The 72089-nt window shown below is 36.6% G+C and overlaps 3 protein-coding genes across 3 annotated transcripts; all 3 read left to right on the forward strand.

The window, feature by feature from the left end:
• The first annotated feature begins 8306 nt into the window (after nucleotides 1–8306).
• On the forward strand, nucleotides 8307–9251 carry LOC113199135 (olfactory receptor 11H6-like). Its single transcript, XM_026412023.2, has one exon. The coding sequence runs from the start codon at nucleotides 8307–8309 to the stop codon at nucleotides 9249–9251; it is 945 nt and encodes a 314-aa protein (XP_026267808.2).
• Nucleotides 9252–20754: 11503 nt separating this feature from the next.
• Nucleotides 20755–21720, forward strand: LOC113199155 (olfactory receptor 11G2-like). Its single transcript, XM_026412036.2, has one exon. The coding sequence runs from the start codon at nucleotides 20779–20781 to the stop codon at nucleotides 21718–21720; it is 942 nt and encodes a 313-aa protein (XP_026267821.1). The 5' UTR covers nucleotides 20755–20778.
• A 17699-nt stretch (nucleotides 21721–39419) lies between these two features.
• LOC113199134 (olfactory receptor 11G2-like) lies at nucleotides 39420–40355 on the forward strand. The gene has a single exon (XM_026412022.2). The coding sequence runs from the start codon at nucleotides 39420–39422 to the stop codon at nucleotides 40353–40355; it is 936 nt and encodes a 311-aa protein (XP_026267807.2).
• Nucleotides 40356–72089: the final 31734 nt, after the last annotated feature.

Here is a 72089-nt window from a genome sequence, read left to right on the forward strand (position 1 = left end):
TATTGACTTTGCCAGGATATTAAAGGTGGCCAGATAGTGACATTTCTCCAAGTATGAGCTTTTTAAGGAACTCGAAACCCAGTATCCCCTGCAGTGGCTCCTAGTCACCTGCTTTACATTAGTTGAGGCTACTTGGTTTTCAAAGGTAATGTGGAGCCAGAGAGAAGGAGATGGGAATAGTACTAGTTAAAAATACCAGAAAAATCTCTTCCTATGAAATTTCGATTATTTTATTGAATAAATGCTCCTGGGATTTTTGCAATCCTTTGGCTAATTTCCAGAATTCTGAAAAGATTTATCTTAACAATTTGTGCCAAATTTCTTCTGCTTTTATGAAGGCATAGATTTTCTGCCATCTTAAAGTGCCTTCCTAAAATGTTAACCTCTAACTTGAATGCTACAGGAGAATTGTGTACACAATGTTGTAGAAGCAGACATATCCAATTCTGCATGGAAGGGTGAGATACAGAAAGTAACACAAAGGAAACAGCATTTGAGTTGAACATTGAAAGATAACTCAAAGTCTGCAGACATAAAATCTAGGAAATCAACCCATACAAATCATTAAAAATGAAGTTAAATCCATAATAATATTATCAGACCATTGTAGGGCACGTCACATCAGAGAAATAGAAACCTATGATGGAGAAAAGGAAACCTAACTTGCAGACTGATGCTCACTTCCTGATCTTGGGACTGCACATGGCTAAGATGGCGCCTGGCAATCAGCCAAAAGGCATTACCATGGGTTGTGAAGAAAAATTGGACCACCTCTAGGATAGGCTCAGAATCCTTCTGCCCTCGTGGACAGCTCGTGTCTCCCCTTAATGGGTGTATATGTGAACTCTCCTCACCCTGCTGACCTTTATCCTGATTGGCTCCTGTGCCTTATATTAGCTGTGTGTGCTTCCTCAATAAAGGAGCTCCAGCCTTGACTGGTCTCCCTGATGCATCTGATTGTCCTCTGGTGAGGGAGGGCTGGGTGCCGGCGGTCAGTCGGCCCTCTCCTTTCTTGATTCGTCCTGGCAGGGGCATGTTCTCCCTATCTCTCCTGCAAGTCGGGAGGGAAGGAGGACTAAAAACCCCTGACAGACCATAAATTTAGAGCAGTTGGAGTGCTCCAAGATAAAATAAAAATGACAAACAGAAGTGTACATTTACATTTAAATGTAAATTATGTAAACAAGTGAGTATAAGACTGAGACTTTAAAGTTGGGGAGAAAAACAGAACCCAGCTATGTATTTATTGTCTACCTATATATAATTTATATAAAATAATAGAGAAACTAAAAGTAAAATAGTAGATGTTTGCATATACCATGCAAACATTAATCAGGAGACTATGGAATTATTTGTCTAAATAATATCAGACAAAGTAAACTTCAGAATGAGGAATGTTACTGGGAATAAAGAAGGATACAGCATGATTCAAAAGGGATCAATTCTCTGGGAAGTCATAATAATTATAAATTTAACATATGCCTAACAACAAAGCTTCAAAATACCTGAAGTAAAGGATAATTAAACTAAAATGAACTCAAAGAGTTAATATTTTATGTAAAGTAAAAATAAGATTTTTGAAAGGACAAATGTGCTTTTGTTTACTGAATTTTTAAAATAGGCAAAGTAAAATCATTTTGGGTAGATGAATAAACATTATAAAGCATATAGGTATGCTGTGGACTCAATGTGCCACCCTAAAATTTATATATCAAACTCCTAATGTAAGGATATTTAGAGACAGGTCCATTGGGAGGGTGAGGCTTCCATAATAAGAGCCCTTTTAAAAAGATGAAGAGACCAGTACTTGATCTCTCTATGTTTTGAGGACACAGTGAGAAGGTGAACATTTGTAACCCAGGAAAGAGAATCAGCTGATACCTTGATCCTAGACTTTCTAGCATCCAGAACTATAGGAAATAAATTTCTGTTTTTAAGCCACCCAACCTGTCATATCATGTTGTAGTGACGTGCACTAGTTGGGGTACATGCCCTCACCTAAGAAAACTCATACTGGAATTTAATTGCCCCCTGTAATGGTATTGGGTGGTTGAAGGTTGAGGATTTAAGAGGTCATTAAGTTAAAGCAATGCTACCCTCATTGGGTGGACTGCCCTAATAAAAGGGCTTTCAGGAACAGGCTCTTTCTTTTTGCCTTTCTGCCTTCTACCATGTGATAATGCAGCAAGAAGGCCGTCACCAGATACCAGAACCTTGATCTTGGACTTTCCAGCTTCCAGAACTGTGAGAAAATAAATTTCTGTTATCAATTGCCCACTTTCAGATGTTCTGTCATAACAGAAGAAATCAAACCAAGATGAAACCCAAGCAGATAAAATAAACCATTACAATAGAAGTTAGGGCTAGAAAATGTATGATCAAAAAAGGAAACAAAGGTAACTTCAGGCTTCCTGAAATGCTCTTTTTCTTATCTTTTTTTATTTGTTCTTTTTAGATATAATGACAGTAGAGTTTATTTCAACATGTTATACACACATGGAGTATAACTTATTCTAACTAGGATCCCATTCTTATGGTTATACATGATGTGGAGTTTCACAGATCTTGTATTCATATATGAACATAGGAAAGTTATGTTCCATTTATTCTGCTGGTTTTTTATAATCCCATCCTCCCTCCCTCCCCTTCATTTCCTTTTGTATAATCCAATAAACTTCTATTCTTCCCTTGCCCCCATCTTGTTGTGTGTTAGCATCCACATATCAAAGAGAACATTTGACCTTTTTTATGGTTTAGGTTTTTTAGGATTGGCTTATTTCACTTAGTATGATAGTCTTCAGATCCATTTATTTACCAGAAAAGTCATAAAGTCATTCATCTTATAGCTAATATTCCATTGTGTATATATACACCACATTTTCTTTATCCATTCATCTGTTGAAGGGCACCTAGGTTGATTCCACAGCTTAGCTATTGTGAATTGAGCTACCATAAACATTGATGTGACTGTGTCACTGTAGTGTGCTGATTTTAAGTCCTTTGGGTATACACCAAGGAGTGGAATAACTGGGTCAAATTGTGGTTCCATTCCAAGTTTTTTGATGAATCTCCATACTGCTTTCCAGAGTGATTGCACCAATTTGCAGTCCCATCAACAATATATGAGTGTGCCTTTTTCCTCATATCCTCACCAACATTCATTGTTACTTTTATATTTCTTGTCTTTCTTAGAGACTATTAGATCTTTGTCTTATAATTATTCATTATGCTCTAACATAAATGTTTTGTGCATTTATAAACATAAAGCAAATAGGTATGCTGTAGATGCAATGTGCATTTTCTTTTGTGTATGGTACAATAAAATTGTAACAAAAATTAAATTTTTTGAATACACAATGGGGAAACATAATTGAGTAAATTTTCGAAGTATCATGCTACTAAAAAGCTCATTTCTCCCACTTATATTGTCTCATTACATAATTAGAAAAATGTTTTGAGCTCCTTTTGTCATAGGTTCAATGATACTCAAAGACATTTGATCTTCAAGTTGAGAGTTTTATTTATTAGTCTGGCTTTTTATCCTTTATACTGACTGTCTCAGTCCTTTATTCTTTATGTATTTTGACTGTGTTGGCATATGGTATATTTTAATTGTCATTTTAGTTCTTTATTGGGGAGTTGATTTAGATCTACTATATTTTTTGACAGAAGTCTGGTATCTTTACATATGTTTTCTGATATGTATAGATCTCATTCTCCTCCACTGATTACTGTTTGCTTTGGTTCATTTAAATTTAAAATTTTATTTACATAGTTTTTGCCACGACCCCCAGCCGGCAAAGGAAGACGCGACACAGGATTCTTCCTTCAGCAGTTTATTCAGGCCTTTATTTTGACATGTCTTCTAGCTTCTACTACTTCTACTACTACTACTACTACTCCTACTACCTCACCCGAGCGCCCCAGCCTTGATAAAGCACATCAAGCCCCAATGCACTACTGCCACGTGGACTTTTCTCATAGGGTGCCAAGTCACAGCGTGCCAACTCATTCTGATAAGGAGTTGTTTGTCACAGACTACAGCGGAAACCAGCGCCATCTTGTAATGGCGGCCACAGTTCACAGAAACGGCTCACCACAAGTTTTCATTGTTTAATAAAATTATAGAATATAAATGAACATGTATATTTCTGAATTATTTTATTCACAAATATGAAAGAAATTACAATAAAAATAGTATCTCAGATAACACATTGAATTCAATAATTAATGATAATTGAATTTGATTTAATAAAGAAGCATGAAAGAGGGGCTGGGGATGTGGCTCAAGCGGTAGCGCGCTCGCCTGGCATGCGTGCGGCCCGGGTTCAAGCCTCAGCACCACATACCACCAAGGATGTTTTGTCCGCCGAGAACTAGAAAATAAATATTGAAAATTCTCTCTCTCTCTCTCTCTCTCTCTCTCTCTCTCTCTCTCTCTCTCTCTCCTCTCTCTTTTTAAAAAAAATCATGAAAGAGAAGAATACCATTGATTGAGTATATACTTTATTTGAGGTACTTTACACATAAAATATTTAGTTTGTACAAATGTGCCTATGAGGATAGAGCTAGTTTATGCCAGACTAAAAATACAAATAAATATGAATCTGAATGCTGAAACAATGCTTATTTTATAAACACATCATATATTAATAAATTTGACATTTTTCTTCAGTAGTCATTGCAACCATTATTAACTCCTCCAAGTGAAACAAAACCATGTTTGATGCTTCTCATCCTCAATACTATCATTACTATGTCATCATCTTTTATGTTAAAACATAAGATGGGAATATTTGTAAATTGCTTCTCTCACTAGGAAGGACAACTTTTCTATGTATTAGAATATATATTTAAAGATGAAAACTGATTTCTCATTTCCCTCCTGTTAATTCCTGAAGATTAATACTTCAGTTCCATGTTAACACAGCCCCATCACCCACTGAGGGATACAGAAGTTTTTGCTTCATATTCTGACAGAGACTTAGGGTCAAGAAAATTGGCCATGTGCCTTCAAACACAAAAGGCTTTATGAATAAACATTCTGAAAACTCAAATACTTGAGCATCCTAGTATATAAATGTTCATCATTTTTTAAAGTATTGCTATCATTTAAAAGACAAAAATATTTCTACCACAGAGGAACAACACTGAGAAAATGAGCAAGTTCAAAAACCTTCCTTTGCTTGAGGTCAGTTTATTAACAACAGCATGGTCTCACTAGAGGTGGCTCCAAAATCAATAATGGAAAACAATCCTGTTCTATGCTTGAGATGGGATGTGCATGCCATGAATACACATGCACACACTCAAAAATGATGAAAATGAGGGGTCCAAAAGTTTGTCATCACAAACAATGCCTTACTTAACCAAAGGAAGCCAATTTCAACAATCATGTCCACTTTTAAGAATAACTGCTAAAAACGTTAAAATAACCTAAAGGCAAATGGGGAGATGTATTCTAGAACTTCAGCATTTCACTACATACCTCCATGATCTGTGCTCTTGGATTCTGCTCACAGTGAAAGAATACGTATTTATGGGTATCATACTAGAAGTACAGAGCTGATCAGGTGAATATAATAATTTGCTAAACAAGCTTTTAAATAAAAGAAAATTACATAAAATTTTTAAATGGCATACATCCTCTCAAATCATTGGGTCAGTAGGAAAGCGAATAAGAAATATAATGTAATAACTCTAACATTGACAAAAGATTCCAAAGGTTCAGAAAGACTAAAAAGATGAATAATATTAAATGTGAAAGAACAGGAATCATTGCTTTAGTGTTTGCACCATCTTAACACCTACCTGTGAATAGAAGAAAATAAATGTGCACACTAAGAATGGCATGAAATGATGTGATTGCCACTGGAGACACTGGGTCACAGGAGCCCTTCGTGAGATCCAGGGGGAAGGGAACACTGGGGATTGACAGTCTTCTCACAGAAACCCTCATTTAAAATCCACAAAAGAATATATCCCTTAGGATCAGTAGGTATCAAAGACTTAAAAATAATTCTTTGATTTGTAATAAATACACCAGTCCCTCTCCAAGTGATTCATGTACCCCCCACCCTGGTTATGATTACTGGCTTTCAAGGATGCCATGCCTCTGCCCTCTCTGCCTTTTGCTGCAGTGAAAACAGAAGATGATGAGACAGAATCACCAATTCTTTGAGAAGATGGTTTTAGAAGAGGCACAAGTGTAAAACAACCCTAACCCATAACCTTTAGCTCTGCCTTCTTTTGTGTGACTGAACAAACATAATCCCAAAAGTCACATGAATTGATGGAAAGAGATTCATCTTTACAAGCCAGAGGGTTGGGAAACTCAGGGAAGTGAAGGACAGGAGGATGAGGAAGAACCCTCAGAAGTAAATAACTTCTGTCTTTATTAACCACAAGTTGGACTCAGGGAGAATGAGCTCTTTAGGGAAGGGTACATTTTTTTTAGTGAAGTGGTACCTGGAAAGACTGACAAAAAAGGTTATCAGGAGCAGGTCTGAAAGCCTTCTCTTATTTCCACAATGTTTATTTTAGCAATGTTTTCTTTTTCCAAAGAGCAGGTGATCAGCCTCTAGGAAGCGAGAGCAATGGGATAATGGAGCACACTGGATTGGTGAGTTCACTCCCACTTGATAGTTCTCACCAAATATTTTTTGCTGTTTTACTTTGTCCTGGTGGTTTCTGAGGTACTCAGAATTCCTGCTATAAAGGAAATGCCCACAGCTATTCTATGCCTAAGGGGATCTATACACAGGTTTTAAAAAGAGTCTTTAATTAGGGTGTGTTTTGAAAACTTCAAAGTCCCTTCCATCCTATGCAATAGTCAAACTTATCCTTAAAAGGTATGACCTGATGTGATCTGGAAGGCAGCATATTTTGTAACTAAGATATTACTGAATACTCTTAACTATAAACTTCTATAGTGTCTGGGACTGTATTCTGCACCTATATTTACCTGAATAACCATCACTCTATCATTTGCCCTTTGGCATTTGGGACCAAAAGATGACTGTCTCTCATTAATGGAAAGCATCCTGAAAATCAATCAAATAATAAGATGAAACTTCACACAAGCATATGTTAGGTGATTCTATTGGCTTTGTTTTTCTCTCTCACGAAGGAAGTCAGACCATGTCCCAAACTGAGTCTAACTCAGGGAGGAGGGTCTTGTGAGGATTCTCCTTTCACTTTCCAAACAACTCCAACCTTCCAACTATAATGAGATTCAAGTGACAGAGAGAATGAGGAAACAAGAGAGAATCCCTATCCATAGAGACCTTCTGTGGCTCCCACCTTTGCCTTGGACACACAGAGCTGTCTGCTTGGGAGTATTAAGTCTATGACCCTGGGAACACTGGGGATTGACAGTCACCCATCCATCAATCAGGATAGCAAAATCTCCCAGAAATCCTGATACCCCACATAGAGATCTGAAAAATAAAACAAATTCACTGTCACTTCTTCTACATATAAGTGGACTTAACAGACCAAGGTTTTACAGACAATTTATAAAGGTAAATAATGAAATTATTATGCACATGTCTGGAGAGTCAAAGGTTTCTGAGTGAACAAAGTTTGGTGAGCACAGAGGTAGGATGGCACTTTTGACAATTTCTGTCTGGGTTGTTGTACACACCAACACTGATAACTCTAACAGTGATGCAGAATGAAAAGTGAATTGCACAATAAGAGGTGAAATGCACTACGATTTCATTGTGTTTTTTCTTACCTTCTCCTCCTTTGATGCCTATCTTTTGTGTATCTCATTCTGAAGATTCATATAATTATCATTTGAGGTCTTTTATAACTCTTTCTCTGGACACAAACACATAACTTCACTATCTGTTTACACAAGTTGCATATACTGTCATTAACCTTCTCCGGCAGCTCATTAAAAACTTAAAAACAGTCCCTGTTTTTGACTATGAGAACATTCAAAAATGCAAATGAAACAGAGTGCAAGAATCCAGTGTCTGGGACTAGAGATGAAGGTCAGTGGTAGAGCACTTCCCTGGCATGCACAAGGCCATGAATTCATCCTCAGCACTGCAAATAATAATAATAATAATAATAACAACAACAACAACAATAAAAGGAAATAAAAGAAAAACCAAAGTCTGATCATTAAAACAGTCTCACAAAGTATGACATCCTCAGCAGTGCAGTCAGCAGTACTGTCTTCAGTGGTTTTCTTAATAGAATAATAGAATCTAAGGAACTCATGACTCTGAAAAGAAAGGGAAACATCCCACAGGATATGTGACATTGTCGTTTTTCTTCTCTGCCCTTAGGAAGCCATGAATGCATCAGGAGCCAATATGGTGACTGAATTCATACTTTTAAGTTTTTCCTGCTCCAGAGAGTTCCAGGTCCTCCTCTTCATGCTGTTCCTTGTGTCCTACATACTGACTCTGTTGGGAAATGGGGCCATCGTCTGTGCAGTGAAGCTGGACCAAAAACTCCACACCCCAATGTACCTCCTGCTGGCCAACTTCTCCTTCCTAGAAATCTGTTACATCAACACCACTGTCCCAAATATGTTAGGAAACTTCCTGTCCGAGACAAAAACCATCTCTTTCACAGCCTGCTTCCTGCAGTTTTACTTCTTCTTCTCCTTGGGCACCAATGAGACCTTCCTATTGCCCCTTATGGCGTTTGACCGATACTTGGCCATCTGTCGGCCTCTCCACTATCCTACCATCATGAGCAATCGTCTCTGCACAATCTTGGTGGTCCTCTGCTGGGTGACTGCCTTCCTCTGCTATCCAGTGCCTATCTATTTTATCACTCAACTCCCCTTTTGTGGCCCCAATACCATTGACCACTTTGTCTGTGACCCTGGTCCTCTTCTGGCCCTGTCCTGTGTTCCTGCACCTGGAATTGAACTTTCCTGTTCCTTATTGAGTTCAGTCATTATCTTCATCACCCTTTTCTTCATCCTTGCCTCCTATACCCTGGTCCTCAGAGCAGTATTTCGTGTGCCCTCAGCTGCTGGAAGGCGCAAGGCTTTCTCCACCTGTGGTTCTCACCTAGTCGTGGTGTCTCTCTTCTATGCAACACTGATGGTGATGTACATCAGCCCGAACTCTGGGAATCCAGCTGGGACACAGAAGGTTGTAACCTTGATCTACTCCTCCTTGACCCCACTTGTAAACCCACTCATCTACAGTCTCCGGAACAAAGACATGAAGGCAGCCTTGAGAAAAATTAAGATACTCACTAAAATTAGTCAAAATTCATGAGCGCTCATAAGTGGATCATGTTTTCTCCCCCCATTGATTCCTCCCATTTCCATCTATAGGTGACAACTGTGGCTTTATTAATTTGCATTTAGAAACACAGCCTCAAATTCTTCCATTTCTGACATTCAAGTCATGGACAAGAACATGATAATTAAAGTACGCATCGCATTTAAATCAAGATTTGGTGGAAGATAATTTGAATTAAATGAATTCAATTCCTCTGTTTTTCATATTTTTATTAGTCCGTTGCAGTTGGCCGTATTGGTGGTATTTTTTCATGTTCATGAATGTGCACAATATAACAATGTACTTTAATCAATATCATTCCCCCTCTTTCCCTCCACTTCTCTCTCCTCCTTGTCCCTTTCTTCTACTGTACTGATGTCCCTTTGATTTTAATGAGATCACCCACACACACTTTTATCTTCCTATTTCTCTCTATCTTCCACATAGGAAAAACAACATAGAACCCTTGACTTTCTAAGTTCAGTTTATTTTGCTCAACATGTTTTCAATTTCATCTATTTTCCTACAGATGAAATAATTTTATTTTTCTTTATGTTTGAATAAAATTCCTTTGTGTACCTATGCCACATTTTCTTTTCATGGATCCATTGATGGACACCTAAACTGGTTCCATAGTTTGACTATTGTGAATTATGCTGCTATGAATATCAGTACACATATATTGCTATCAAATGCTGACTTTAATTCTTTAGCACAAATACCAAGAAGCAGTATAGCTGGATCATATGGTAGTTCCATTCCCCATCTTTGGAGGAACCCCCACACTGATTTCCATGGGGTTTGAACTGATTTGTAATCCCACCAACAGTGTAAAGGTGTTCCTTTTTCTCCACATCCTCTCCCGCATTTATTATTGTTTGTATTCTTGATGGCTGCCCTTCTGATTGATGTGAGATAAAATCTCAGTGTAGTTTTTCTTTGTATTTCCCTAAATGCTAATTGTGTTGAATAGTTTATATATATATATATATATATATATATATATATATATATATATATATTTGTTGACTATTTGCATTTCTTCTTTTTTTTAAAGAGACAGTGAGTTTTATTATATTTCTTCTTGTGAGAAGAGTCTATTTAGTTCTTCTGCCCAATTATTAACTTTATTATTTGTTTTTTGGGTGTTAATTATTTTGAGTTCTTTATATAGTCTAGATTTAATCTTCTCTCAGAAGAGTACCATGCACAGATTTTATCCCATTCTGTAGGTTCTTTCTCCACTTTCTTCATTGTTTCCATTGCTGTTCAGAAGTTTTTTAATTTGATGCCACACCATTTATGACCCCTTGACATTATTTCCTGAGCAGTAGGAAATTGAGAAAGTCAATGCCGCCTGTGCCTATGTGTTGGAATGTTCACTCTACATTTTCTTGTAGAAGTTGCACAGTTTCTGGTCTAATTTCAAGATCTTTGATCCATTTGGAGTTGATTTTGTCTAGGGTGACAGATAAGGATCTAGTCTCATTCTTCTAAATATGGATAACCAGTTTTCCTAGGACCATTTGTTAAAATTGCTATCTTTTATCCAATATGTTTTTGGCAGCTTTGTAAAGGATCAGATGACTGTGTTTGTGCAGATTTGTCTCTCTGTCTTCTGTTATGTTCTGTGTGTATGTTTTATGCCAGTATCATGCAGTTTTTGTTACTCTAGTTCTATAGTATCATTTCAAGTCAGGTATTATAATGCCTCCAACATTGTTATCTCAGCTTAGAATTGTTTTGGTTATCCTGGTTCTTTTTTTCCTCTTGATGAATTTCAGGACTGTTTTTCCTAGTTCTGGGAAGAATGCCATGAGTGTTTTTCATACTTTGTATTTGTTCTTTTTAGTTATACATGACAGTAAAATGTATTTTGACATGTCAAACATACATGGAGTATAATTTCCCACTTTTGTGGTTGTACATGATGTGGAGTTCCACCAGTCATGTATTCATATGTGAACATAGGAAAGTTATATCCAATTCATTCTATTGTCTTTCCTATTCCCATCCTCCCTCCCTTCCCTTCTTTTCCCTTTTCTCATCCAAAGAACTTTTTTCTTTGCTCTCCTCCAGCCCCAACTTATTGTGAGTTAGCATCCGCATATCAGAGAGAACATTTGGCCTTTGGTTATTTAGGATTGGCTTACTTCATTTAGCATGATAGTCTCCAGTTTCATCTGTTTTCCAACAAATTCCATAATTTTATTCTTCTTTATTTCTGAGTAATATTCCATTGTGCATATGTACAACGTTTTCTTTATCCATTCATCTATTGAAAGGCACTTAAGTTGGTTCCATAGCTTAGCTGTTGTGAATTGAACTGCTATGAACATTGATGTGATCACCTCACTGTAGTGTACTGATTTTAAGCCTTTTGAGTATATGCTAAGGAGTGGAATAACTGGATCAAGTGGTGGTTCCATTCCAAGTTTTCTGAGAAGTCTCCATACTACTTTCCAGAAAAGTTGCACCAATTTGCAGTCCCACCAGGAAAGTATGAGTGTATCTTTTCCCCACATTTATTGTTACTGTTATTTGTGATATTTGCCATTCTGACTGGAGTGAAATGGAATCTCAGTGTAGTTTTAATTTGCATTTCTATAATGCTAGAGATGCTGAACATTTTTTTCATTTATTTGTTGACCATTCATATTTCTTCTTCTATGAGGTGTCTGTTCAGTTCCTTTACCCATTTATTGATTGGGTTATTTGGTTTTTGGTGGTAAGTGTTTTGAGTCCTTTATATATTCTGGAGATTAATGCTCTATCTGAGATGCAGGTAGCAAAGATTTTTCTCCCATTCTGTAGGCTCTCTCTTCACATTCTTGATTGTTTCCTTTTCTGTGAAGAAGCTTTGTAGTTTGATACAAATCCTAATTATTGATTCTTGATTTTCCTTCTATGATTCTTGTTGATAAACCTGGTTCCTAAGCCAACATGATGGAGACTTGGGCCTATCTTTTCTTCTAGTAGGTTCATGGTCTCTGATCTAATACCTGGGTCCTTGATTCACTTTGAGTTGAGTTTTGTTCATGGTGAAATAGGGGTTTAATTTCATTTTGCTACATATGGATTTCCAGTTTTCTCAGCACCATTTGTTGAAGAGGTTCTCTTTTCTCCAATGTGTGTTTATGGCTCCTTTGTCTATGAGTTAACTGTATTTATGTGTGTTTGTACCTGTGTCTTCTATTCTGTTCCATTAGTCTTCATGTCTGTTTTGGTACCAATTCCATGCTGTTTTTGTTACTACAGCTCTGTAGTGTATTTTAAGGTCTGGTGTTGTGATGTCTCCTGCTTGACTTTTCTCACTAAGGATTGCTTTGGCTATTCTGGGCCTCTTATTTTTCCAAATGAATTTCATGATCACTTTTTCTATTTATATAAAGAACATCATTGGAATTTTTAATTTTTATTTGTTTTTTTAATGATAGATGACAGTAGAATATATTTTGACATATCAAACATAAATGAAGTATAACTTCCCATTTTTGTGGTTGTACATGATGTGGAGTTACACTGGTCAAGCATTCATATATGAAAATACAAAGATTATGTCCAATTCATTCTAGTGTCTTGCCTATTTCCATCCCCATTCTCTTCTCTTCATTTCCCTTTGATATCATTTGAACTTTAATAGGAATTGCATTAAATCTGTAAAGCACTTTTGGTAGTATGGCCACTTTGGCAACATTAATTCTGCCTATACAAGAACATGGGAGAACTTCCATCTTCTTTCTTTAGTGTTCTGTAGTTTTCATTATAGAGGCCTTTTACCCTTTTGTTAGATTGATTTGGCAATTTTTGTTTTGAGGCTATTGTGAATGAGATAGTTTTCTTAATTTCTCTTTAAATTGATTTGTTATTGGTAAATAGGAATGTAATTGATTTGTGAGTGTTAATTTTATATCCTGCTAATTTTCTGAGTTTGTTTATGAGTTCTTGAAGTTTTCTGATGAAGTCTTTTGAGTCTTCTAAAAATAAAATCATGTCTTCAGCAAATAGGGATAGTTTGAGCTCTTCTTTTTCTATTCATATCCCTTTAATTTCTTTCTTTTGTCTAATTGCTCTAGCTAGAGTTTCAAAGACTATATTGAATACAAGAGGTGAAAGAGGGCATTCTTGTTCCAGTTTTTAGAGGGAATGCTTTCAACTTTTCTCTATTTAGAATGATATTGGCCTTGGGTTTAACATATATACCTTTTACAATGCTGAGATATGTTCTACTATCCCTAGTTTTTCTGACATTTTAAACAGGAATTGATGATATATTTTGTGTGACCATCTTTTAAAATGAAATTTATTTTAAAATAATTATACATATTTAATGGGTACCATGTAAAGCTCCAATCTATGTATATATTGTGTAATGTTGAAATCAGATTAACAATATTTATCTCCACAGATACTTAACATTTTACAATGAAAATGTTCAAAATTCTTTCTTTTAGCTTTTTGAAATGTCCAGTTATCCTCATTATCTCTAGTGACCCTACTATACAATGAGGCACCAGAACTTCCTGCTTCTAACTGTAACTCAGTAACCTTTAATCAACCTTCCCTCTTTATCTCACCTTATTCTCCACTGCCCATGATACCCACCATTCTATTCTCAATGTCTATGAAAGCAACATTTTTAGATTTCCATATTAGTGAGGTCAAGTGGTCCTTGTCTTTCCAGGCCTGAATCATTCCACTTAACATAACAATCTCCAGTTCCATCTATACTCTTACAAATAACAAGGCTTCTTTTCTATGGCCAAATAGTATTCTATTATATCTATATACCACATTTTATTTATTTATTCATCAGATGAGAGATATTTAGGTCATTTTTATTTCTTGGCTATTGTGAATCATGATGCATATTTATTTCACTTCCTTTGAATATACAACCAAGAGGTGGATTGCAGCATCATGCGATACTTCTGTTTTTAAGTTTTTGAAGACCCTCCATACTATTTCCATAATGGTTTTTCTAATTTAAATCCCCACCACAGTGGGCAAGGGTATGAATTTCCTTTAAAGCAAAGTGAGAAATGTGAAAACTTTATCTTTTAAATGATATTTGTTAATTGTAATTTAAAAAAAAAAATAGGTCCTTTGGGGTAAGTTAAAGTTTTACTGACTCCTAGATTTAGAAAAATGTATTTCATATCAAATGATACAGAGAAAGAAAGAGATATAGTAAGAGATAGTCCTAAAAAAATATATGTATATATACTATAATCCCAGTGTCTCGGGAGGCTGAGGCAGGAAGATCATGAGTTCAAAGCCAGCCTCGGGAAAAGTAAGACAATAAGCAACTCAATGAGACCCTGTCTGTAAGTAAAATACAAAATAGAGCAGGAGATGTGGTTCAGCAGTCGAGTGCCCCTGAGTTCAATCCCCAATACCCCAAAAATATATCCATATATAATATATAGAGAGATTATAGAGAGAGAAGTTATGTGAGAGAAAGAGAGAGAGAGAGAGGGAAAGAAAGCTACTTCATATAGCATTCATAATAAAATTCAAAGTGATTGTGTAGAACTACAATTCAACACACAGTTGATTTAACAATTATGGCCAAATATGAACTTTCTTCTGGTTTTCTTTTACCAAGAATTATAACCCAAAGTATTTTAAGATTAAAATGAAAAGCTATTTGCATGTTTACTCAACTCAAAAGTTAAAAGTTTCTTATATTCAGATACCAAGTTCTCTTCCATCAAAGAACTTTACTTTAAAGGAACATTCACAAGAACTATTAATATCATAATATTGCCTCAGTAAGTTTGCTAAATTATCTCTCCACTGGATTTTAACCTAGAGAATCTCCCACACCTGATTTCCAAAGTGTGGAATGTGTGTGTGTGTGTGTGTGTGTGTGTATACACACATACATCTATACACATACATAGTTTTAGGTATATAAAAATATTATTCAGCCCTTCAAAAGAAGATTATCTCGCCATTTGCAACAGCATGTTGAACGTGGAGGACATTATGTATGTGAAATAAACCACACACGGAGATAAAAATACTGCCTCTTGTATATGTGGCTTCTGAAATGGATGGAATACATAAACACTAGACCAATGATTGCCAGAGGTGATGGACATGCAGTGAGGGGCACATATGGGACAAAGTGTACCCATTGCAGTTATGAAGAATGAATAAGTCCAGAGATTCATGAACAGCACGAGGGCTAGTTAATAACATTTTATCATCTGATGGAAATTTTCTAAGAGAATAGATTTTAAGTATTCTGGCCACACATATACACACACGAAAAGTAACTGTGAGATGATGAATGTGTTCCTTGGCTTGAGTGTAGTTATAATTTAACTCTGTATGTGTACTTAAAAACAAGATGCACAACTCGAATATATACAAGAGAAAAAAAAGACAACAACCTAATTTAAAATGGGCAAAAGATTCAAAGAGACATTCAATGGAAAATTAACAGATAAAAAATAATTAAATAAATACATGTTCAATATCATTAGCCATTAAGGAAATATAGGCTAGAACCACAATGAGACTAAAATTAAAAGGACTGATCACATAAGAGTGGGTGGTGATATAAAGGAATTGGAGTTCACATATACTGCTTCTGGGAATTTCAAATGGTACAACAACTTTGGGAAACAGTTTGGAAGTTCCTTTAAAAATAAGCATACATCTACCACTTGATACAGCCATTTCATCTCAAACTAGTTACCCAAGTCAAAGAAAACAAAATTTCATACAAAGATTTGTACACAAAAGTTGCTAGTAGGCTTATTTATAATAATCATACCTGGAAATAATTTAAACATCCATCAGATCCCTTGACAGAGGTTGTATCCTGTGAGATTGTTTATGATCAACAAGAGAATAGCACAGCCTCACTGTGAGTATCAGACCAGCCAGAACAGTTCTAAGGCCTCTCTGTGAATATGGCTCAGGTATGGGTATCTGGGGATGCTTTTCCCCTCAGGTAAGATTTAAGGTGTAAGATTTTCATTGGCCACACAGTAGGCACACTTAAAGGAGTTATAGCTAGTATTATTTCTTGGTTGGTTGGTTAATTAATCTATCAATTTATTTATTGATATTTCATTCCACCTGTGAGAAATTTGAAGCAAGCAAAATATACTATATTTTAACATTCATAGGATAAACAAAAATAAAACATAAAAATTAATGCCTGCCCCAAGGGAAGTAAATAACAAGCACAGAGTATCTCTCAACACTCTTCTCCTTTGAGAACCAATAAATGTTTCCTCAAGAATCAGGAGAAACAAACTGACTTACTGCCTGACAGGCTCTGCTTATTAACTCTCCACTCTTAATTCAACAAAATTAAGGATACATATCACAATTGCCACCTTATCTCTCCTCGTGGTTATGGCTAAAAAGACTATAGTTGCTCTCAAAGAAAATAAAAAGAAAACGTCTGAGAAGCCTCATTTTGGGAGTCCCTCTACTCATACAGGTAATAACATGATATAGTTTTTAGGAGAGTATATCATATAATTGCAGAATCTAGTAGTCTTAACCCACAGTTCTCTTTGAATTTACTGTGGTCATATACAGACAACCAATATTTCTTAAACTCTTCTTTTATCTTTTTTGGCAATACTGAAAATTAAACTCAGGAATGTGCTATATCTGAGCTACATCCCAGCCCCGTTTTTATTTTATTTTTGATACAGGTTGTCACTAAGTTGCCAAGGTTGGCCTTGAAAATACCATCCTTCTGCCTCAGTTCTCCCAGTAGCTGAGATTACAGTCATGCACCAGTTAGCCTGGCTTCTTAAAACTTACTGGTCAGACACTGGTCAAATACTTTCACATTCATTTTCTCTTTCAGAATCATTATGATAGAACTTTTTAAAAAGCTCAATTCTTCCCTCTTTTATTGGTGCATTGCAATTCTACATTATTTTGGAATTCATCATGCCATATTTGCACACACACACACATAATTTGATCAATCTCATTTCCTACTACCTTCTCTGTCCCTCCTCTCCTCCCTCCCCCTAATCTGCTTGCTCTGCTCTACTGTTCTCCCTTCTATTCACATTATTGTATTATTATTTTAATTGTTGCATTACAATTTTATATGTATATGTATGTGTGTGTGTATTCATTGTGATATATTTGTACATGGACATAATTATGTCTATTTTATATCTAAAGATATTAAGCATTAAAATCTGATGACTGGTAAAGAAAACTCTTGACTATAAATTCAGGGATTTTCTATTAGACACAGCTGTTCATCATTTGTCCCAATCTAGACAAAGGTCCTTGCTTTTTTAAGACATTTTCTAGAAACTGATTACCCATTACCCAAAGTCACAATGTGCTCATCCCCTAGCTGAATTTGTGCAAACTGCTATTGGAGAGGTCTGCATTGCCATGAGTCTTCTCAGTACTGACTTTGGAGGGGGGCCCAGAGATTCAGGTACCAAGATTTTCACTCTACTGAACCTTGAGGGAAAATTATAATACTAAAGATATGCCTTCCTTGCACACTATGTACGACACAACCTGAATCAGGCATAACCTGTTTTAACTTTTAGGGGGATGACTAAGAAGTAAATGAACCACCCTCCAAAAGGCAATTGTCATTGTTAGTCAAAAATCCATGCAGCCTGAAAGCAATGTTGTACCTGTGTTCACAGAACCCTCTGCAGCTGATGCACAGTGAATCAGCTGGACTTTCTTTGTTTTGTCTTTTTCTGCTTTTATTTTCTGCAGTGCTGGGACTGGAGCCCTGGTCGACTCACATGCTAGGCAAGTGCTCTACCACTAAGCTATATCCTCAGCATAGACTTTTTTGTTTTAGGATGGTTTGGTTTTCTTCACAGCTCCATTTCTGACTTGTGGTAGGTACACATCACAGTTTCTTCTGCACAGAGAGGGTAAGTAATAAAAGGTGAGGAGAAATGACTAACTATGTCAGGTTGAGCATAAAATGATATTGGCCCACCCAGAACGGTTTACACATCTTCCCTGTTCTCTAAACAGTTGTGCAAGACTTTCTGACATGGAATTACTCTGAGAGAGTTCATAGAGTGATAATCTGAATTTGAGAGAAGGCAGTGGTAAAAGAGAAGTGCAGAATTTGCATTTTAGCAACAGAAACAGCAAGTCTCACTCATGAATAACATGTGAGGAACAAGAAAAAATAAATAATAAAATAGGACCTACTGAGGCTGAAATATAGCTAATGATAGAGTGCTTGCCTAGCATATGCTAGACCCTAAGCTCAAGCCACAGTATTGCAAAAATAAAGAAATTTTTAAAATAGACTAAACCGTGGGGGTAAAGTTCTTGAATATTAACAGAACCATTCAGTGCTGAAAATAGAAAAGTTAATAGCTCAAAGTACTACCATTTAGAAACATCCTGAAAATCACCTTGATTAAAATGCTCAATCATAATTAATAATTTTTATTTGCAAAGATCTGACTTTGCCCTTAGCTTGTACCAAACCTATAGATCTAAAACAGGATTCTTTTTAACTTTGTGTAACTTAAAATCCATAAGTCAACTTCATCTGTTATAGTAAATCTTCCCTTGAATCATTCTTTCCATTGGTTAGCAGTTAAAGGACTCTCGTGGCTCCAACATTCATTAACAACCTCATTCAAAAAGAAGACTTTTGGTTAAATGGTTGCTTAAAACTTGTCTTCTTCTTAATATTTTCATTCTAAATGAGAATAATATAATGCAAAAACTTATTAGGTATGTTTACATCTGATGTAAATTCACCTTCAAAAGAAATGAATATTTGAAATCTAGAAACCTAATCTCAGTTCTATTCATATATCCTTAAAATCAGAGCCAAAGAGGACTTAGAAAATATAAGTTTTTAGTACATGGGACAGGGCCTGCTCTTTCCACAAAAGGCCTGAGGGAACATAAATTAAAACATGAACCAGAAGCATCTTGGAAAATTTTATTGGATACATAATTCCACCTATAATGGAAGTCAGATAAAAGCTAGAACTATATCTAGATAGGAAAGGAACACTTTTTCAAACATGCTATAAGTTTCAAAATATTAATCAGTTTTCTGGTCCCCTTTCAAATAGCAATACACTGTAATCAACAGACTTTCCTATCACCACCTGCCATTTATCCAGGGAAGTCTTACTGTTTTTCAATATTCTAAGTAGATTATTGTTAGACTCCTTGGATAACTATGCAAACTTTCAAGATAATTTATGCTTGACTGGCTGATTATAGATTCTGTATTCCAGAAAATGAAAAATATATGCTTTTCATGTTTATTCTACATGTCTTATTTATAAAGGATTATAATTGCCAAGAACAAGAACTGAGTACAGGATGATTTAAAAGGGTTGTTGTTTTTTTTAACTTAGAAAAATACAGTTATTATGCAAAAGTATATTCGTCCTAGTTATTCTGCCTTGGGTACTCCTAAGCTGTGCTTGGGAGGAGACAAAGAAAGTAAAGAATATTTTCTCTTCCTTTAAAATTTAAATTTTCCTTAAAATTAAATGAATAATGACAGGTTACACATTTGGTATAAATGGGATAAGAAACAATGGACTCTGTAGACTTACATTTCCAACCCAGAAAATTAAAAAATTTGTTTCAACAAGAACCAATGAAAGCTGATTCTGTCCCTCGCCTACATCTAACATCAAGAAAAGACAGGAAGCCACTTCCCAAAATTAATTTGAATGTTTTACTCCTGAAATTGGTAGACTGCAAATAGCATGAATCGACAAGCTAATTAACTATCAGAAAGAAACAAGTGATTATAAATAGTCCCAAGGGTCCCCTCTTCCATAGCCACAAATTCTTGAGTCAGCTTTGCCCCAAATAGACATATCTCTTTGGGAATTGAGGGAGTGCATTCATTCATTCATTTTATAGATATTTATTGGAAATTCTCTAGGTGCAAAGCATTTGGTTAATTCCCAATCATTTCTAATAAAGTAACTTCTCAAGTAAATTGACATTAAGCCCATGGCAAAGTGCTATTTAAATATTGCTGCACAAGAAGATGCTCCTGAGTGAACCAATTTAAAGAACGCTCTCTTGGTAGAGACATATAGGAAAAGAAGCAGATACAGTAAGGAAATGCCTGGTTTAAATCACAGGGCTTATCACAAGGCTCATCAAGACGGATAATGAACTTCCCAGAGTGGTTGTTAATTACAATCTGCATTCAAGCCTAAACCAGGCTTGGAAACCTTTTCTTTATCACTCCTGGGATAGTTTCTCTTGATAATGAAAAAACTTTTTGATAAAACTGTCTCCTCAGAAAAAAAGTACTGCCAAGGAGAGAAGGGTTCGGTATGACCACCAGAAGAAAGAAAAGGAGAGTTGTTAAAATGTAGTCTTCGTGACATTCCCAGTCTCTGCTACATTAAAATGCTGAGGACATTGACAATCTGATCTCTCATGTACTGCCACTGAGAATGGAGAATAGTGCAATAATCAATGGTTGTAATTGTCTTTGCACTGTTTTTTAGTAATTGCAGGTGATTTTACAGCTCACAGACACATGAAAACCTTCAGCTCTCCCAGCAACTCCAGCACCATCACTGGCTTCATCCTCCTGGGCTTCCCTGGCCCCAGGGAGAGGCAGATCCTCCTCTTCATGCTCTTCTCCACTGTCTATCTCCTGACCCTCATGGGCAATGGTTCCATCATCTGTGCCGTACACTGGGATCAGAGACTACACACCCCCATGTACATCCTGCTGGCCAACTTCTCCTTCCTGGAGATCTGGTATGTCACTTCCACAGTCCCCAACATGTTGGCCAACTTCGTGTCTGAAACCAAGGTCATCTCCTTTTCTGGGTGCTTCCTGCAGTTCTATTTCTTCTTCTCCTTGGGCTCTGCAGAATGCTTCTTCCTGGCAGTGATGGCATTTGATCGGTACCTTGCCATCTGCAGGCCCCTACACTATCCCACTCTTATGACTGGGCATCTATGCAACATCCTTGTGTCCACCTGCTGGGTACTTGGCTTCCTCTGGTTCCTGATTCCAATCACTGTCATTTCCCAGATGTCTTTCTGTGGATCCAGAATTATTGACCATTTCCTATGTGATCCAGGTCCTCTGTTAGCCCTTACATGTTCCAGACACCCTGTAATAGAGTTGATGAGCTCCACCTTAAGCTCCCTGCTTTTATTTATCCCCTTTCTCTTCATCATGGGGTCTTATGTCCTTGTCCTCAGAGCTGTATTGAAGGTCCCATCAGCAGCTGGAAAAAGAAAGGCCTTTTCCACCTGTGGGTCTCACCTAGCTGTGGTCTCACTCTTCTATGGCTCAGTAATGGTCATGTATGTGCATCCAACATCTGAGCATGAAGCTGGGATGCAGAAGATTGTGACTCTGTTTTATTCTGTTTTTACTCCACTCATTAATCCTGTCATATATAGTCTGAGGAACACTGATATGAAGCAGGCAATGAAGAAATTACTGGGAATATATCATTAAGAGTCTGTTTAAAAGATCATGAAACAGAATCTGATTTTACCTTTTTTAAAAAAGAAAATTAAATGATATCATTCAGAACATTTTTCATATTGATTTTTTATTATTTTTACATATTTTTTATCATTTGTTTTATTTATTTTTATTTTTGTTTGTTTCATTTATATATTTTTATTTTTTTAAGAAAGAGAGAGGAGAGCGAGAGAGAATTTTTTTAATATTTATTTTTCAGTTTTCGGTGGACACAACATCTTTATTTTATTTTATGTGGTGCTGAGGATCGAACCCAGCACCCCGCGAACACCAGGCAAGCGCGTTACTGCTTGAACCACATCCCCAGTCCTATATATTTTTAATTTTTTATCATTTTCTAGAATTTGTGGGCTACAGTTTTCTCAAATATGGTCAAATTTTACAAATGGGAAAGATATCAATTGAAAAAATTTAGTTGAACTTATTGGGGAAATAACATTAAAAACAAATCTGCCAACACAGAAAACTTCCAGTTTTGTTATTGAAAAAGCAATAAACCAGAATTCAGTATTCAGCACAGACAACCCAATAACTGACTTGCAATGTAGAAGTTATCCCACCAAGGTCAGGCTCCTTCGCTCCCACAGAAACTGGGAAATGAAGCTGTCTTCCCTGATCATTACATGTCAAAGACGCATTCCCAGGTCCTTGAGAAAGACAATCCTGGATTGTAACACTGACCAAAAGCTTGAGCTTTTAAAGATTTACAAGCTTTTGGTCAGTGTTACAATCCAGGATTGTCTTTCTCAAGGACCTGGGAATGCGTCTTTGACATGTAATGATCAGGGAAGACAGCTTCATTGCTTAAAAGCAAATAATTTAATTACAAGTTTTCTAAAGTTAATGCTCTAAGAAAAGGGAGAAAATTTCTTCCTTTGTTTTCAACAGAGATAATTAAGCCGCTTATATTTTTACTGCATTTGCCCTTATTTGTTACATAAGACCATAACACTAAGACAAACCTAAAGTTTTCCTCTAATCTTTCAGCAACAACAAATTATCTTTACTCCTTTTGTTGAGTTTATATTTTTGTCCTCTAAAATATCTGTCATGGCAACAAAAATTAATATCTTTGAAACATGTAAATAACTTCAGATAAATAAACAATACCATTAATACAATAGAAAAGATGCCAAATATATGAAAAAAATCAAGAATAAAAGCTTTTAAATATCCAGTTAAAGTAAAAGCTTTTAAGTATCTAAAAAATATTCTATTTTAGGGATAAAGAGAGAAATACAAATAAAAGTGTAATAAGTATACTTCTTTTTTTCCCCAAAATTGACAAAGTCAAAAAGGATGTTGGGAAAAACAACAGTCTTATACTTTGCTAGTAGAGCACAGCTTCTAGGGAGGACATTTTGCCAGTATGTATCAAAATTTAAAAAGAGTTCCCTTTGAAGTGCAATTTCACTCTTAGATATTTATCTTACAGTGCATGAACACAAGAAAATGGCATATGTGCAAGATTATTAACTACTGTTTCTAACAGAAAACCATTCTTTGGAACCATTGAATTCCCATTAATTAAGGATTAATTAGGTAATTATTATATACCCATAAAACAGAAAACCATAAAACTTTAAAATGAGGCTCTGTACATGTCTTTTAATGTGAAACTATCCTCAAGACAAATTGTTAAAAGAAAAGCAATGTGAAGGAAATCTTTATCCTAGCCCCTTTAATGAAGAAAGAGTATATAGATATGCAAGTATTTATGTTCAGAAATGCATAATATGTTCTTGAAAAAAATGAAGAAGCTGAGCATGGTGGCACACATAGGTAATTGTAGCGGCTTGGGAGGCTGGGGCAGAACAATTTCAAGTTCAAAACCAGCCTCGGACCCTCTCTCAAAGTAAAAATTCAAAAACAGGCTGGGGATATGTCTCAGTAGTTGAACATGCCCTGGAGAATGGAGGTGGTGAGGAGGAGGAGGAGAAAAAGAAGAAGGAGGAGGAGTGGAGGAGAAGGAGAAGAAGAAGAAACTAGTAACAGTGATTACTTTGGGGAAAAAAATCAAGTCTGGTAATAAGAACACTTTCACTATATATGCTTTGTGGTTTTTAAATTTCATATTATGTGAATTTAATTGCATTGAAACATACATTAAAATAAGATTAATTTAAGAATTTTTTTAAAAACTTCTAAAACTATACCATTATATAATTAAAACCAGAAAAAAGATTTCTTCATATTTGTTTGAAAAACCAGGAACAGGGCTGATTATTTATGGAAAATGAAAAACAAAAGAAATTTGGTGATGTCTTGGTATCATCTCTCTCAAATTCTCTGTGTTGGGATAAAGTGGAAAATGTTTTCCTCCTCTCAATACTTGTAAGAGTTAGTAATCTATGAAAAATTGAAATGGCTTTTTTTAATAATCCTTATGTTATCTTCTTCAACTTAGTCATTTTACCAAATATACAAATTCAATGTTCTAGGATGAGCTAGATAAATGTAAATAAATCATTTATTTATGATTTATAGATGAAATTTTTAATGAATTTATAAATGAGTAATATATTATCTCCTTCCCTGTGGGGTTCATAAACCCATGGAAGATAAAGCAAGTTGCTCTACAAAAAGGAAATAACAGTTGCTGTGGGAGCAAGTAGAAGAATAGTACAAATGAAAGCCCAGCATTCTAAGGGGTGAGAAATCATGGGTAGTTCTAACAATGCATATAGCTGGCTGTCTCCATGTACAAATATATCACAATATACAAAACAGAAGTGCTCCCAGAATGTGTCCACATGGCAGGCATGGCTGGCATGATTCATCGTTGGCTACCCTACTGATTTATTAATAGATATCCTTAATGAAAATAAATATGGCTCTGAGATGTAATAGAATGCCCAATTCAACAAATAGATATACAGGTAGATACAAAGAGAAATAGAGAGTAATAAGAAAATATGTCATTTGGATATCCAATATAAAAACTGATCTTCAAGGATATCAAAGTGCAAATATTATGCTGATATTCAAAGCATTGTGCTCAGAACTTATTTTCCTTTGAGCCAGAATCACATCATTTGAACTATACCTTATATATTTAACTGATTTTATGGGTTCAATATATAGCTTTCTTTTTAAGCTGCTTATATTTTTACTGCATCAAGGGATATACTGACACTTATTTCTATTTAAGGAAGACTTATTTAATGCAATAATTTTTCACCCACAATAAAAACAATAGCTTGCTCTTTTCTCAATATAAAAATCATAAATATTTATTGTAATAATTCTAGAAACAGTAAAGCACAAAGATATTTGAAGTTACCTAAAATCCTGCCATTTTGAGTAATTACCATTAATATTTCAGTAAACAGTGTTCCTTATGTTCTTTAATACACACACACACACACACACACACGCAATTCTACATGAGTGGGATATTGTACATACTTTTCTGGTAACTCCTTTGTTTATTCCCTGCCACTCCCAACCACCATCATTTTTTCCTTCAATCTATTTCTTACTCCACTACCTTCCATCTCTGCTACATAAGCAACATTGACAATCCAGGATGCACTTATACTTAATACTATGCTCCATGCTTCTAATTATATATAAATATTCATTATTATATATTCAGCATTTTTGTTTTTTATCTTTTGAAAATAAAATCATGCTATTATCCCCATCTTTCTTTTTTGCATTTAACCTCACCATAAGCAAATAACTTCAAGGTAAGATTACGTATACAAAATAGTTTTGCTTTTAAAATAGGCCAGAGATGAATAATAAACAAAATCAGTGTCCTTCATCAAAGCAGGAATATAATTGTTTATGTGATCAAACTAATACTCATTCAATAAATGACATGTCCAAATAATAGGTTTCAGGTCCTTATTGAATAACCTGTCATTGAGAAACTTTAAGACTAAAGTCTTTATGAAGAATATCACCATATTATGTGATTTATGTTCTTCATATTTATTAAGTGTCTGGAGGTATAATTCATATACATCACCATTGTGGTTAATACAACATGAACACAACCAGCAAATAAGACCCAAAGGTGGAAAAGGTATTTTGATGACTAGCTACTAATAGCACCTGAAGAATAACTCTTAACCATCAATGCAAAAGTGATGCTGCATAGATGTAGCACAAGGCTATCAGTGGGCCCTTATGTAGGGGATGCTATAAAGTGCTATCTAGATCTTTCTTCAGGACCAAGGCAATCATTATCCCCAGCTGCCAGAAGTGTATATACTGATGAGGCTCACTGCTGAATCCCTTGCCAGAAATTTTCCTGACAAAGGAACTAGCCTGTCATTGACTAACTCCCTACCCAGAGGCAGCTCATATCCAGTGACTAGTCAGTGCTGGTATAAAAAGGCCTGATACTCAATAAAAAGGAATGCTGCTTCAGATCCAGAATGGTGTCAGCTATAACACCATGAAGAAAAAAAGAAAACTCAAATTACTAAAATACATGATGAAGAAATAAAATCACAATGGACAAGTCTGAAATACAGAAGACAATTAAAAACTATTTTGAAAATTTTTACTCCAATAAAATAGAAAATATCAAAGACATTGACAAATTTTTAAAGACATATGACTTATTCAAACTGAATGAGAATATCAGACATGTTTTAAATAGATCAATTTCAAGTAATGAAATAGAAAACTCTATTAGAAGTCTACCAAACAAGAAAATCCCAGGACCAGATGGATTCCCAGCTAAGTTCTACAAGACCTTCAAAGAATAACTAACACCAATACTCCTCAAAGTATTCCACAAAATAGAAAAGGAGGGAATCCTTCCAAAGTCATTCTATGAGACTAATACCACCCTGATACCAAAACCAGACAAAGACACATCAAAGAAAGAAAACTTCAGATTGATATCCCTGATAAACATAGATGCAAAAATTCTCAATAAAATTCTGGCAAATCATATACAAAACATTAAAAAGATAGTGCTCCACAATCAAGTGGGGTTCATCCCAGGGATGCAAGATTGGTTCAACATATAGAAATCAATAAACATTAATTCATCATATTAGTAGACTTAAAAACAAGAATCATATGTTCATCTCAATAGATTCAAAAAAAATTGTTTTTAAAAAAACAGCACCCTTTCATGTTCAAAACACAAGAAAAACTAGGAATAGTAGGAACATACTTCAACACTGTAAAAGCTATATATGCTAAACCCAAGGCCAGCATCATTCTAAATGGAGAAAATTTGAAAGCATCCCCTCTAAAAACTGGAACAAGACAAGGAGGTCCTCTTTCACTACTTTTATTCAACATCATCCTTGAAACTCTAACCAAAGCAATTATACAAAATAAAAAAATTAAACGGATATAAATAGATAAAAAAGAACTCAAACTATCATTATTTGCCAATGACAGGATTCTATATCTAGAAGATCAAAAAACATTTCACCATAAAACTTCAAGAACTAATAAATGAAGTGTATATACTGATTTAGCAAAGTAGCAGGATATAAAATCAACACCTATAAATCAAATGCATTTCAATACATCAGTAATGAATTCACTAAAAGAGAAACTAAGAAAACTACCCTATTTACAATAGCCTCTAAGAAAACTACCCTATTTACAATAGCCTCAAAAATATAAAACACCTGGGAATCAATCTAATAAAAGAGGTGAAAGACTCCTATAATGAAAACTACAGAATACTAAAGAAAGAAATTGAAGAAGCCCTTAAAAGATGGAAATACCTCCCATGCTCCTGAATAGGCAGAATTAATATTGTCAAAATGACCATACTACCAAAGGCATTATACAGATTTAATGCAATTCCTATTAAAATCCCAATGACATTCTTCATAAAACAAGAAAAAGCAATCATGAAATTTATTTGGAAAAATAAGAGACCCAGAATAGCCAAAGAAATCCTTAGCAAGAAAAGTGAAGGCAGAGACATCACAATACCAGACCCTAAACTTTACTACTGAGCTATAGTAACAAAAATGACATGGTATTGGCACCAAAATAAACACATAGACCAATGGTACATAATAGAAGACACAGAGACAAACCCACACAAATACAGTTATCTATCTCATACTAGACAAATGTAGCAAAAACATTACTGAAGAAAAGAGAGCCTATTCAACAAATGGTGCTGGCAAAACTGGAAATCCATATGTAGCAAAATGATATTAAACCTCTTTCTCTCATCCTGAACAAAAATCAACTCAAAATGGATCAAAGACTTAGGCACTAGAACAGAGAACCTGCACCTAATAGAAGAAAAAATGGGCCCAAGTCTTCACCATGTCAGCCTAGGATCTGCTTCCTTAATAGACCCCTAAAGCACAAGAAATAAAATCAAGAATCAATAAATGGGATGGGTTCAAACTAAAAAGCTACTTCTCAGAAAAGGAAGCAATCAATGATATGAGGAGAAAGTCTACAAATTGGGAGAAAATCTTACCACATGCACCTCCCATAAAGAATTAATCTCTAGGATATATAAAGAACTCAAAAAACTTAAGATCAAAAAAAAAAAAACAAATAACCCAGCCAATATATAAATAACTCAAAAAACTTAAGATCAAAAAAACAAATAACCCAATAAATGTGTTAAGGAATTGAACAGACACTTCACAGAAAACAAAATACAATCAATCAACAAATACATGAAAAAATGTTCAACATCCCTAGCAATTAGAGAAATGCAAATCAAAACTACATTAAAATTTCATCTCACTCCAGTCAGAATAACAATCATCAAAAATACAGGCAACAATAAATGTTTGTGAGGATGTGGAGGAAATGGTACACTCATACATTGTTGGCGGGACTGCAAATTGGTGCAACCTATCCAGCATGGTGGTGGCGCATGCCTATAATCCCAATAGCTCAGGAGACTAAGTCAGGAAGATTGCAAGTTCAAAGCCAGCCTCAGCAACTTAGCGAGGGCCTAAGTAACTCAGCAAGACCCTGTCTCTAAATAAAATAGTTTATAAAAGGGTTGGGAATGTGGCTAAGCACATCTGGGTTCAATTCCCAGTACAAAAAAAAAAAAAAAATGGTGCAACCACTACAGAAAGCAGTTGGAGATCCCTCAGAAAACTCAGAATGGAACCACCATTTGATCCAGCTATCTCATTCCGCAGTTTATACTTAAAGGGCTTAAAATAAGCATATTACAGTGATGCAGCCACATCAATGTTTATAGCAGCTCAATTCACAATAGCTAAACTATGGAACCAATTTAGGCATCCTTCCATAGATGAATGGATAAAGAAAATGTGGTATATATTCAATGGAATATATATATTCAGCCTTAAAGAAGAATAAAATTATGGCATTTGCCAATAAATGGATGGAGTTGGAGAATATTATGCTAAATTAAATAAGCCAATCCCAAAAAAGCAAAGACAGAATGTTTTCTCTAATATGTGGACACTAATTCACAATAAGGGGGAGAGGCGCTAGGGAAGAATAGAGTTACCTTAGATTATGTAGAAGGAAGAGAATGGGGGAGAGGAGAGGGGATGTGGGAATAGGAAGGATAGTAGAATGAAACAGACATTATTTATACATATATATATATGACTGCATGACCAATGTGATTCTATAACATGTACAATCAGAAAATGAGAAATTATGTTCCATCTACATATGATATATCAAAATGCATAAATGCATTCTACTCTCATGTGTAACTAATTAAAACAAATAACAAAATAAAAAACTCTGATACCATTTTCTTATGCATGGAAATTCACTATGAGAAGGTTCTGAGGTCTCCAAATATATTCAAGAACAGAATGAGAAGATATATGCTACCCAAGTCTTCCTCCTGACGAACCCTGTTGAAAGTGGAGTTTGAGTTATTAAAATTACAGTTTATGAAGACAACGGTATAAGCTTTGGAAGATAAACCATAAAATTAAATATCCTACCTCCAGCTGGAATACTCATGTACCCACTGGATGATTGGAGTGTCCCTACCTCCTCTCCAGAGCATCAGTTCTTCATATTGGCTGCCAGAGCCACACTGTCATTTACTTCAAGTACTAACTTTCTAAAATTCTACACCTGGAGTGTCCTCTAGTAGCTCAGCATCCACTTTGGGTTTTCAAAGTGTGTAGGACTATGTAATCTTTTGATTCATTTCTGAGAAAACACAATGAAGCATTTTTTTATTGTTCAAAGTGATTTAATAAAATATGCAGTTGGTCAGCCCAATACAATGTTTATTTCTTATCTGCCACCAGTACCATTAATTCTCTTCACTCCTTTGGTCAGTTTTCCAGGTGGCTTTAGACTTCAATAAGTCATATTTTAGCGAGTGTGCAATCTTATTCCCCAAAATTAATAAAAGCCTTTTCTCCAGATGAGGGGTAGATAATGTTGGTTAATGCTAATTCATTTTCCAGATTTCCAAGAACTACCAGTTTTGCCATGATTCAAATCTTAAGATTGATTTCTGCTGTTGTTTCTCAGACAGTAGCTGATTGAAAAATGATTTATAATGTTATTTGTTTTATTATAAGTTATTTGTAATTAAAGTAGTATTTAATGCAATTTCTAGTTATCTTCTTTGGATACTTTTATGTTAGTATTGCATTTCCTTGAATGTTGGAAAGATACAGTATGTATTGCTTGCTCATTACACAAGAACAGAATGAGAGGATATATGCTACAAATAAGTACAATAAAGTGGATACTAAACCATCAAACACATACATCCTTGCTGTTTCCTTGAATATCTAATAAGAATTATAGTAAATTTTTTAATTATAGTTTCCCTATAAATATAACTTATAAGGAAACAATTGATAGGAATAAGACTTTATATTGCTAATTTTTAACTCTACTTGTCAACTTATGATTCATAGATTCGTCATATACAGTATTCAGTGCACAAAAGTCACAATTAGTTCAAATAAGTTAAGTGACTTCAAAGTTAAACTCTAAAGTGTAAGTCAATATTTCTAGCTATTATTTTGTCTTTATATTCCTAAGGTTTGCATTTATTTATTTATTTATTTATTTATTTATTTATTTATTTAGAGATTGGGAATTAAACTCAGGGGCGACCACTGAGCCACATCCTCAGCCCTATTTTGTATTTTATTTAGAGAAAGTGTCTCACTGAGTTGCTTAGCAGTCAGTTGCTGAGACTGGCTTTGAACTTGAAATCCCCCTGCCTCTGCTTCCAGATCCGCTGGGATTAAAGGCGTGTGCCACAATGCCCAGCCTGTTTGCATATCGTATACATTTTGGGGGAATTTGAGAGCACTGTGTTTCAAGAAAGTTCAGAAATATATTAGGATAGAATGAAGCAGTTGAAAGTTTTACTTTCAGAGATATTGTAAGTGCTAATATTGGATTTAATCTTTAATTTATTTTCTGGATGTGGTAGTTATTTTTAAAATCCCATAGGTCTCTGTGATTTTTTAATTGTATGTAACTCCTTTGTTGCCGGGCACGATGGTGCATGCCTAAAATCCCAGAGGTTTCCAAGGCTGATGCAGGAGGATCGCAAGTTCAAAACCAGCCTCAGCAGCTTAACGAGTCCCTAAGCAATTTAGTGAGATCCTGTCGCTAAAAAATATTTTTAAAAAGGACTGAGGATGTGGCTCAGTGGCTAAGTTCCCCTGGGTTCAATATCCAATACAAAAAAGAAAAAACATCCTCTTTCACTTCATACCTGTTACAGTCTGTTGGTCTGCCTTTTAAATTCATTGCCATAAATTTTCTGAAATATTAACACATTAGTAAAACCTTTCTTAAATAACAATAAATAAATAAATATCTGATATCCCCTCCACAGTATCTAAAATTCTTACAATTTCATTTTGACAAACTTTATCACCTTTTTGACCACTTTCTTCCTCCTGGCAATTGTGGCATTTGATAGTGGCTTTGCTGCCATCACAGTCCCTTACAATTACTACTGGACATATCTATGCCAAATTATTAATCATTTGATAAATATTTGGTTTTTGATCATTTATGATCTCACATCAGTACCTCTTACAAAAAGCCCTTAGGAAACTCCAAATTTCCTCACCATTTCATGTGGAATCCAAGACTTCTGATAGCTCTTACCTGACCCCCCGCACCTGTGATAGAATTCATCTGCTCACCCATGAATTGTATGCTGTTAGGATCCCTTCCTCTACATCAGGGGACCTTATGTGTTGACTCTGGGAGCTGTATTAGGGGTTCATTAAGCAGATGTGCAACAAAAGGCTTGCTTTTATGGCTCCAACTTGGCATTGGCTTTATTCCAGTGGCTTTATTTGACTTTTGGGGACTGGCTTATTTCATTTAGCATGATAGTCTCCAGATCTATTCATAATTTTATTATTCTTTATGGCTGAGAAATATTCCATTGTGATGTACCACATTTTCTTCAACTATTCATCTGTTGAAGGCACCTAGCTTGTTTCCATAGCTTAGCTATTGTGAATTGAGCTGCTATAAACATTGTAGTGGCTGTGTCACTGTAGTATGCTGATTTTAAGTCCTTTGGGTATGTGCTGAGGAATGGGATTAACCAGGCCAAATGGTGGTTCCATTCAAAGTTTTCTGATGAATCTCCATATTGCTTTCCAGAGTGGTTGCATCAATTTTAGTCCTACCACCAATATGGGTGTGCTCTTTTCCCCACATCCTCACCAACATTTATTGTTATTTGTATTCTTGATAATTGCTATTATGGCTGGAGTGAGATGGATTCTCAGTGTTGTTTTAATTTGTATTTCTCTAGTACTAGAGATGCTGAACATATTTTTATATATTTGTTGACCATTCATATTTCTTTTTTTTTTATTGGTCGTTCATAACATTACATAGTTCTTAATACATCATATTACACGGTTTGATTCACGTGGATTATGAACTCCCCCTTTTACCCCGTATACAAATTGCTGTATCACATCAGTTTCCCTTCCATTGATTGACATATTGCCTTTCTAGTGTCTGATGTATTCTGATGTCTGTCCTATTCTCTACTATCCCCCCTCCCCTCCCCTCCCCTCCCCTCTCCTCCCCTTTTCTCTCTCTACCCTTTCTACTGTAAATCATTTCTTCCATTTGTATTATCTTGTCTTACCCCTCCTTTCCTCTTGTATGACATTTTGTATATCCCTGAGGATCGCCTTCCATTTCCATGCAATTTCCCTTCTCACTCCCTTTCCCTCCCACCTCTCATCCCTGTTTAATGTAAATCTTCTTCTCAAGCTCTTCGTCCCTACCCTGTCCTTGTTTACTCCCCTTATATCAAAGGAGTCATTTGGTATTTGTTTTTTAAAGATTGACTAGCTTCACTTAGCATAATCTGCTCTAATGCCATCCATTTCCCTCCAAATTCTATGATTTTGTCATTTTTTAATGCAGAATAATACTCCATAGTATATAAATGCCACATTTTTTTTATCCATTCATCTATTGAAGGGCATCTAGGCTGGTTCCACAGTCTTGCTACCGTGAATTGAGCTGCTATGAACATCGATGTAGCAGTGTCCCTGTAGCATGCTCTTGTTAGGGCTTTAGGGAATAGACCGAGAAGGGGAATCTCACTCCAGTAAGACTGGCAGCCATTAGGAAGTCAAACAACAATAAGTGCTGGAGAGGATGCGGGAAAAGGGCACTCTTGTTCATTGCTGGTGGGACTGCAAATTGGTGCAGCCAATTTGGAAAGCAGTATGGAGATTTCTCGGAAAGCTGGGAATGGAACCACCATTCATATTTCTTTTCTTCTGTGAAGTTCCTGTTCAGTTCCTTTGCCCATTTACTGATTGGGTTATTTGTTTGTTTGTTTTTTAAGTTTTTTGAGTTCTTTATATATGTTGGAGTTTAATGCTCTATCTAATGTGTGTGTGTGGTTCAGATTTTCTCCCATAGTGTAGGCTCTTTCTTTATGCTTTAGATTGTTTCCTTTGCTGTGAAGAAGCTTTCTAGTTTGATCCATTTACTGATGATTGATTTTTCTTCTTGTGTTTTAGGAGTCATATTAAGGAAATCAGTTTCTGAGCCAATATGTCGAAGTGTTGGGCCTATATTTTTTCCTAGTGTGTGCAGGGTTTCTGGTCTAATACCTAGGTCCTTGATCCTTTATCCACTTTGAGCTGAGTTTTGTGCAGGGTGAAAGAAAGGGGTTAAATTTTATTCCACTATATATGGATTTCCAGTTATCCCAGCACCATTTATAGAAGAGGCTATCCTTTCTCCAATATACGCTTTGGGCACCTTTGTCTAGTATGAGATAAATGTATTTTTGTGGGTTTGTCTTTGTGTCTTCTATTCTGTTCCGTTGGTCTTTTGGCTTGTTTTAGTGCCAATACCATGCCATAGTTTAATTTTAGTTTTGGTATTGTGGTGCCTCCTGCTTTGCTTTATTATGGGCCTCTTATTTTTCCAAATGAATTTTATGACTGTTTTATCTATTTTCATGAAAAAGTCATTCCAATTTTTATGGAAATTGCATTGAATCTGTATAGTGCTTTTGGCAGTATGGCCATTTTGACAATATTGATTCTGCCTCTCCAAGAACACTGGAGGTCTTTCTATCTTCTAAGGTCATCTTCAATTTCTTTCTTTAGTGTAATTTTCATTGTAGAGGTCTTTCTTCTCTTAGATTGATTCTCAACTATTTTATTTCTTTTTGAGTCTATTATGAATGAGATGTTTTCCTAATTTCTATTTCAGCTGATTCATCATCAGAATATAAAAATGCAATTGATTTATAAGTGCTAATTTCATATCCTGCTACTTTGCTGAATTTGTTTGTGAGTTTTAGAAATATTCTGGTGGAGTTTTTTGGTCTTCTGAATATAGAATCATGTCATTGGCAAATAGAGCTAGTTTAATCTCATCTCTTCCCATTCATACCCCTTTATTCTATTATTTTGCCTAGTTTCTCTGGTTGTAGATTCAAAGATTGTGTTGAATAGAAGTGATGAGAGTGGACGTCCCTTCTTGTTCTTGTTTTTAGAAAGAATGCTTTCAGTTTTCCTCCATTTAGAATGATGTTGGCCTTGGGAAAAACTGGCCATTTTTTAAATCAAGTAAACCTTCAAATGTTAGTACACTTTTGAAAATATCAAGTTTCTAAAGTAGATTTCTAAAAACAAAGTCATTCTTTTTATAGAATGACTTTTATATCATTCCATGAATACAAATTTATCATCAAAGTTAAACTTCAATATTTTAAAAATTAAAGTAACTGCCTTATAGTACAAATAAATAATAGAATATAAAAAGAATCATTGAACTTTAAATGGCAAGTGTTTATCAGACACTATACCAGATTTTTAAACATTTTTTGTATAGAAAAAAATAAAAATTATTTTCAGTATATGATATGAGCTCATGCTGATCATTGAATTCAACTGTTGAAGTCTGTAAATTCACAATGAACAAAAAGAGAATCAGAAGTTATTTACACCCTGAACTTTGTCTGCTATTACTAACAACTAGTATTTTATGGTGTACAAATGTTCTGATCTTTGCCTTTCAAGTAGTTCACTAGAAATATAAATTAATAGGAAAAATATTATGTAAATAGAACTTTATAAGCTCTCCTGAAGTTTTGGTTATCACTGATGTTGTTTTGTAACATTTTTAGGACAAGTTTCTCTGCAAGGGATATATTTTTACATAATCATTACCAGAAATACAAATTCAAGCCAAAGGATTATTGAAATTTGGTTGAAATATACACTAATTTTTACATCTAAATATTATAAATGGTGAATACATGCCTAAGTCTACAAGATGTACTATTCACCAAATTATGTACCTGCTGATAATATCGATGATTTCCCAAATATAATTAGAGGGGCCAAAAGTATTTGAAGAGGCAAAATAAGAAAAACAAGCATAGCAACACATGGATATTCTTGGATGGAGTTAACCTGAATTCAGCTCTTTAGGTTATCACTCCACAAAGGAGGAGACTCCTTTCAAAATAAGGGTGTTTTTTCAACCCTTTCATGGGGTGAAATGATTCACTCAACAAATACATGACTCGAATTTTGCGCATGTGCCTAAATATGGCTGGAGCATAGGACATGAGTATAGGAAAATCTGGGGCAAAACACAAAACAGGACAGTGATGCTGTGTTTCAGGGGCCTCCCTCCCTAGGCCCAGGACTTTGAGGGTTATGCTATGGCCTGAGGAAATTATAATATTTAAGATAAAATTCCTTCAAGGAAGATGAAGGAACAGACTATGAGTTCTACTTTAAAAACTGCTCCTTTGCTGGGGATGAAGAAAACTTGAAGTCCAACGGCAGCTTCTCAGTACATTGGTACAGAGTGGCCCCTTGAGTATCTTCAGGCCTGCTAAGTGTTTCATGAAAGGCAGGCTTCTTCAGTGGAACTGTTGTGACTCAGAAGTTCTAACTGAAAGAAGAGAGAGGAAGATCACTGAGCAGACCATAGTGGTCTGAGAAGAGCAGGATTCCTTTTGAAAATACGCAGCCCCATTGGCTGAAATCCATTACTTCCCACTCCATCTCCTCTTCCTGCTAAGGATGGAAAATTTGTCCCCAGAATCCACAACTGAATTGACTCATCAAAAGACCAAAAATAAATAAACAAATCCCTGCAATACAGACACTTTCTATGTATTTCGCTTGACACTGAGCATATGATAGGTATTCTGAACAGGTTTGGTGAGTGATTGACAAATCTATTGATGGCATCACTGAGAGATTTAAACCCAGTAAAATAAGTATTACTTCCTCTACAACTGGGAAAAATCAAAGCAGAAATAAAGGCACAAGGATCTGCAGAGAAAAATGGAAGTCAGCAAGGGAATAACTAGTAGAAAGCTGTCTCTTGATACTGTTCTTCTAGTAAATGAATTCCCAAGGAGCAAAGGTCAGGCTCTGCTTATAATTCCAGGATCCTACAACAAACATACTCAGAGATTTTCATCCCAACCTATTTTTCACACCTTCTCCCAGCTGTTTATGACAAAGACAACTACCCAAGTCCCAGAAAAGCCCTGCAAGAAGCTGATTGAGAAGTTTCACTTGGGATTCTCTTTTCTGCTTCAGGAAAAAAGGTAATATAATATTAAATGAGAGAAAATATTAACACTAATAAAATATTAGTCTCCTGCTAACTCTACCATAGTTTTCCATAAAACATCTACTATTATTGTCTGTCAGATATTGACAAAGTGTTTCTACCTTGTTTCATAAAAACACTTTAGGAAGGCATTATTATTTCCACTAGACATTTGAGGAAAGTATGCAGCAATAAATAATTGGCTTGTAGAATTGCTATAATTTGGCAATATAAGTGCTGAAATCCAAATCCCAGGGCTTCATCTTTCAATCCAGCACTGCTTGTAGTGTATCACAGCTGTCTACCACTTGCTATCAATGGATGATACTTATTGCCAAAGGAATTCAAGAAAGAGCTTATACAATAGGACAGAGGGCTAGATAGCACTAACTGATGTCAAGCACTTGACAAATATTACTCATTTAATCTCAAAATACCATATGTAAGCAGAGCTCTTACTCTCTCCACTTTCCAGAAAAGGAAACTAAAGCATTAAAAGGTCAATAATTTGCTTAATATCTACAGCTAGAAAGAGGTGGAGGCAGGATTCACACCCAGATAGTCAAGTTGAAATAATAAGCTAAAATGGAATGGTTTTCACTAGTAAGAAAATTCTCTCTCTCATAACCCCCTTTCAGATGAAATCTCTATCAGCACTCTATTAATTTCAGAAAATACAGACTTCTTAAATTACACATTCCTGAAACCTTTACCCATCTTTTTTGTTTGTTATTTGTTTCATGTGTTATAAAAATCACTTTCATGTAAATTATTTTAAGGCTTGGAACATATTTTCACAAAATATCTTTTATTAATATATATTTTAATGGGTTTTTATTATCTTCCTTACTATGAATGCATTTTCCAAAGCTTCTATGAAAAACATTTTCTAGTAAGAAAAAATATTTTTAATAAAGAGAGAGCAGAACTATTCAGTACAATAATTTGTTGAACACCCAATATGTGCTAGAAACTATAATAAAACAATGAATTCTTCAAACAAGGCAGACAAATAAGTAAATATAATAAATGATAATAAAAAGATAATAAAATTATTTCGGATTTTGATAAGTTCCAGAAAGAAAATACATAGGAAGTTACTAACACAGAATTGGCAGAGAAGCTTACATAGGGTGTTCAATAAAGCTCTCCCTGAAGAGAGAATACCTGGGACAGAAACTGAAGAAGGAGCTCCAGATGAGATTTCCAGACCTGGTCAGAGAATGATTTGGTTTATTCTGGGACTGAATGAAGATCCATGTAACTGAAGAAATGGGAAAAGGAAAGCAGACCAGGAAAGAAGGAGGAAGTTAGTAGAAATAGGCAGAGGCCAGATTATTCAGGGGCTCATGCACCACAAAACAATGCTTGAATTTCATGGTAGGTTGAAGAAGGTACTAAATGTTTTTATGCAAAGAAATGACATGATCTGATCTATACTATTAAAAGATCAGTGTGGCTTCTGTATAGAGAAGGGGCAGTAAAGAAGAAGATAGATCATTCAGGAAGCCTTCGTAGTGATCTGGAGAAATAATAGTGGTAGCTTGAACTCAGGTTAGGAGGCAGTGGCAGTGCAGAGAGAAGCAGGTGGGTCAAGGTACATTCTAGAAACAGCCACTAAGTTTCATGACTGGGTGGTATATGAAGAATATGAGAAAGGGAAGAGAGACAATGTTTGAAATGAAAAGGAGAAAGAGTCCTCAAATATTACTTAACTACTCATCCTTCTAGTAATAAAAATATTATTAAGTTTCAGGTTACCTATTCAGGGGATCTTAAGCTCTACTTTTTCAAGTAGTATTTCCCAGTAAATTTGATAATTCACTCATGATATGCATATATAATAATATTAGAGATAATGAATCCACAAATTAGGTTAGATACAGCCACTTTCCAGTACTATTTTAGGTGGCATCAAAAGTCCAGAGGCAAGAAGGGAGGGAAGAAATGGTGGAAAGTGATATTGGCCAAATTATATTGTTATATTGTGTGCATGTATGAATATGTAACAACAAATCCCATCATTGTGTACAACTATAGTGCATCAATTTAAAAAGTCCCATATTCTTTTCTTTTCTTTCTTGTTTTGTTTATGGAGTGCTGAGAATCAAACCAGGACCTCATGCCTCCTAGGTGAACACTCTTCCACTGAACTACAACCCAACGCAAATGTCCCACAGTTTTGTTCCCTAAATCATCAAGGCCAACCAAGCAGCTGAATTAGGTGACTGTTCACAAAGTAGAAAGGAAGTATACTTATCCATTTCATTTTTTAAAACTTATAAGCCCTTCTAAATGCAAGAATTTTATATATCTCCAATCACAGCATTGTTCCTTGACATAGCAAAAATCTCTTTTATAAAGGTGTTGACCAAGAAAAGAGCTGAACTAGTTTAGTTAGTTCAAGAGGAAAGAAAAAGAGCCATGACTGGGGACAGCTACAAGAACTAAGGATTTTAATTTGCTTCATTCTCTGCTATATTGTCAGTACTTAGGAGAAATACCTAGCAAACAGTAAATACTCCATAAATATTAATTTAATAACAAATAAATTTAGGTTTCTTATTTAGAATAAAAGCCCCACTGCTATTCCTAGAATATTCAGTAATTGCAGGTGATTTTACAGTCCACAGACCATGAAAACCTTCAGATCCCCCAGCAACTCCAGCACTATCACTGGCTTCATCCTCCTGGGTTTCCCTGGCCCCAGGGAGGAGCAGATCCTCCTCTTCATGCTCTTCTCCACTGTCTATCTCCTGACCCTCATGGGCAATGGTTCCATCATCTGTGCAGTGCACTGGGATCAGAGACTACACACCCCCATGTACATCCTGCTGGCCAACTTCTCCTTCCTGGAGATCTGGTATGTCACTTCCACAGTCCCCAACATGTTGGCCAATTTCCTGTCTGATACCAAGGTCATCTCCTTCTCTGGGTGCTTCCTGCAGTTCTATTTCTTCTTCTCCTTGGGCTCTGCAGAATGCTTCTTCCTGGCAGTGATGGCATTTGATCGGTACCTTGCCATCTGCAGGCCCCTACACTATCCCACTCTTATGACTGGGCGTCTATGCAACATCCTTGTGGCCACCTGCTGGGTACTTGGCTTCCTCTGGTTCCCAGTCCCTATCACCATCATTTCCCAGATGTCTTTCTGTGGATCCAGGATTATTGACCACTTTCTGTGTGATCCAGGTCCTCTGTTAGCCCTCACCTGTACCAGAGCCCCAGTGATGGAATTCCTCTGGATGATCCTAAGTTCTCTGCTCCTGTTTATCCCTTTTCTTTTCATCATGGGGTCCTATGCTCTGGTCCTTAGAGCTGTGTTGAGAGTTCCTTCAGCAGCTGGGCGAAGAAAAGCTTTCTCCACGTGTGGGTCCCATCTGACTGTTGTTTCACTTTTCTATGGCTCAGTGATGGTCATGTACCTGAGCCCAACATCTGAACATGAAGCTGGAATGCAGAAGCTTGTTACCTTGTTTTATTCTGTAGGAACCCCATTCATAAATCCTGTTATCTATAGCCTGAGGAACAAAGATATGAAGCATGCCTTTCAGAAATTTTTAGTAATATAAAATATAGGACCTTACTCAAACAAATATCCTTGCAGACAACTCAAAAGCAAAAAAAAAAATTCTAAGTAATCTAATGGAACAAATTATGTGTGTATAAATATCTTATAACAAAGCCACTATTGTGCACAATTATAATTTACTAATTAAAACAATTGAGAAAGAAACAAATAACCTGAACAGATTTCTCAAGAGAAGATATACAGTCAACAAGTATATGAATGAACAAATGCTTGACATTCCTAATCATCAGCAATACACAAATTAAACCCAAAAAGAGATATCTCATCCCAGTTAGAATTTCTATTATGAAAATTACCAAAAAAAATAACAAATCCTGGTAAGTATGTGGTGAAAGGAGAACTTTGATAAATTGCTGGGTGGAATATAAAATAGTATGGCCATTATGGAAAGTAGGGAAGTTCCTCAAAAAATAAATAAAAATAAAAGTGAAAATAAATAGAACTGCTATAAGATCCTGCTGTCCCACTACTAAATATATATCCAAAAATAAATAAAATCAGTATGATATTTATTACAGCACTCTTCACAGTAGACAAGATATGTATGTGTGTGGAATTATGCATCAATCAATGAATGGGTAAAGAAATATATATATACACACACACATCGTATATATATATATATGTATATATACACATCATATATATATGTATATATTTATGTATACACATCATACATATATTTTATTATTTAGTCATAAAAAAGAAGAGATTCTGTCCTGTGCTGCATACATACATAGAGCTGGAAAACATTATGTTATGGAAAATAAGCCAGGCACAGAAAGACAAATGATGCATGATCTCACTTATTTGTGGAAGCCAAAACTTTGATTTTTGGAGCAGTATAAATAGAACAGTAGTTATAAGATCCTGGGAAGGGTAGGGGAAGGGAGTATGGACAGAATATGGTTAGTAGTTGGTACAGGGGTATGGTTGATGAGAAGGACTAACTTCTAACATTCTGTAACACAGTGGGATAACAACAATTAATTACATGCTTTACAATAGCTAGCAGACAGGATTTTGAATGTTGCCAACATAAAAAATGATGAATTATTAAAGTGATAAATATGCCAATGACCTTGAGATGATTACAGCACCTTGTATATTTGTATTACGATATCACATCATACCTCCTACATATGTACAATTATTATGTACCATTTAAAAAAATAAAAAATCTATTTTAAAATGAAATACATTCTAGGGTAACTGGCCTATATGCACACTTTTCCAGGCAAAAATAAATAGAAATGGGCACCACTCTGAGAATTGTTTATTGTATGATGCTTAGCCTACATATATAATCAAATATGTGTGAAAATATTATCCACAAGAATATTTATGGCAGCATTGTTTGTAACAGCAAATTATTAGAAGCCATTTAAGAGCCATTCATTGAAACTTGTTTAGATTTAATTGTGATATTTCCATACAGTAAAACATCACTTTTTAAATAAGAGAGTTTTAGATATACAGATATGGAGCCACCAACCAGCCATAATGGTGAATGATGCTGCAGATGGAGAAGTACCAATAATTGGCCTAAAAGAGAGCCTGCAGCACTTGTGCCCAAGTAAAAGTGGAACTGAAGAAAATAGAGAAGGAAATCACATTGGATTGAGTCTGGGTTAACATGCTCTTGCCTAAGCAGGGAACAGGGAAGAGTGCCATTACACCCTACAACTCACTCTCAGGACCCCTGCATTAATTATAGCTCTGCCACTTATTGCCACACTGTGCAATGGTAGAACATTACAAATGTCCTCTGGTTCCTTCCTAGATAAAGATAAAACTAAATCTACCTTTCTAAACCCCAGAGGCAGAGGCACAGGGAAGATTGAATTAGATAAACGCATTGCTTAAAAGCTAGTAAGTACTAGACGGAGAGCAAATGGTAATTTTGATGATTTTTCCATGTTTTGCCTTAGGTTGTGAATACAAGAACAAGTTATTCCAGGGTTTATGGTCAGGCTCTCACCTAATAGCCAATCAGATTAAAAAGAGGGTGTCATAAACTTAAGGTGATTTTATTAAACAACTCACTTTAAATCATTAGTACAGGTAAAGTGATACATAGAAGATAAGGATAGCTATTATTGATGTTGTGACTAGGGTTTGATCTGCCTTATCTAGACTAAGATTGTAATTCTAGGCAGACACACACCATGTATACATTAAATATCTCTTATCTGGTTCTTGAAACCAAAAGTATTTCAAGTTTCAATTTTTTGTATATTTAAATATTTCATATACATAAAGTATATGTTTAGAATGAGAACCAAATCTCAACAAAAAACTCATTTATGTCTAATACATACTTTATACATACAGCACGAAGGTGATTTATACAATATTTTTAGTGCATCTGCATTTTGACTACAACCCACCACACAAGGTTAGGATTGGTATTTTCCACTTGTGGTATCATATTAAAGCCAGATTTGAGGATAGATAGTGTAGTTAAGTAAATCAGGTCTAATATCAAGTAAGATAAATAAAATGGAGGCTGTTATTGAGTATAGAGTCCAGGAAGCCAGAGCAGCACTTGGAGAAATTGAAATGTTAATGTCCCCAAGGCCCAGAACCCATCCTAAGGAACTGTTAAAACAGCTAGCAGCAAACAGGGAAGTGCTAATCAAAAACCGCCCCAAGCCTTTCCTGTCCAGATTACTGTACAGTCCACCTGTCTCCCACCTTTTGGACCTTCCCACCTGCATTCTATTTCTGCAAGATAAAGGGAAACAATGGACAGGAGTGTGGGAAAGCTAAAAGAAGACCTCAGCTATAAAAGAGGGAAGACCTCCCCCTTCCACTGATTCCACCTTTTGGGTCCCCTTCTTCCTCTGGGGAGAAGTCTTTTCTGCTGTCCTTTAATAAAGCCTCTACTTTCCACTCTACACTTGCCTCAGCATGCTTCTCTGGTGTTATACTTCAACATTCAGGGAAGCAAGGACTCGTCACCAGTAAACAGCGGTAAGAGATTGGAGGTCCCTATCAAGACCTACACAGAGGTAAGTGCCTCTCCATGCACCCCACATCTGTCTGAGGTGCATCTTTCTCTCCCTTTCTTTCTGGAGGGTGATGTGGGCACCCGACAGCTATTTAAACGCAACTTGTGCAGCCGCCACTCTTCAAGACTCGGGTGAGAGGTTTCCCGGCCTAGGCAGCTCTCAATCACCTTTTAATACAGAGCAGGCATGTTGGGTTCTGCTGAAGCTGCTTCCCACTTTTCTGTCTGGGCTCAGAGAGCAACAGGTGTGAGAACACAGTATCCCTAATCCCGATCTGCCTTGGATGCGTGGAGACGGAGAAAAGAGTTTAGGACAGCTGCAGAATTCCCATCTGGGCTACACTCGACACATTCCTAAGGTTCCTTTCTCTTTATCCCCCGTCCGACTGCCCTAAGGGGTATCTAGGGTGATTGGTAGATGAATGGCACTGAGGGAAAGCCCCAATTACATTTGCCTCCGTGTGGGCTACACAACACTCCCAACCCTGCATCCATTCCTTCCTGGAGGCTCCCCTTCCTTCGCCGGTCAGAAAACACTAGCAATTCAGGTTGTAGGACTGAGAAAGACATGGGTAAAGTAAAAAGGTGCCCAGGTTCCCCTCATGCACATAAGCAACTTTCACTAGTCTGTTTTAAAATTTCCCATTACCGCTCCAATGTTTAAAATGTGCTGTGTTCTCTTTAAGCTGCCAGAGGGAATGAAGTGGCACCCTCTTTCTCCACAGAAAAGACTTAACTGGACTTCTCCAGAAACCTTCACCCAGACTGATTTTAGGATTGTCAGCAAAAGAGTCTCTGCAAAAGAATTCAATATAGATAAACTTCCTATTTTCGTGTCACCTTGTTTTACTTGGCCACTGGACAAGAAGATACCAGCACTCCAGGTGCTGGACACCCCTTATTAGTTTTTCACAAACATATCCAGTATAGTACTTTGAAGAAATGTGCAAATAAGGCCTCTGGCCTTGATCTGGGGCTTCACAGAGATGTCTACATTTTTAAGATAAGTTACAACTGGGCTCCATGGTAACAGCTGGCAAGGGGAGGAAAGAAAGGGGAGAAGAAGCTCTTCCCTTCTCAGGTGTTGTCCTTGAAGGGTTAACTTGCCCAAAACAGTGAAAGAAAAAGCTGCTTTTATATGAACTTCTTCAGACTGTGAACTTCTGAGCCCCTCCCCTTACATGCTGGGTATAAAACTCTGAAATTCCCTAAACTCGGAGTTCAGGGGATTAATTGATTTACAGCAAAAGCTGTGCCCTCTGAACCTGGCTGCAGCCAAATAAAACTATTTCCTGCTGTCTTCGGTGCCTTGCTTCACTTGTTCCTACAACAGGAGGCATTTTTAGAATCAATCCTTCCAAGAGTCCCTTCAACAGGAAGTGCTATATGCCTTACAACCAGTAAATATCCCTCACCCCCAGGAGATTCCTTTAGTCTATGAGGCAAAAAGGCAACAAGAAGAGTGGACAATTTTCTTTGGCTGTGGGTTTTATAGTGGCAGGGAGGAAAGCAGTAATGCCCTTAAGTTTGAATCCTCCCAGGGTCTCTGGAACAGGGCAAACTGGGACCCTAGCACTTTTTCAAAGGGGACCAGAAACAACCTTGGCAAATTAAGGTGAGAGACGGGTTTTCTGGACCTCAAGGAAGCTCAAGCTTGGGGAGATGTCCCTAATAAGAACAGTTTTCTCTGGCACAGGCACCTGAGTCGTGTTTTTTCTCTTCTCACTTAGATGGGAGCTTCTCTCTCCAATATACTAGGTGCACCACTAACCTGCATATTGAAAAATTGGGATAAGTTTGACCCACAGACGCTCAAGAAAAAGCACCTCATTTTCTTCTGCCACAAGGCCTCGCCTCAATACAAACTCCCTGAAGGAGAATCCTGGCCAGCAGAGGGAAGTATCAATTTTAATACAATTTTAAAGCTCGATAAATTTTGCAAAAGGGAAGGGAAATGGTGTGAGATGCCATATGTCCAGGTTTTCTTTGCCCTAAGGGGAAACCCCAAATTATGCCAACAATATAAAGTAGACTTAGCTATGATATCTGCCATGAAGAGAGAAAATCTTAAGGAATCACCTACTGAGGAGAAAGTATCAGGAGGACCCACAAAAGCTCCATCTCCTGTTGATGGCTTTAGTGGTTCCTGTCCTCCATACCCTAGAATCTCTGCCCCAATAGACAGATCAAATATATTACCTCTCCAGGAGATGCCAGGAGGAGAGTTTGGACAAATCAAAGTACATACCCCCTTCTCCCTTTAAGACCTAAGACAGATAAAAACAGGGAGACTTTTAGAAGACCCAGATAAATATATCGAGGTATTTCAAAACTTATGCCAGGTGTTTGACTTCACCTGGAGATATTATGCTATTACTCAACCAGACTTTGACTTCCAATGAGAAGGAAGCAGACCCAAGATTATCTGAAGAGTTTGGGGGATAACCTACACCTTGCTTATGCCCCAGCAGCAGAGACTAGGAGCAAACCCAATTATTCATCTGGAGCACAGGCAGTTCCCAGAAATGATCCTGACTGGGACCCAAATGATGAGCAGGATGCTTGAAAAATTAGACATTTCCAAATGTTGATCCTCGAGGCCCTCAGGAGAATCAAGCAGAAGCCCATTAACTATTCTAAGGTTTCAGAAATTATTCAGGGTCCCCAGGAAAGCCCTGCTATTTTCATGGAGAAACTCAGGGAGGCAATGAGAAAACACACCACCATGGATCCTGAATCCACAGAGGGCCACCTACTTTTAAAGGACAGATTTATCACTCAGTCAGCCCCAGACATTCAGAGGAAGTTGCAAAAATTGTCATATGGCCCTGATCAATCTTTAGATAACATCCTCTGACTTACTACTTCCGTTTTTTTTACAATAGAGATCAAGAGGAAAAGAAGAAGAAAGAGCACAGAGACAGAAAAAGGACTGAAGTGCTGGTATTAGCTCTTAGAGGGGTAAGCTCCCAGGACAAAGGAGGAAAATGAAATGCTCCTCAATCCACAAAAGGGACTTGTTTCCATTGTGGAGAGGAAGGACATTTCAAACTGGATTGCCCAATAGCCAAAAGAACACACCAAAAACCCTGCCCTAATTGTCAAGGCAATCACTGGAGGAGCGACTGTCTTCAGTCTTTGAAGCCAGACTCCTCTACACAGGCCTGACAGGGCCCGGGCTTAATTCTGGCTCCCATAACTCCTATCACCTCACATGAGCCCCAGATATGCTTCTCTGTAGGGAGCCAAGAGGTCAACTTCCTCTTAGATACTGATACTAGTTATTCTGTACTCACTTCTTAACCCTGGACCTCTTTTTTCTAATACTATAACAGTACAAGGAGTGTCTGGACAGCCTGTTACCAGAAAGTTTACTCCCCCACTGAGTTGTGAGTGGGATGGGATGATATTTTCTCATGCATTTCTGATAGTCCCAGAATGTCCTACCTCTTTATTGGGAAGAGACTGACTTTCAAAACCTCAGATGTCCATTACAATGAATTTGGGACTTCGAGGGCCATTATGTTTGCCTTTATTAGAATGTAATACTGACCTTGAAATGTGGGCTACTGAAGGCAAAATTGGACGAGCAAAAGGTGCAGTTCCAATCAAAATAGTCTTAAAAGATCCTTATGTCTTTCCACATCAGAGACAATATCCCCTATTCACAGAGGCCAAAAAGGGCTTATTGAAGATCATTCAGAACCTCAAAACACAGAAACCTGTGCCCTGCAACAGCCCATGTAACACACCCATTTTAAGAATACAAAAACCCAGTGGGGAATGGCAACTAGTTCAGGACCTGAGAATAATTAATGAAGCAGTTGTTTCTCTCCACCCTATAGTTTCTAATCCATACACTCTATTATCTGAGATTCCAGCAGCCACTGCTTGGTTTACTGTGTTAGATTTAAAGGATGTTAGATTTAAAGGATATACATATCCTTAGACTCCCAATCACAATATCTGTTAGCCTTTGAGAATCCAGATAGTGGATCTCAATTAACTTGGACAGTATTTCCCCAAGGGTTCATAGATAGCCCTCATTTGTTTGGCCAAACCCTAGCTAATGACTTAACAGAATTCAGAGATAAAACATCTCTGACTGTCCTACAATATGTAGATGACATACTTTTATGTGCCTCACTCAAAAGGAATATCAGGAAGCCACTAAAGAACTTTTAAACTTCTTAGTTGATAAGGGTTATAAAGTCTCAAAGAAAAAAGCTCAATTGTTCCAAAAACAAGTTCAATATTTAGGATTACAGCTGTCTCAAGGATCCTGAAAACTAGGACCAGAAAGAATAACCCCTATAGGACAATATCCTCTACCTCAAACCATAAGGCAACTTAGAGGCTTCCTAGGGATAACTGGATACTGTAGGCTTTGGATTCCTGGATATGGGGAATAACTAAGCCTCTTTATAGCCTCTTCAAAGAGACACTACACCAAGGAACAACTTCCCTGATATGGGAACCAGAACATATTAAAGCCTTTAAGGCATTGAAAGGAGCCTTACTCCAAGCCCTTGTCCTCAGCCTACCTACTGAACAAAAATTCAACCTATTTGTCACTGAGAGAGGAAGAATAGCCCTGGAAGTGGTCACACAAAAGAAGGGACCAGCTCAACAGCCAGTAGCTTATCTCAGTAAGGAGCTTGATCTAGTGTCTTGAGGATTGCCTCATTGTTTGAGGGTAGTAGTGATATACTTAGCCTAATTCTCTCTTTAGATTAAGAGCCAGCTTGTCACAAGTTATAAAGGATTCATTTCCGTTTTCTGTAAAATTATTAGGATTTCTGTTTAGCCTGGCCATAATTTGATGTTGTAAATCTGCTTGGAATGCCTGCCCATTCCTTGAACTCACCCATGCCAGGTTTTCTCTGACCAGATAACAAACCTCTCTGAAACTTTAATGGTGTCTCGTAACTCTTGGCTTTCCCTGGTCAGATAATAGCCCTCTCTGAGGCTCTAATGGCCTTTCTTCATAAATTCTGATGTTGGGACTAGCAAAAAATATGAACTACCCTTTGTGCTATACTTGTCATAATTTTGTTATCTGTAAGATCCTCAAACCCCCTTCTGTGTAACTTTCTGGGCTATAAAGCTGGGCTTCTAGAAAGCTTGGCTACTGTCCTTGGCTCCCACGATTTTGTTGGGAGAGGTAGCTCAGGTAGTGGAAATAATAAGCTTGCTTTACTTTGATTTTAATTGGAGTCAGTGGTCTTTTCTTGTGTAGTGATCTAACAGTAGCAGCAGTAGCCTTACTAGTCTCTGAGGCAATTAAAATCACCCTAGGAAGAGACCTTATTGTCTGTACTTCCCATGATCTCTTGGGTATTTTAAATACAAAAGGAGAACTATGGCTCTCAGACAATTGCCTTCTAAAATATCAAACCTTACTTTTAGATGGACCTGTAACTCAAGTTAAGACTTGCTCTAATTTAAACCCAGCCACCTTCCTCCCAGAGAAATTAGAGGGAAATCCTGAACATGACTGCCAACAAGTCCTAGCTATAAATTACTCAGCCTGGAAGGACCTTCAAAACCTTCCCCTGTTCAATCCAGACCTCACCATGTTCACAGATGGGAGTTACTTTATGGAATAAGGAGAATACAAAGCTGGATATGCTGTGGTGACTTTACATGACACCATAGAGGAACAATCTTTGCCTCAAGGCACAAGCTCACAACTAGCTGAATTGATACCCCTAAGGAGAGCACTTGAAATAGGGAAACAACAGAGAATTAATATTTACACTGACTCTAAATATGCCTACCTAATCCTGCATGCACATGCAGCAATTTGGAAGGAAAGAGGATTTCAAACAACTGGGGGAACATCCATAAAGAACTATGAGCAAATCTTAAAATTGCTAGAAGCTGTTCATTTACCCAAAGAGGTAGCAGTAATTCACTGTCAAGGACATCAAAAAGAGATAGATGAAATAGCAGAAGGAAACAGGCTAGCAGATCAACAAGCCAAAAAGGCTGCTAAGGAAAGTTTACAGATGACAACCTTAGCCCCTTAGATGTGGACAGGCCCTCCCCTAGAGATAAGACCTCAATACACCCAGGAGGAAACAAACAAGGCATTATCTAAAGGAGGTATTCTTTTACCCTCTGGGTGGATTCAAATGGAAGATGACAAACTTTATTTACCTGCTAATTCCCAGTGGAAGATTTTACATACCCTACACCAATCTTTCCACCTAGGAGAAGAAAATACTCTCAAATTAACCCAAGAGATATTTGAAGGAAAAAAACATCTAAACTTTTTTTCCTTCAAATATTTTCAGATATTTGAAGGAAAAAAATATCTAAAATTTTTTTCTTCAAAAAAATATTTAAAGACTTTCCACTAAATAGTCAAAGCCTGTGAAACATGCCAGAGAAATAATCCACTCAATTCTGCCAAGAAGCCCCCAGAATTACAAAGGACAGGACAGTTCCCTGGGGAGGACTGGCAACTTGATTTTACCCACATGCCCAAGAGTAATGGATTCCAAAATTTATTAGTTATGATAGATACTTTTATTGGGTGGATTGAAGCCTACCCCTCCCAAACTGAACAGGCAGTAGAAGTAGTCAAGGTAATATTACAGGAAATAATCCCACCATTTAGGTTACCTCTTCTATAGTGTGACAATGGAGCAGCCTTTAAGGCAGCTGTCACTCAGGAAATATCCAAAGCCTTAGGCATCAAATACCATCTCCATTGTGCATGGAAACCTCAATCCTCAGGAAGGGTATAAAAAACTAATGATATTTTTAAAAGACATCGAAGGAAACTCACTCAAGAAACCCACTCCCCATGGCCTAAGGTGCTTCCTTTGGCACTACTGGATCATCTAGCTTCACTGTTTATTCCACAAATTGGTTTAGAAGATGTAATGTGGCATGTAGAAACTTTAATCAATTATACCCAATCTGCCCTCTGTGAGTTTGAGGAAGATATCTCTCTCCTTAACACTGAAGTAACACTTATGAGGAAGGCCATCTTACAAAACTGGATGGCTTTAGATGTCCTCACTGCAGCCTAAGGTGGTACTTGTGCCATTATTAAAACTGAATGTTGTGTTTACATCCCTGACAATTCTGGCAATGTAACTAATATCCTTAAAGATTTACATGCTCAGATAGAAGCCATGAACTCGCCAACCTTGTTATGGGAACAATTTCTTAGCTCCTGGTTCTCTGGTACTTCCTGGTGGAAAATATTGTTAGTCTCTGACCATTGTCATCATACTTATTGGCATATTCCTATGCTGTGGCATTTATTTTTGCATCAATCTCATTCTAGTACTAACAACTTCTTGTTTCTCTTATAGACCATCCATCACTCAAATGGCCCTCCAGCCTGTTACTTCTCAGTCGGACTTCTATCATGGACCACTCAATAGACCCGATTTTTAAAAAGGGGGGACTCAAAACTGCTTGCTCAACACCTCCCCCTTTCAGCTCCAAGAAGCCAGAATGGTCATTGCCCCCTTTCCTTACAGCAGTAAGGAATTCCTGAAATTAGGAGGGGGGGGGGAATGAAGCCAGATTTGAGGATAGGTAGGTAGTGTAGTTAGGTAAATCGGATCTAATATTGAGTAAGATAAATAAAATGGAGGCCATTATTGAAAATGGAATCCAGAAAAACAGAGCAGCACTTGGGGAAATTGAAATGTTAATGTCCCCAAGGCCTGGAACCCATCCTAAGGAACTGTTAATGAAACAGTTCCAAGCAAACAGGGAAGTGCTAATCAAAAGCCACTCCAGGCCTTTCCTGCCCAGATTACTCCTTTAACCCACCTATCTCCCACCTTTTGGGCCTTCCCACCTGCATTCTAGCACCGAAAGGTAAAGGGAAACAAAGGAAAGGAGTGTGGGAAAGCTGAAAGAAGACCTTAGCTATAAACGAGGGAAGACTTCCCCCTTCCACTGATTCTGCCTTTTGGGTCCCCTTCTTCCTCCAGGGAGAAGTCTTTTCTGCTGTCCTTTAATAAAGCCTTCTACTTTCCAGTCTACACTTGCCTGGGCATGCTTCTCTGGTGTTATACTTCAGCATTCGGGAAACCAAGGACTTGTTACAGGTAAACAGCGGTAACAATATCAGTGCTCAAAAAGTTCTGGATTTTGGAGCATTTGGGATTTTGAATTTTTTGGAATTAGGAATATTCAACTGATATGGCTTAAAAGTGGCTGACTCTTAATAGAAGAAAAAGTAGGCCCAATTCTTCACCATGTCAGATAAGGCCCTGAATTCCTTAACAAGACTCCTAAAGCACAACAAATAAAATCTTGAATCAATAAATGTGATGGATTCAAACTAAAAAGCTTCTTCTCAGCAAAAGAAACAATCAATGAAGTGAAAAAAAGAGCCTACAGAATGGAAGAAAATGCACTTCAGATAGAGCATTAATCTCCAGGATGCTAAAATACTCAAAAAAACTTAACATCAATAAGATAATCAACCCAATCAATCAATGGGTTAATGAACTGAACAGATGAGTCTCAGAAGAAAATATACAATCAATCAACAAATATATGGAAAAAAATTTACAACATCTCTAGCAATTAGAGAAATGCAAATCAAAACTAAGATTTCATCTCACTCCAGTCAGAATGGCAGCTATCAAGAATATAAGCATCAGGGCTGGGGACATGGGTTAAGCAGTAGCGCGCTCACCTGGCATGTGCAGGGCACTGGGTTCGATCCTCAGCACCACATAAAAATTAAAAAAAATAAATAAAGATATTGTGTCCACCGAAAACTAAAAAATAAATATTAAAATAATTCTCTCTCTCTCTCTCTCTCTCTCTCTCTCTCTCTCTTAAAAAAAAAGAATATAAGCAACAATAATTGTTGGCAAGGATGTGGGGGAAAAGGCACACTCATACATTGCTGGTCGGACTGCAAATAGGTGCAACCAATCTGGAAAGTAGTATGGAGATTTCTTAAAAAAAACTTAGAATGGAACCACCATTAGACCCAAATATCCCACTCCTCAGACTATACCCAAAGGACTTAATAACAGCATACTACAGGGACACAGCCACATCAATGTTTACAGTAGCACAATTCACAATAGCCAAACTGTGGAACCAACCTAGATGCCCTTCTATAGATGAATGGATAAAGAAACTGTATTATATATACACAATTAAATATTACTTAGCATTAAAAGAGAATGAAATTATGGCATTTTCAGGTAAATGAATGGAGTTGGAGAATATCATACTACGTGAAGTAAGCCAATCCCAGAAAACAAAATGCCAAATGTTCTCTCTGATAAGAGGATGCTGATCTGTAATGGGGGGGGAGGGGTGGGACCACTAGAGGAAACTTGCATTGAGCAAAGGGGAGGGAGGCGAGGGGGTAGGAAAGATGGTGGAATAAGATGGACATCATTACCCTAGGTACGTGTATGATTGCTTGAATGATGTGACCTTACTTCATGTAAAACCAGAGAAGTGAAAAACTGTGTTCCATTTATGTACAATGAATCGAAGCTGCCATGTATAACTGATTAGAACAAATTTAAAAAGTGGCTGGCTCCACTGTAAGTCAATGTGAACCAAACTGTCATGTTAGTCTTGTTTATACACATCATGATTAAATCTAAATCTAAACAGTTAACATAAAGAGATTTAACAAGAAAAATAATGGAGATTTTTCATAAAATGTAATCACTCTAATATCACCTAAACATGATATCAGAAACATCAAAATTAATGAATTCCAAAAGTCCTCTGGCTTTTTACTTAGGTAGTCATGCAGAGCTAGTGACACCCATGTGACTTGAGCAGATGTCCATGGCAAGTATTGACTCCAGCTCAGCAGTCAGTGTACAGCTCCTGTTCATCAATGTTGCAAAGGAAGAGTGAACATGACTTAGGTCATTAAATTAGTCTACAAATCAATCTATCCCAAAGAAACAACTCTTTTTTATTTTTAATAGTTCATTATACTTATGCATAATATTGGGGTTCATTTTGATGTTATTATATATAAGGATGAAAATAATTGATTCACAATTCAGTCACCAGTACTACCCTTTTCCTCTCCTCCTTCCTTTCCCTGTCCCTTTCCTCTACTCTTCTTATATTTCCTCCATTTATTTACAGATTTTTTTAATTTGTGTATTATGAATATACATAAAGATAAAATTCACTGGCATATTCATATATGTACACAGGAAAATTTGTTCAGATTCATTTTGTTCTTCCCTTTCCCTGTCCCTCCTCCCTCCCCCTCAATCCCCTTCCTCTGCTCCACTGATCTCTCTTCTATTTTCATGAAATTTCCCACCCACATTTTTTTTTCTTTACTTATTTTGATCTAGCTTCTGCTTCTACATATGAGGGAAAATGTTCAACCCTTGATCTTGAGTCTGGCTATTTCCCTTAGTATGATGTACTCCATTTCCATCTAGTTACTACAAAATGTCATAATTTTCATTCTTCTTTATGGCTGAGTAAAACTTTATTGTGAACATATAGCATGTTTTCTTAATCCATTCATCTATTTATGGGCACTTAGGTTAGTTCCACTGCTTAGCTATTGGAAATTGTGCTGTTATAAACACTGGTGTGGCTACATCTCAATAGTATGCTGATTTTAAATTTTTTGAATGTATATTGAGGAATGGGATAACTGTATCATATGATGGTCCCATTCCTAGTTTTTTGAGGAACCTCCATACTGCTTTGCAGAGTAGTTGCACTAATTTGTAGTCCCACCAACAAGATATGAATCCCCACATCCTCACCAGCATTTATGATTATTTGTATTCTTGATAATCACCAATTTGACTGAAGTGAAATGAAATCATAGAGTAGTTCTAATTTGTTTTTCTCTAATTGGTAGAGATGTTGAATATTTTTTCATATAATTATTGACTATTTGTATTTCTTCTTTTGAGAAATATCTTCTTAATTATTTTGCCCATTTATTGATTGAGTTATTTTGTTGTTGGTGGTGGTGGTGGTGTTAAGCTTTTTGAATTCTTTATATATTCAGAATATTAATCCCTAGTCAGAAGAGTAGCTATCAAAGATTTTCTCCATTCTATAGGCTTTCTTTTTGCACTCTTAATCATTACCTTTGCTGGGTGGAAGATATTTAATTTGAGCTATCCCACTTGCTGATTTTTGGTTGCATTTCTAAAGCTTGTCAATGTCTGAACCAATATGAAAGTGTTGACCCTAAATTTCTTATATAAGTCTTTGATGCACTTTGAGTTAACTTTTATGCAGAATGAAAGATAGGGATCTAGTTTCATTCTTCAAGATATGAATATCCAGGTTTCCCTGCACCAATTGTTAAAAAGGATATCTTTCTCCAACATATGTTTTTGGCACCTTTGTTGAATATCAGATGATTTTATCTATGTGGGATTGTCTCCTTATCTTCTACTCTATTTTTTTGCATGCCAGATTTGTTGTCAATACCATGCTGTTTTAGTTACTATTACTGTGTAGTATAATTTGAGATTGGTATAGAAATACCTTCAGTATTGCTCTTTTTTTTTCTTTTTTTTTTTTATTGGTTGTTCAAAACCTTACAAGTATTGCTCTTATTGCTCAGAATTACTTTGGCTATTCTGAGTCTCTTATTCTTCCACATGAATTTAGAACTACTTTCTCTAATTCTGGGAAGAATGTCATTGGTATTTTGATAGAGATTGCATTAATTCTGTATACAACATTTGGTAGTATTACCATTTTTGATAATGTTAATTCTGCCTATATAAACACATAGGAAGTATTTCCATCTTCTAAGGTCTTCTTCAATGACTCTCTTCAACATTTTTTTAATTTTCATTATAGGAATCCTCCATCTCCTTCATTAGATTTATTCCTAAAGTGGTATGTCTTTGTTTTTTGAGGTTATTATGAATGTGATAGTTTTCCTAATTTCTTTTTCAGAAGATTCATTATTGGAGTATAGAAAAGCAATTGATTTATGTTTGTTAATCTTGTATCCTGTTTCTTTGCTAAATGTGTTTATCAGGCCTACAAGTCTTCTGGTGGACTTTTCTTTGGGTCTTCTCAATATAAGATCATGTCATCAGCAAACAGAGATAACTTGATCTCTTCTTTTCCTGTTTGTCTCCTTTTAATATTCTTTTCTCACCCAACATGGCGGCCGGCAAGGAGCAGCACTTTCAATGCCTCCACGGTAACGGGACCAGAGAGACACATTAATACACCTACATGCAACCTGCTGAGAAACTTCTAGCAAAATTCCGCTGAAAGGAGACCTGCTGAGAATTAGTAAGTTTAATTGGAGGTGTCAACTTGTCCCAGACGACTGAATCTTGGCAACGCAGAGCAGGGGCACAGTCCCGCCGGCTGCCGCCAAATGGCCGCTACCCACACGTTGCAGTGAACATAAGAGCAGGCGCTGCCTGCCTGGGCACCCGCCAGCCTGGTTCTGGGAACTGCCACCAGCCGCCGCCAAACGGCTGCTGCCCACACATTGCAGCGAACGTAGGAACGGGCACTGAAAGCCTGGGCCCCCGCCTGCTGGCTCTGTGATCGGCCACCGGCCGCTGCCCATAAGTTGCAGAGAGCTTAGGAGCGGGCGCTGCCTGCCTGGGCCCCCACCGGCCAGGCTCTGTGAACCGTCGCCGGCCGCTGCCCACACGTTGCAGCGAACTTAGAAACAGGCGCTGCCTGCCTGGACCCTGGCCGGCCCAGCTCTGTAAACCGCCGCCGGCCACTGCCCACACGTTGCAGCGAACGTGGGAGCAGGCGCTGCCTGCCTGGGCCACCGCCGGCCTGGCTCTGTAATCCGCCGCTGGCTGCTGCCCACACGTTGCAGCGACCTTGGAGCGGGCGCTGCCTGCCTGGGCCCCCGCTGGCCCAGCGCTGTGAACCGCCTCTGGCGGTTCGGAGCTGCAAACGACCAACCCCCTGCCAACCCAGTGCTGCAAAAGACCCCCCCTCATGTGAACAGCTCCAGAAGGGCTCTGCGAAAGGCCCCGCCCACACGGCGAACAGCCCCGCCCGCCTGGCTCTGTGAACAGCCCCGCCTGCGGGCGAGCGGACCCTGCCCGCCTGGCTCTACAAAGAGCCCTGACCACTTGGGGGAATCAGGAGTGGCAGGGACCCGCAGCGCGGAACTCCCGGCTAAGCTCCCACCAGTGCTGACAACTGAGGTCTCTTGCACCAGCTTTCGGGGGCGTGGCTAAGAGCTGCTGCACAGTGATTGGCTCCCACCTACTGAGAGGAGAAACTTGGCCTGGTGGGCATAGCTCCATCTACTGGAAGAACAGTTAATCGAACCCTAGGACTGCATTTATACTTTTATTTTTTTTGCTGTTTTTTTTTCTTTTTTTTTTAATTTTTTTAATCCATTTTATTTTATTGTATTCTATTCTACGTTTTCATTTCAATTTTCATTTTTATTATCATTATTCTTTTTTAAATTCTTTTCAATTTTCTATTTTTTTTCTTTCTTTCTTTCCTTCTTTTCTTCTGTCTTTACACTTCTTTTCAATTTTCTTATTCCCCCTTCCTTGAATTCTACCTACTTACTCTCATTCTCTTTAATGACTTCTTCCCTTCCCTTCTAATACCTTTCCTCCCAAGCATCAAATAAATTTATAGGAGTAAACAGTAACTCAGCAGTCAAACAGAACAAGAAGTAACATGAGCAGCTTCAAAAAGCAAGGAAGAAAAGGAGTACAAACAATGCAGGACAGCCTAAATATTCAGGAGGACCTAGAGTCATCAGAAAAATGGTCATATAAAGAATTCAAGGAACACCTTAGACAGATGGAATGGAACCTTAAAGAGGATACAAGACAGCAAATTCAAGCAACGAAAGAACACATTGAGAATGAATTACATAAACAGATAAAATAAGAAGTTAAGCATCTTTATCAGGAGATAGAGATTATAAAAAATAATCAAACAATAATTCTAGAAATGAAGGAAATGATAAACCAAATTAAAAACTCAATTGAGAGTATCACTAACAGAGTGGAGCAAGTAGAAGCCAGAACGTCAGATAATGAAGACAAAATATATCATCTTGAAAAGCGTCTAGCCAACTCAGAAAGGCTGGTAAAATATCACGAGAAAAACATCCAAGAGTTTTGGGATAACATAAAAAAACCAAACTTACGAGTCATCGGGATAGGAGAAGGTACAGAGATTCAAACCAAGGGAATGAGAAACCTGCTAAATAAAATAATTACAGAAAATTTTCCAGAAATACAAAAGGAAACAGATATACAAATTGTTGATGCAGACAAGACACCGAGCACACAAAATCACAGTAGACCAACGCCAAGACACATTGTTATGAAGATATCCAATATACAGAGCAAAGAGAAAATGTTAAAAGCTACAAGAGAAAGGAGACAGATTACATTCAGGGGTAAACCAATAAGGTTAACAACGGATTTTTTATCACAAACACTGAAAGCAAGAAGGTCATGGAACAATGTATTTCAAACACTGAAAGACAATGGATGCCAACAAAGAATTCTGTATCCAGCAAAATTAAGCTTCAGGTATGACAATGAAATAAAAATCTTTCAGGATAAACAAAAGTTAAAAGAATTTGCAGCCAGAAAACCAGCATTGCAAAGCATTTTGAGCAAAACACTACACGAGGAAAAAATGTAAAACAATAAACAAAACCATCAGGGGGAAGTGCCTCGGTAAAGACAGAGAGCAAGGGGAAAGATAATCATGGAGAAACAAACTAATTTTTTTTTAAAAAAAGGATAAATAATCAAACATGGATGGAAGTACAAACCATATATCAATAGTAACTCTGAATGTTAATGGCTTAAACTCTCCAATAAAGCAACATAGGCTGGTATCATGGATTAAAAAAATAAATCCAACAATATGCTGCCTCCAGGAGACACATCTGATTGGAAAAGACATACACAGGCTGAAGGTGAAAGGATGGGAAAAAATATACCACGCACACGGTCCTCGTAAGCAAGCAGGGGTGGCCATCCTCATATCGAATAAAATCGACTTCAAGACTAAGTTAATCAAAAGGGATAAAGAAGGACATTATATACTGTTAAAAGGAACCATTCACCAACAAGACATAACAATTATCAATATTTATGCACCAAATAATGGTGATGCAATGTTCGTAAAACAAATTCTCCTCAAGTTCAAGAATCAACTAGACCACAACACAATAATTATGGGTGACTTCAACACACCTCTCTCACCATTGGACAGATCCTCCAAACAAAAGTTGAATAAAGAAACTATAGAACTCAATACCACAATCAATAACCTAGACTTAACTGACATATATAGAATATATCAACCATCATCAAGTGGATATACTTTTTTCTCAGCAGCACATGGATCCTTCTCAAAAATAGACCATATATTATGCCATAGGGCAACCCTGAGTAAATATAAAGGGGTGGAGGTAATACCATGCATTTTATCTGATCATACTGGAATGAAACTGGAAATCAATGATAAAAGAAGGAAGGAAAAATCATACATCACATGGAAAATGAACAATATGTTACTGAATGATCAATGGGTTACAGAAGACATAAAGGAGGAAATCAAAAACTTCTTAGAGATAAATGAAAATACAGACACAACATATCGGAATCTATGGGACACAATGAAAGCAGTTTTAAGAGGAAAATTCATCACCTGGTGGTCATTCCTCAAAAAAAGAAAAAACCAACAAATAAATGAACTCACACTTCATCTCAAAGCCCTAGAAAAGGAAGAGCAAAACAACAGCAAATGTAGCAGAAGGCCAGAAATAATTAAAATCAGAGCGGAAATCAATGAAATTGAAACAAAAGAAACTATTGAAAAAATTAACAATACTAAAAGTTGGTTCTTCGAAAAAATAAATAAGATCGACAGACCTTTAGCCATGCAAACGAAGAGAAGAAGAGAGAGAACTCAAATTATGAACATACGGGATGAAAAAGGCAATATCACAACAGATGCTACAGAAATACAAAAGACAATTAGAAATTATTTTGAAAACCTATATTTCAATAAAATAGAAGATAGTGAAGACATCGATAAATTTCTTAAGTCATATGATTTGCCCAGACTGAGTCAGGTTGATACACACAACTTGAACAGACCAATATCAATGGATGAAATTGAAGAAGCAATCAAAAGACTACCAACCAAGAAAAGCCCAGGACCGGATGGGTATACAGCGGAGTTTTACAAAACCTTTAAAGAAGAATTAATACCAATACTTTTCAAATTATTTCAGGAAATAGAAAAAGAGGGAGCTCTTCCAAATTCATTCTATGAGGCCAACATCACCCTGATTCCAAAACCAGACAAAGACACCTCAAAGAAAGAAAACTACAGACCAATATCTCTAATGAACCTAGATGCAAAAATCCTCAATAAAATTCTGGCGAATCGAATACAAAAACACATCAAAAAAATTGTGCACCATGATCAAGTAGGATTCATCCCTGGGATGCAAGGATGGTTCAATATACGGAAATCAATAAATGTTATTCACCACATCAATAGACTTAAAGATAAGAACCATATGATCACCTTGATAGACGCAGAAAAAGCATTGGACAAAGTATAGCATCCCTTTATGTTCAAAACTTTAGAAACACTAGGGATAACAGGAACTTACCTCAACATTGTAAAAGCTATATATGCTAAGCCTCAGGCTAGCATCATCCTAAATGGAAAAAAAACTGAAGGCATTCCCTCTAAAATCTGGAACAGGACAGGGATGCCCTCTATCACCACTTCTATTCAATATAGTTCTCAAAACACTGGCCAGAGCAATTAGACAGACGAAAGAAATTAAAGGCATAAAAATAGGTAAAGAAGAACTTAAATTATCACTATTTGCAGATGACATGATTCTATACCTAGAAGACCCAAAAGGGTCTACAAAGAAACTACTAGAACTAATAAATGAATTCAGCAAAGTGGCAGGATATAAAATCAACACGCATAAATCAAAGGCATTTCTGTATATCAGTGACAAAACGTCTGAAACGGAAATGAGAAAAAACACTCCATTCACAATATCCTCAAAAAAAATAAGATACTTGGGAATCAACCTAACAAAAGAGGTGAAAGACTTATACAATGAAAACTACAGAACCCTAAAGAGAGAAATAGAAGAGGATCTTAGAAGATGGAAAAATATACCTTGTTCATGGATAGGCAGAACTAACATTATCAAAATGGCAATATTACCAAAACTTCTCTATAGGTTTAATGCAATGCCAATCAAAATCCCAATGGCATTTCTTGTAGAAATAGATAAAGCAAGCATGAAATTCATATGGAAAAATAAAAGACCCAGAATAGCAAAAGCAATTCTAAGCAGGAAGTGTGAATCAGGTGGTATAGCGATACCAGATTTCAAACTATATTACAGAGCAATAGTGACAAAAACAGCATGGTGCTGGTACCAAAACAGGCGGGTGGACCAATGGTACAGAATAGAGGTCACAGAGACTAATCCACAAAACTACAACTATCTTATATTTGATAAAGGGGCTAAAAGCATGCAATGGAGGAAGGATAGCATCTTCAACAAATGGTGTTGGGAAAACTGGAAATCCATATGCAACAAAATGAAACTAAATCCTCTCCTCTCGCCATGCACAAAAGTTAACTCAAATTGGATCAAGGAGCTTGATATCAAATCAGAGACTCTGCGTCTGATAGAAGAAAAAGTTGGCCCCGATCTACATATTGTAGGGTCGGGCTCCAAATTCCTTAATAGGACACCCATAGCACAAGAGTTAATAACAAGAATCAACAAATGGGACTTACTTAAACTGAAAAGTTTTTTCTCAGCAAGAGAAACAATAAGAGAGGTAAATAGAGAGCCTACATCCTGGGAACAAATTTTTACTCCTCACACTTCAGATAGAGCCCTAATATCCAGAGTATACAAAGAACTCAAAAAATTAGACAACAAGATAACAAATAACCCAATCAACAAATGGGCCAAGGACCTAAACAGACACTTCTCAGAGGAGGACATACAATCAATCAATAAGTACATGAAAAAATGCTCACCATCTCTAGCAGTCAGAGAATTGCAAATCAAAACCACCCTAAGATACCATCTCACTCCAGTAAGATTGGCAGCCATTATGAAGTCAAACAACAACAAATGCTGGAGAGGTTGTGGGGAAAAGGGTACTCTTGTACATTGCTGGTGGGACTGTAAATTGGTTCGGCCAATTTGGAAAGCAGTATGGAGATTCCTGGGAAAGCTGGGAATGGAATCACCATTTGACCCTGCTATTGCCCTTCTCGGACTATTCCCTGAAGACTTTAAAAGAGCATACTACAGGGATACTGCCACATCAATGTTCATAGCAGCACAATTCACAATAGCAAGTCTGTGGAACCAACCCAGATGCCCTTCAATGGATGAATGGATTAAAATATGTGGCATCTATACACCATGGAGTATTACGCAGCACTAAAAAATGACAGAATCATGGAATTAAAAGGGAATTGGATGGCACTAGAGCAGATTATGCTTAGTGAAGCTAGCCAATCCCTAAAAAACAAATACCAAATGTCTTCTTTGATATCATGAGAGCAACTAAGAATGGAACAGGGGGGAAGAGCAGGAAGAAAAGATTAACATTAAACAGAGACATGAAGGGGGAGGGAAAGAGAGAAAAAAGGGGAATTGCATGGAAATGGAGGGAGACCCTCATTGTTATACAAAACTACATATAAGAGGTTTTGAGGGGAATGGGAAAATAAACAAGGAGAGAAATGAATTACAGTAGATGGGGTAGAGAGAGAAGATGGGAGGGGAGGGGAGGGGGGATAGTAGAGGATAGGAAAGGTAGCAGAATACAACAGCTACTAGTATGGCATTATGTAAAAATGTGGATGTGTAACTGATATGATTCTGCAATCTGTGTTTGGGGTAAAAATGGGAGTTCATAACTCACTTGAAGCCTATGTATGAAATATGATATGTCAAGAGCTTTGTAATGTTTTGAACAACCAATAAAAATAATTTTTCTTTTCTCACCTAATTACTCTTGCTAGAGTTTCAAGGATTATGTTGAATAGGAATGGTGAGAGTGGACACCCTTCTCTTGTTCCTGTTTTTAGAGGAAATGCTTTCAGTTTTTCTCCATTCAGTATGATGTTGGCTTTGTTCTAAAGCCTTTTTATTGAGGGGAAGACACTCAAGAAAGTCCCACCCAAATGAGGCAAGGAGTCAGGACTCAGGGGGTTGAGTCGAGCTTCCTGATGTCTTGCTGTCAGCAGATTGACTGACATCTTGGAAGGCCATGTCCATCTCAGGTGCTATGTGAAATCAAAAGGCAGAGCAAGCAAAAGGGACACGTACATGCACAGCCCAGAAATAGCAGCAACATCAGTCTAGTCCACTAGTGTGCTCAAAATGCTCATAGCTCACACACACCACCCATGCCTGTCCCACAACAAGTATAAATTGTCAAAATAGTTTCTAAGAATCCTCTGGGTTTTAGCAATGCTGATATTTCCTTTTGAATCTCAGATTTAATTAATTTGGGTGTTCTGTCTCTTTCTTTGGTTAATTTGGCTAAGGTTTGTTCAAACTTGCTTATTTTTTCAAAGAACCAACTCTTTGTTTTATTAATCCTTTGTATTTTGTCATTGTTTTTCTTCTCAATTTCATTAAATTTGGCTCTGGTTTAATTGTTTTTTGTCTTCTCTGGATTTTTGTATTATTTATTCTTCTTTCAGAGACTTAAGGTGTAATATTAGATTTTTTATTTGGTATCTTTCTATTTTTTAATGAAAGAACTCAATGTTATAAACTTTTCTCTAAGAACTATCTTCATACTGTCCTAGAGAATTTGATATGTTGTGTCTTTTTTGGAAGGGGGTATACAGGGGCATTCAACCACAGAGTCACATCCCCAGCTTTATTTTGTGTTTTGTTTAGAGAGAGGGTCTCATTGAGTTGCTTAGTGCCTCGCTTTTGCTGAGGCTGGCTTTGAACTTGTGATCCTCCTGCCTCAGCCTCCCCAGCTGCATTTGCCCCCATGCCCAGCTATATGTTGTACCCTTTATCTCATTTGTTTCTAAGGTCTTCTTCAATGACCTTAGAAACAAAAATTCTAAGAATTTTTTAATTTTTCCCCGATTTCTTCTATGATACTCTCCTCATTCAAAAGTATATTATTCCCAGCAGTGGGGAGGCTGAGGCTGGAGAATCACAAATTCAAAGCCAGCCTCAGCAACTTAGAAAGGTCCTAAGCAACTTAGCAAGACCCTGCCTCAAAATAAAAAATAAAAAGTGCTGGGGATGTGGCTCAGTGGTTAAACACTACTGGGTTCAATTCTTGGTACAAAAAAAAGGTGTATTATTTAATCTCAAGGTATTAAAATGGTTCCCATTTTTTATCTTATCATTGATATCTAATTTCTCTCCATTTTTATTTGAAACAATAGATACAAAGAATTATATCTGTTATTTTGTATTTGCTAATATTTGTTTTATAATCTATTTTACAGAATGTTTCATGTTCTGCTGAGAAGAAAGTGAATTCAGTCATCAATGATTCAAATATTTTATAGATGTCTCTTAGAGTCATTTGATCAATTGTATGTTTTAGTTCCAAAGAGCCTTCACTTAGTTTATGTCTGGGTGACCTATCTAATAAATAGAGATGTGTTGAAATCACCCAGTATTATTGTATTGTACTCTCTTTGATCCTTTATACTGAGAAGAGTTTGTTTTATACATGGAAGTGCACTGTTGTTTGGGACATAAGTATTTACAATCATTATATCTTGTTGTTGGACTATTCCCTTAACCAGTGTGAAGTGACATTCTTTGTTTTTTCTAATTAGTTTTGGCATGAAGTCTACTTTGTCTGGTATAAGTATAAATACCTCTCTTTGTTTTCATTTTTTATTTCTCATTCTTTCGCCTTCAGTCTGTGGTTGTCTTTGTCTATAAGATGTGTCTCTTGTAAACAACATATGGCTAGGACTTGTTTTTAAATCCAAGCTGCCAATCTATGTCTTTTGATCAAATAGTTCAGACCATTTACATTCAATGTAATTATAGAGAGATGATTTTTATTTCCTGCCATTTTGATTTATTTTTAATGCTTAATTCAGATTTGGTTCTCTTTTAATTGACTATTCTTCTAGTACAATTTATTCCTATGCTGGTTTTCATTTTTATTTTACATTTCTTCTACATGGAATATTTCATTGAATATGTCTTACGTTTCAGGCTTAGTGGTTATGAATTCTTTTAGCTTCTACTTCATGTGGAAGGTTTTTTTTTCATCTTCAATTATGAAGGATAGTTTTGCTGGGTTAAATAATCTTGGTTGGCACCTATTTTCTTTCAGGGCCTGGTATATGATATTCTAAGTCATCCTGGATTTTAGGATCTGGTTGAAATTCAAATTGGTTTACAGGACCTACCATTTTTCTCTTGAAGCTTTTAAAACTTTTATTCTGCACAGTAGGCATTTTCATTATAATGTGTCTTGGAGGGAATCTTTTTTTAATCTTACTTATCTGGAGCTCTATATACCTCTTGTATCTGGATTTCCATTTCCTACTTAAGATTTGGAAATTTTTCTAACATTATTTCACTGAAAATAAGGTGCATTCCTTTAGTTTGTATATCAGATCCTTCTTCCAGCCCAATGCTTCTTAAATTTTGTCTCAATATTTTTCCATATTTCTTGAATATTCTGATAATGGTCTCTTAACATCTCTTTTATTGTTAATTTTATTTTTAAGAGTATATACATTATCTTTAAAGCCAAAAAAAATTTTATCTTTATCTATCTTTAAAGTGATCTAATCTATTGGTGATGCTTTCTATTGGATTTTTTATTTGTAATTAAATCCTTAATTTCCAAGATCTCCATTTGGTTCTTTTTCAGAATCTCTTTTTATTAAAATGATCACTCACTTCCTACACTTTCTAAGTTCATTCCTTATGTCTTGTTCAGCTTGTTGAACATTTTAACTATGAACTTTCTAAATTCTTTTCCAACATTTTCTCCACATGGTGTCAATGGGGTCAGTTGTTGAAATGTTATGGGTTGTTTGGGTGGTTTTTTTCTCACTTTTTCATACTGCTTGTATGTCTCCCCATCTACTGAGATGATTATTGCTTATTCTTTTATGCCAGGAACTATTTAGTGAGTTTCTTTCTCTTAAGAGCCCTGAGTTAGATGAATGTCCAGGTATTTATAGTTTCAATCTATGTGTGTTCTCTCCTGTTCCCAGTATAGGCACCACTTTGAGAGAAGAGACTGAATCCTATTCATTACAATCACTTCAGAGTAAAGCCACATAATATTCAACCTTATGAAAAAAGAAAAATATATTGATATCACTCTTTACAGTTCCTCTACTTCATGTGGAAGGTTTTTTTCATCTTCAATTATGAAAGATAGTTTTGCTGGGTTAAGTAATCTTGGTTGGCATCTATTTTCCTTTAGAAAATAATCTAGACATAAACTTGTAGAAAAGTTCTGGAATAGGTTGAAAATTAGTTATTAAATATAGTAGAATTGGTATTATGTTATATAGGGACTAAAAAGAAGAGTGGAGAAAAACTGGACAAAAGAAGAGAAGAAAAAAGTAAAAGGAAAGAAAAGAATATTACAAACTGAGGTAAAAAGAAGAAAAAAGTGAATGTAGAGAGGAGTTTGAGGGACAATCAGGTATGCAAGAGGGATAAGAGGAACAAGGCAAACCTGAGCTAGGAAAGCAAAGATAAAATGATTCCAATTAATATTAGAAGAGATGCCATTAAATGGGTTAAGGACACAATATTGAATACTAGGGCAAACACTTTCAATCAAAATAAAGACAATGATAAAATTGACATTACTTATGATAAATCATGCAAGGTGAAGAAAATTTTTATTGAGTCTATGTTTGAATTTCATTTTAATTTTAAGAAGATATCCATCATTTTTTGACTTTGAATTCTCCCAAAGGTACAAGAGCAGAGAAAGTAACTTCCCTATTTGCTGTGGACTTTCCACCAGCCAGCTCTCACTTGTCAGACCAGGGACCTGAGGCTGGATTCTCAAAGGACACAGTACTGTGTCTGATGGTTGTTTCTATTGTTTCTGTTACTAATTACATATATTAAGTGCAGAGCATTTTAATAGTAATGTTAAATTATAGTTAAATACATTATTACATTTTTAAAGAACTGGTATATTTTATGTTTATTCATTTATTATAAAATCCATTAACTCTTAACCCAACTCTTATGAAATTTGTGTATAAGTTCAAAATATGTTTTTAATTTTCTCAGAACTAGATCTAGTGGTTTAATCCAATGCAATAAATTTATAGGGAACAGAGAGAAAGAAAGATGAGAAAAATGTTTAACAATTAGAAAAGAGAGAGAGAAGAGGCAGAGAGTTGGGTGTCTCTGTTCAGCTTGATCTCTTTGGTACTACAGAGAATATGAGAACTTCCTTTCCTCTTAAAACTTCTCAGAATATGCTAAGTGCAAGAAAAAACAATAAAACATTTCCAGGACACACTGAGACAATTGTTGGAGCCTGCTCTGTTCAGAATCTCCATAAGCACATCCTACAGATCTCTGGAAAGTTTATCTGAGAAACTGGAACAATATGAGGATGGACAACCCAGTGCTCTCCTGGAACCAGCCAGGCCTGATCCTGCTATGGATTAGGCAGATTACAAGAGCTGGTCTACATACAACTACCCTAGACCTACATGTTAGGTAGGATAATAGCTTCCCAAAGATGCCTGTGCCCTGATTCCTAAATGCCACACAACCTTTCATAGCAAAAGAAACTTTGAAGATATGATTGAAATAAGGATCTTTTAACATTTTTTAATTGACACATAGATATTTTATATACTTATGGAGTACAGTGTGATATTCAACACATATATAAAATGTGTAAAGATCAGATAGGAGTAGTTGGCTTATCTATCACCTCAGATATTTATAATTTGGAATTAAGGATCTTGAGACAGAAAGACAGTCCTGGATTATCTGTGTGGCTAAAACAATACAAAGTTCTTCACAAGTGAAAGAAAGGAGAAGAACCAAAGTCAAGAAGGAGATGTGAAGTTGGAAGCAGAGGTTAATAGTTTTGCTACTGCTGTCCTCAAAGATGACAGAAGTGGCCACTAGACAAGTAATGTAGGAGACATCCAAAAGCTAGAAAAGAGAATAGACTCTCCCCTACAGTCTCCATAATCCCTGCTGTCAACTGAATTTGGTCCAGAGGAACCTACTACTGACAACTGTGATCTTGAACTCAGAGGTAATACATGTGTATTGTTTTTAGCCACCAAATATATAGTGTCTGTTATATCACCAGGAGGAAATAATACAACCAACTAGATAAGAGGTTGAAATAGTTGGTTTCTGGCAATGTGATGAAGGAAACTATGTGCCTAGAAGGACATATCTTTTATTTTGACTGCTTAAGTGGCTACTTCACAAATCAATATACAGTGTAATACTGTACAACTGGACTAGAAGATCAGAAGATAAACTGTTGGACAGCATGATCCAACTTTGCAGCTAGCTTCAAAATCATGACATTAAGTTTACAAGTTGAAAGAAGATAAATCCAGGGTAAATTTATTCAAGAGACAAGGAAAAATTATTTAAAAATGGTTTTGTCAATAAGAAATTCTGATGATAAGCCAGAAACCAGGGTGGGGGCGGGGCACACTTGTAATCCCAGCAAATCAGACTGAAACAGGAGGACTTAAGTTTAAGACCAGCCTCCACAACTTCATTAGACCCTGTCTCAAAATAAACAAATAAAAAGACCAAGTGCCCCTGGGTTTAATCTTTAGTACTGCAGAAAGAAAGAGAGAGAAGGAGGGAGGGATGGAGGGAGGGAGTAAGGAAGGAAGGAAGGAAAGAAGAAAAGAAGAAAGAAAAAGATTAATTCTGTTAATGTTCATAATGAAATTTTAGTGCAAACTCAGCCTCAAATGATTAAAATGCTGAGCAAGTTTTGATATGTGAATTTGTTTCCAGAAGTAAGAAATTTCTCTAAGATGGTTGAAACTTGGCCAGGAAAGGAAGAGAAAACTTAATAGGGGAGTGGTAGGGAAGAAGGAAGAAATGGAAGGCAGAAGTAGATGGAGGCAGAAAAGAAATGGAAGGGGAAAGAAAGTGGGGAGGAAGTAAGGAGGAGGAAAGGTAGGAAGAAGGGTGGAGGAAGCTTTAGTCAAACTAACAATAATGGAATTTAAAACAAGTAATGTTTGTGGGAAACCCAATACCAGAATAGAATATGAAAAACAGGTGGCATCATTATGTAGTTGTTTATAGCCTGAACTAGCCAATGATACAGACTTTCTAGGAAGGGGGGGTCTGTCATTGCCTCATTGAGAAGCACAACAGAGACCACTGGCTGTAGAATGAGGTGAGGTCTTCTGTACATTCTCTATGAGAAAGAGATTTTATATGGAGCCTCTCTGCCCCTGAGGCCATTGGTGACTACTAAACTGAGTGGCTATGTGAGTTTGGAGATATATATCTGTATGTATATCTATATATAGATATAGATATGTATCTCTTGGAATATTTGCTTTTAATTAAATCTTTTCTTTTATGACCAATGAAAAGAAAATTTCAGAATTAAGTGAAACAAAAATTTTTTCTACCTTCCATTAAATGTGGTGTGAGAATTCCATACAGATGAGATATTTATGCCTTTTGCAGAGTTAAATTATTGCCAATGTTTTTGTTTCATAAACTTTTATAATTCACCTTTCCAAACAAGCAAGTAATATGCTCAAAGAAACCATTAAAATGAAAAGCATCCATCTGAAAAACAGTATTTAACTTCTCAAAAAGTTAAATACTTTTATTTGGAAGTTAGATGTTTGAATTGAAGCAAATTTGTCCTTGTGAACAGGTATATTATGATCTAACTGGTTCCAATGTCCCCCAGAAGGAAAAACCCTGAGAAGACTTCCACACCCTTGTGCCTTTTTAAGACTAGATAGATAGATAGATAGATAGATAGATAGATAGATTGCTTTCCTCTTATATATTATAGTATAGGATATGGTAATTTAAACAGAGCCTAACCCAATTTTTCTAAGATATGGTAGGGGTGAAGGTGTTGGGATTTCTGTTTGGAATCTTAATTAATCAGATCAAACATCCTATACCCACAAGTACCACTTTGAAACCAATGTACCCATATTCATACCCCCTTCTGCAGCCAGTTCAGAGGGATCTGCCTGCCATCTGGACAGCTCCAGCTCAGCCTATGCCAGATAAACCCCTCTGCTGCTCTATGAACAGAAGAGCCATTTCTTATACTCTTGTAAGAAATGTGTGGCTTTCACCCACTGTCAACCTGATGAGGTCAAACATAAAATGGTGATAGCACCCAGAGAATCATTTCTATACTCTTCTTGTTTTCTACAGCAGCTCTGTCAGACTCAAAGCTGGAGACTTGCCCCAAGAGGCAGCTGGCATAAATCCATTGGGTTCATGGACAAGTGATGGACCATCCAACTTGTGTTTTCATCTGAGAGAAATGTAACTGAAACATCATCTCTGGATTCATAAAGTTCTAGTAACATAAATATTTGTGGTACACTTGGAATAAAATTAAACGTGCTATAATAACAAATAATTAAAATCAAATAATCAACTCCCTTTTCCTTTGAAAGAAATGAAGTAAGTATCATAGAGGCTAAGAATCTACTCAAAAGCTCCTAAAATTTTTATCCCCTCTCCTACTTCCACCTCCAAATCCCTGGTACCCTAACTATCTTTAGCAGTCAGAGATGGAAGCATCCGGGGTGGGACAGGTTCTACCACTGAGAACAGTCAATTTTCATCACCTCCTTTGAACAGAATTCCTCTCAAGTCTGGGCCAACGTCCAGGAGCCTCACCAATGCCTTTCTTATAGATCTTATTTCCTCACAACTTATTTCACAGGTTTTTTTAAGTACAAAGGAAGCAATTGGTAAATATCTGTGTATCATTCTCACTAGATACAACTCTAGGTGGTTTTACCAAAGGTTCAATCACTGAGGTACACACAACCAAATTGTACCTTGTGACACCAAGGAGATAAGATCATTTAGGGGACACATGCCTGGGTTTCCAACCATCCTGATGCATAAATACAGCCACACTAGTTGGACAGAAGTTTCATACAAGTCACTTCTTATAATTTTTAAAGATTACAAGAAAACTACCATTACTGTGATGTTTCTGAATACTACCAAACAGATTCACTTATCTGTGATCTTCAAAAGAACTATTTATTCAATTATAAAAAAAACATTAAAATGGGGGCTGGGGTTGTGGCTCAGCAGTAGAGCGCTCGCCTCACATGTGCAAGACCCTGGGTTCAATCCTCATTACCACATAAAAAATAAATAAGTGAAATAAAGGTGTTGTGTCCAATTACAACTAAAAAATAAATATTTTTTAAAAAACATTATAATGGCCCAGTTTTACCCCAAAAAAATAATAGAAGAATAAAATTCTTTAACACATGATAATTTTATAACATTTCACTGTATTTAATAAAGCTTTATTGGAACAGCCACATGCATTCATTTTAGTGTTGATGACAGCTACTTTTGCAATACAACAGCCAAGCAGAGTAGTTTCAGCAGAGACTGAATGGCCCACAAACCTAAACTATTTAAAGAAAGATTGGCCAGCTCTTTGTACAAAGCTTCACAAAAGTGACATCACTGTCTACTGAAATGCTGGGTACTATGTGAGTTGCCAAATATTTACACCCCTAAGTGGAACCTGGAGAGCTCAGGGATGATATACATATGTTCTTTTACCTCACGGCTGACTGGCATTTTCTCCAAAGAACCCTGTTTTATAGTTGCTGGCTTAAATTTGTGGATTATGTATGTGAACTTTTGAATAATACAGTATATATGAGAAAGAGAGAGTTTCTCCACGTGTGTGTTTAACAGAATAGCTTATGAGGTTGAAGATATTAAGAGGACTCAATTCAAAGACCACAGCTTCTAAATTGTATTTAATTGTAAGTCTGCATATAAGGGAGAGGCTGATCTGATTTTATTTTTAAAAGAGTTATATGGCTAAGACATATATTTATTTATATATAGTATATGTTGTATATATTCATATTACATAAAGCATATACATTTAAGTATTATGTATATAATATGCATATTTAATATGGATATATATACTGACTCCTCAAGGAGAGTATTGTAGGTGAGTTTGAAGGTTATATTAGACTTTAATATAATAGACGATATGTGAAAGGTTATCCATTCTGACCAATAGTTTTCTTGAGCCCACAATGAAATGTGCATTGGAGCAAAGGATTAACAAAGTTGAATATTACATATATATTTTTTATTGATCTCTATGTGTTTTCTTTCTCAAGATTATCTAAATATAAATCTGTCACCATGAGCCTTTATCTTGTTATTGGGTAATGACTAGTGATTTTACAGCTCACAGACACACAAAAAACTTCAGCTTCCCCAGCAACTCTAGCAACATCTCTGGCTTCATCCTCCTGGGCTTTCCTGGCACCAGGGAGGGGCAGATCCTCCTCTTTGTGCTCTTCTCCCCTGTCCACCTCCTGACCCTCCTGGCAATGGCTCCGTCATCCACACTGTGCACTGAGATCAGAGACTCTATACCCCCATGTACATCCTGCTGTCCAACTTCTCCTTCCTGGAGATCTGGTAAGTCA

The sequence above is a fragment of the Urocitellus parryii genome, chromosome 6 (assembly GCF_045843805.1).
Source record: "Urocitellus parryii isolate mUroPar1 chromosome 6, mUroPar1.hap1, whole genome shotgun sequence".
In the NCBI taxonomy this organism is placed as follows: Eukaryota; Metazoa; Chordata; class Mammalia; order Rodentia; family Sciuridae; genus Urocitellus; species Urocitellus parryii.

Excerpts from the sequence above, each read along its gene's own strand:
- LOC113199155 (XM_026412036.2), top strand. The coding sequence starts at position 20,779 with ATGAAAACCTTCAGCTCTCCCAGCAACTCCAGCACCATCACTGGCTTC.
- LOC113199135 (XM_026412023.2), top strand. The coding sequence starts at position 8,307 with ATGAATGCATCAGGAGCCAATATGGTGACTGAATTCATACTTTTAAGT.
- LOC113199134 (XM_026412022.2), top strand. The coding sequence starts at position 39,420 with ATGAAAACCTTCAGATCCCCCAGCAACTCCAGCACTATCACTGGCTTC.